The following is a 72,089-nucleotide window of genomic DNA, read 5'->3' on the forward strand; positions in this document are numbered from 1 at the left end:
TACTTGTGATATTATTTGTATAATGTATAAAAACCCGTTTTTGCTGTCATTATGGGGTATTGTGTGTAGATTGATGAGGGGAAAAAAACATATATATTTTGTCATTATTTATTGAATATTCGAAACATACAATATACTTGCATTTACATTACATTTACATTTAAGTCATTTAGCAGACGCTCTTATCCAGAGCGACTTACAAATTGGTGCATTCACCTTATGACATCCAGTGGAACAGCCACTTTACAATAGTGCATCTAAATCTTTTAAGGGGGGGGGTGGGTGAGAAGGATTACTTTATCCTATCCTAGGTATTCCTTAAAGAGGTGGGGTTTCAGGTGTCTCCGGAAGGTGGTGATTGACTCCGCTGTCCTGGCGTCGTGAGGGAGTTTGTTCCACCATTGGGGGGCCAGAGCAGCGAACAGTTTTGACTGGGCTGAGCGGGAACTGTACTTCCTCAGTGGTAGGGAGGCGAGCAGGCCAGAGGTGGATGAACGCAGTGCCCTTGTTTGGGTGTAGGGCCTGATCAGAGCCTGAAGGTACTGAGGTGCCGTTCCCCTCACAGCTCCGTAGGCAAGCACCATGGTCTTGTAGCGGATGCGAGCTTCAACTGGAAGCCAGTGGAGAGAGCGGAGGAGCGGGGTGACGTGAGAGAACTTGGGAAGGTTGAACACCAGACGGGCTGCGGCGTTCTGGATGAGTTGTAGGGGTTTAATGGCACAGGCAGGGAGCCCAGCCAACAGCGAGTTGCAGTAATCCAGACGGGAGATGACAAGTGCCTGGATTAGGACCTGCGCCGCTTCCTGTGTGAGGCAGGGTCGTACTCTGCGGATGTTGTAGAGCATGAACCTACAGGAACGGGCCACCGCCTTGATGTTAGTTGAGAACGACAGGGTGTTGTTCAGGATCACGCCAAGGTTCTTAGCGCTCTGGGAGGAGGACACAATGGAGTTGTCAACCGTGATGGCGAGATCATGGAACGGGCAGTCCTTCCCGGGAGGAAGAGCAGCTCCGTCTTGCCGAGGTTCAGCTTGAGGTGGTGATCCGTCATCCACACTGATATGTCTGCCAGACATGCAGAGATGCGATTCGCCACCTGGTCATCAGAAGGGGGAAAGGAGAAGATTAATTGTGTGTCGTCTGCATAGCAATGATAGGAGAGACCATGTGAGGTTATGACAGAGCCAAGTGACTTGGTGTATAGCGAGAATAGGAGAGGGCCTAGAACAGAGCCCTGGGGGACACCAGTGGTGAGAGCGCGTGGTGAGGAGACAGATTCTCGCCACGCCCCATGGTAGGAGCGACCTGTCAGGTAGGACGCAATCCAAGCGTGGGCCGCGCCGGAGATGCCCAACTCGGAGAGGGTGGAGAGGAGGATCTGATGGTTCACAGTATCGAAAGCAGCCGATAGGTCTAGAAGGATGAGAGCAGAGGAGAGAGAGTTAGCTTTAGCAGTGCGGAGCGCCTCCGTGATACAGAGAAGAGCAGTCTCAGTTGAATGACTAGTCTTGAAACCTGACTGATTTGGATCAAGAAGGTCATTCTGAGAGAGATAGCGGGAGAGCTGGCCAAGGACGGCACGTTCAAGAGTTTTGGAGAGAAAAGAAAGAAGGGATACTGGTCTGTAGTTGTTGACATCGGAGGGATCGAGTGTAGGTTTTTTCAGAAGGGGTGCAACTCTCGCTCTCTTGAAGACAAAGGGACGTAGCCAGCGGTCAGGGATGAGTTGATGAGCGAGGTGAGGTAAGGGAGAAGGTCTCCGGAAATGGTCTGGAGAAGAGAGGAGGGGATAGGGTCAAGCGGGCAGGTTGTTGGGCGGCCGGCCGTCACAAGACGCGAGATTTCATCTGGAGAGAGAGGGAGAAAGAGGTCAGAGCACAGGGTAGGGCAGTGTGAGCAGAACCAGCGGTGTCGTTTGACTTAGCAAACGAGGATCGGATGTCGTCGACCTTCTTTTCAAAATGGTTGACGAAGTCATCTGCAGAGAGGGAGGGGGGATTCAGGAGGGAGGAGAAGGTGGCAAAGAGCTTCCTAGGGTTAGAGGCAGATGCTTGGAATTTAGAGTGGTAGAAAGTGGCTTTAGCAGCAGAGACAGAGGAGGAAAATGTAGAGAGGAGGGAGTGAAAGGATGCCAGGTCCGCAGGGAGGCGAGTTTTCCTCCATTTCCGCTCGGCTGCCCGGAGCCCTGTTCTGTGAGCTCGCAATGAGTCGTCGAGCCACGGAGCGGGAGGGGAGGACCGAGCCGGCCTGGAGGATAGGGGACATAGAGAGTCAAAGGATGCAGAAAGGGAGGAGAGGAGGGTTGAGAATCAGGAGATAGGTTGGAGAAGGTTTGAGCAGAGGGAAGAGATGATAGGATGGAAGAGGAGAGAGTAGCGGGGGAGAGAGAGCGAAGGTTGGGACGGCGCGATACCATCCGAGTAGGGGCAGTGTGGGAAGTGTTGGATGAGAGCGAGAGGGAAAAGGATACAAGGTAGTGGTCGGAGACTTGGAGGGGAGTTGCAATGAGGTTAGTGGAAGAACAGCATCTAGTAAAGATGAGGTCGAGCGTATTGCCTGCCTTGTGAGTAGGGGGAAGGTGAGAGGGTGAGGTCAAAAGAGGAGAGGAGTGGAAAGAAGGAGGCAGAGAGGAATGAGTCAAAGGTAGACGTGGGGAGGTTAAAGTCGCTCAGAACTGTGAGAGGTGAGCCGTCCTCAGGAAAGGAGCTTATCAAGGCATCAAGCTCATTGATGAACTCTCCGAGGGAACCTGGAGGGCGATAAATGATAAGGATGTTAAGCTTGAAAGGGCTGGTAACCGTGACAGCATGGAATTCAAAGGAGGCGATAGACAGATGGGTAAGGGGAGAAAGAGAGAATGACCACTTGGGAGAGATGAGGATCCCGGTGCCACCACCCCGCTGACCAGAAGCTCTCGGGGTGTGCGAGAACACGTGGGCGGACGAAGAGAGAGCAGTAGGAGTAGCAGTGTTATCTGTGGTGATCCATGTTTCCGTCAGTGCCAAGAAGTCGAGGGACTGGAGGGAGGCATAGGCTGAGATGAACTCTGCCTTGTTGGCCGCAGATCAGCAGTTCCAGAGGCTACCGGAGACCTGGAACTCCACGTGGGTCGTGCGCGCTGGGACCACCAGATTAGGGTGTCCGCGGCCACGCGGTGTGGAGCGTTTCTATGGTCTGTGCAGAGAGGAGAGTACAGGGATAGACAGACACATAGTTGACAGGCTACAGAAGAGGCTACGCTAATGCAAAGGAGATTGGAATGACAAGTGGACTACACGTCTCGAATGTTCAGAAAGTTAAGCTTACGTAGCAAGAATGTTATTGACTAAAATGATTAAAATGATACAGTACTGCTGAAGTAGGCTAGCTGGCAGTGGCTGCGTTGTTGACTTTGTAGGCTAGCTGGCAGTGGCTGCGTTGTTGACACTACACTAATCAAGTCGTTCCGTTGAGTGTAATAGTTTCTACGGTGCTGCTATTCGGGGGCTAGCTGGCTAGCTAGCAGTGTTGATTACGTTACGTTGCGTTAAAAGAACGACAATAGCTGGCTAGCTAACCTAGAAAGTCGCTCTAGACTACACAATTATCTTTGATACAAAGACGGCTATGTAGCTAGCTATGTGGCTAGCTACGATCAAACAAATCAAACCGTTGTACTGTGATGAAATGAAATGAAAATGTGATACTACCTGTGGAGCGAAGCGGAATGTGACCGGGTTGTTGAGTGCGGAAGTTCTATTCGGTAGACGTTGGCTAGCTGTTGGCTAGCTAGCAGTGTCTCCTACGTTAAGGACGACAAATAGCTGGCTAGCTAACCTCGGTGAATTAAGATAATCACTCTAAGACTACACACTCTAAACTACACAATTATCTTGGATACGAAGACAGCAAAGACAACTATGTAGCTAGCTAACACTACACTAATCAAGTCGTTCAGTTGAGTGTAATAGTTTCTACAGTGCTGCTATTCGGTAGACGGTGGACGTTTGCTAGCTGGCTAGCTGCTGGGCAGATAGCAGTGTAGACTACGTTAGGCCGACGAAATACGATAATATCGTTGATACAAAGTCGGCTATGTAGCTAGCTAAGAAGAAATTGCTAAGATTAGACAAATCAAACCGTTGTACTATAATGAAATGTAATGAAAAGTTATACTACCTGCGGACCGAAGTGCGGATGCGACCGCTCGCTCCAACCCTGGAGATGTAAAACAATGTTTTCCTCAAGAAAACCGGTGTGTTGGACATCCGTTTCATGCCTTTGCAGTGAAGCTGCTCAATGACTACATCATTGACCATTCAGAGCGACACACAGAGGCATCCAGGGTCAATGCCCTGCTCAAGGGCATGTTGACAGATCTACCACCAGGACAAAAAAACATGAACCTGAACCCTCCAAGATCCCCCCACAGTTCCTCAATTGCTGTCCCTCAACCATTCGAGTCCCCTACAACAGTCACCCCCAGATTTTCTTTTTTACAATTAATTTCATTCCCCACCCCCAAGAACCCACCGCAACCCATCAACAACCAAGAGAATGAACTAAAGAGAAAAAAGGAAAAGACAGAAGAAAACAGCAAACAACAATGCATTTTGTTTTATATACACTGCTCAAAAAAATAAAGGGAACACTTAAACAACACAATGTAACTCCAAGTCAATCCCACTTCTGTGAAATCAAACTGTCCACTTAGGAAGCAACACTGATTGACAATAGATTTCACATGCTGTTGTGCAAATGGGTTAGACAACAGATGGAAATTATAGGCAATTAGCAAGACACCCCCAATAAAGGAGTGGTTCTGCAGGTGGTGACCACAGACCACTTCTCAGTTCCTATGCTTCCTGGCTGATGTTTTGGTCACTTTTGAATGCTGGCGGTGCTTTCACTCTAGTGGTAGCATGAGACGGAGTCTACAACCCACACAAGTGGCTCAGGTAGTGCAGCTCATCCAGGATGGCACATCAATGCGAGCTGTGGCAAGAAGGTTTGCTGTGTCTGTCAACGTAGTGTCCAGAGCATGGAGGCGCTACCAGGAGACGGGCTAGTACATCAGAAGACATGGAGGAGGCCGTAGGAGGGCAACAACCCAGCAGCAGGACCGCTACCTCCGCCTTTGTGCAAGGAGGAGCACTGCCAGAGCCCTGCAAAATGACCTCCAGCAGGCCACAAATGTGCATGTATCTGCTCAAACAGTCAGAAACAGACTCCATGAGGGTGGTATCAGGTATGAGGGCCCGACGTCCACAGGTGGGGGTTGTGCTTACAGCCCAACACCGTGCAGGACGTTTGGCATTTGCCAGAGAACACCAAGATTGGCAAATTTGCCACTGGCGCCCTGTGCTCTTCACAGATGAAAGCAGGTTCACACTGAGCACATGTGACAGACGTGACAGAGTCTGGAGATGCCGTGGAGAACTTTCTGCTGCCTGCAACATCCTCCAGCATGACCGGTTTGGCGGTGGGTCAGTCATGGTGTGGGGTGGCATTTCTTTGGGGGGCCGCACAGCCCTCCATGTGCTCGCCAGAGGTAGCCTGACTGCCATTAGGTTCCGAGATGAGATCCTCAGACCTCTTGTGAGACCATATGCTGGTGCGGTTGGCCCTGGGTTCCTCCTAATGCAAGACCTCATGTGGCTGGAGTGTGTCAGCAGTTCCTGCAAGAGGAAGGCATTGATGCCCGCCCGTTCCCCAGACCTGAATCCAATTGAGCACATCTGGGACATCATGTCTCGCTCCATCCACCAACAGACTGTCCAGGAGTTGGCGGATGCTTTAGTCCAGGTCTGGGAGGAGATCCCTCCTCAGGAGACCAGCCGCCACCTCATCAGGAGCATGCCCAGGCATTGTAGGGAGGTCATACAGGCACGTGGAGGCCACACACACTACTGAGCCTCATTTTGACTTGTTTTAAGGACATTACATCAAAGTTGGATCAGCCTGTAGTGTGGTTTTCCACTTTCATTTTGAGTGTGACTCCAAATCCAGACCTCCATGGGTTGATACATTTGATTTCCAGTGATAATTTTTGAGTGATTTTGTTGTCAGCACATTCAACAATGTAAAGACAAAAGTATTTAAGAAGAATATTTCATTCATTCAGATCTAGGATGTGTTATTTTAGTGTTCCCTTTGTTTTTTTGAGCAGTTATATCATTTTAAAACAAAGGACATCAAGGACAACTAAAATCATAACAGCAATGCCAACTGTATATGTTTGTGTGCATGTCTGGCACTATTACATGTATGTGTGTGTTCTTGTACAGTTGAAGTCGGAAGTTTACATATACTTAGGTTGGAGTCATCAAAACTTGTTTTTCAACCACTCCACAAATTTCTTGTTAACAAACTATAGTTTTGGGAAGTCGGTTAGGACATCTACTTTGTGTATGACACAAGTCATTTTTCCTACAATTGTTTACAGACAGATTATTTCACATATCGTTCACTGTATCACAATTCCAGTGGGTCAGAAGTTTACATACACTAAGTTCACAGTGCCTTTAAACAGCTTGGAAGGGACAATGTTTGCATTGGTAGTAGTATGAGTTGGGATTATGCCAGTTTATTGTTTAGCTACTTAGCTAGCTACATGTCTAAACAAAATATTCCACTTCAGGTGGATTACTACATGACCCATCAAATTTGCCAGGTGTGTCTGGGGGTGATTACGGCCATCTATTTTATTGTCTTGACAATAGTGATCCATCCACTTAACTAGATGTGACTGGGGGGTGGTTATAGCATTTCCTTCACATGACCCATCAATTTAGACAAGTGTGTCAGGTACGTGTCATTTATTATTATTACATTTTTATCTGGACACTTTGTTTTTGATATTGCAAGTAACTACTTCACTGTACCGTTTACACATTCTGTACCCGGTGCATGTGACAAACTTTTATTTGATATAGTGTGTGTTTACCACATGGCCTCACGTGAATCCTTAAAGAGATGGGTGGGGCTAAGGCTTAAGAGGGTGTGAAAGATGCTGAATGGGTGCAGACAAAGAATAGTTCTACAGTAGGTTTACTGAAACATTCAAAGGCCATTGTCTCAAAAGTGGGGTTACGAGTTTATCAACCTTCAAAGTAGAATTTCTTTCCCATTGTATCTGGAGAAGGCCAGCATCCCAGAGTCGCCTCTTCACTGTTGATGTTGAGACTGGTGTTTTGCGGGTACTATTTAATGAAGCTGCCAGTTGAGGACTTGTGAGGCGTCTGTTTCTCAAACTAGACACTCTAATGTACTTGTCCTCTTGCTCAGTTGTGCACCGGGGCCTCCCACTCCTCTTTCGCCATGTAGCACTCACTTCCGTCATCATGAAGTGATTTGAGAGACTAGTCAAGGATCATATCACCTCCACCCTACCTGACACCCTAGACTCACTCCAATAGGTCCACAAACAACACAATCACACTGCCCTAACCCATCTGGACAAGAGGAATACCTATGTAAGAATGCTGTTCATCGACTACAGCTCAGCATTTAACACCATAGTACCCTCCAAACTTGCCAGACCCGCTGATCCTCAACACTGGGGCCCCACAAGGGTGCGTTCTCAGCCCTCTCCTGTACTCCCTGTTCATGACTGCGTGGCCATGCACGCCTCCAACTCAATCATCAAGTTTGCAGACAACACTAGTGTTAGGCTTGATTACCAACAACGATGAGATGGCCTACAGGGAGGAGGTGAGGGCCCTCGGAGTGTGGTGTCAGGAAAATAACCTCACAATAAATGTCAACAAAACAAAGGAGATGATCGTGGACTTCAGGAAACAGCAGAGGGAGCACCCACCTATCCACATCGACAGGACAGTAGTGGAGAAGGTGGAGAGTTAAGTTCCTTGGCGTACACACCACGGACAAACTGAAATGGTCCCCCCACACAGACAGCGTGGTGAAGGTGGTGCAACAGCACCTCTTCAACCTCAGGAGGCTGAAGAAATTTGTCTTGTCACCAAAAACACTCACAAACTTTTACAGATGCACATTCGAGAGCATCCTGTCAGGCTGTATCACCGCCTGGTACGGCAACTGCTCCGCCCACAACCGTAAGGCTCTCCAGAGGGTAGTGAGGTCTGCACAACACATCAACAGGGTCAAACTACCTGCCCTCCAGGACACCTACACCACCCGATGTCACAGGAAGACCAAAATGATCATCAAGGACAACAACCACCCGAGCCACTGCCTGTTCACCCTGCTATCATCCAGAAGGCGAGGTCAGTACTTGTGCATCAAACCTGGGACCGAGAGACTGAAAAACAACTTCTATCTCAAGGCCATCAGACTGTTAAAAAGCCATCACTAATATTGAGTGGCTGCTGCCAACATAATGACTCAAATCTCTAGCCACTTTAAACAATGCCACTTCATATAATGTTTACATACCCTACATTACTCATCTCATATGTATATACTGTACTCTATACCATCTACTGCATCCTGCCTATGCCGTTCGGCCATCACTCATCCATATATTTATTTGTACATATTCTTATTAATTCCTTTACACTTGTGTGTATAAGGTAGTTGTTGCAAAATTGTTAGATATTACTGCATGGTCAGAACTAGAAGCACAAGCATTTCGCTACACTGGCCTTAATATCTGCTAACCATGTGTGTGACCAATAAAGTTTGATTTGGTTAGAGACAGTTTGCTCTGTTTGGTGAAGGGAGTAGTACACAGCGTTGTACGAAATCTTCAGTTTCTTAGCAATTTCTCACATCGAATAGCCTTTCTTTCTCAGAACAAGAATAGACTGACAAGTTTCAGAAGAAAGGTCTTTGTTTCTGGCCATTTTGAGATGTAATCAAACCCACAAATGCCGATGCTCTAGATACTCAACTAGTCTAAAGAAGGTGAGATGTATTGCTTCTTTAATCAGTACAACAGGTTTCAGCAGTGCTAACATAATTGCAAAATAATATTCTAATGATAAATTAGCCTTTTAAAATTATAAACTTGGATTAGCTAACACAACGTGCCATTGGAACACAGGAATGATGGTTGCTGATAATGGGCCTCTGTACGCCTATGTAGATATTCCATTTAAAAAATCTGCCATTTCCAGCTACAATAGTCATTTACAACATTAACAATGTCTACACTGTATTTCTAGTCAATTTGATGTTATTTTAATGGACAGAAAAAAATGTTTCTTTCAAAAACAAGGAAATGTCTAAGTGACCCCAAACGTTTGAACGGTAGTGTAAATAGAAATAAAGAAATCTCTTACTATTCTCCATGGTTGGTCCTCTTGCTTATTATTTGAAAGTGGAATGAGTCACAGTAACACACCTGAGCCTGCTTACTGCACAACACACTCCACCAATCAGATTGATACACAAGTGTGTAGGTGTGGGTTATAGGGTGCCTACATTTTTCAACATGCATGACTCTTAAAAAGAGCCTGTTGTTTTTGTAGAGACATCACACCCTTACCTAAACAGCACCCTCATCTGAAAAGTAGAAATCAAAGGGAGAGAAACTGGGAATTTAATAACTGCAGTTGAAATAGCTAAGTAAATGGAAGAATACTCTTATTGCAATGTGAATGGCTCTTAAAAGAGTCTTTGGTTGTGCATAGTGTAGTCTATGGTGTTGCCAGGGAACAGCACCATCTTCGAAGAAGTAGGAGGTGAATATCTCCAGCACACAGCTTGACTCTTGTTGCGTTGTTGGACCCCATCCTTTAAACATCGTGCAGCGCAGCAAGCTTCTCTGGCACACGGCAGTGAGCTGCAGATCCCCTCCTGGTCCTCGTGTCCATCCTCATGAAGTTATGTAGAACAAAAAGGTAGCCTTCACACACCTGAATTCCTCCAGGAGGCAGTCCCAAATGGCCCTGGTCACCCAACCTTGCAGTGCCCTACACGTTAACTGTAGGCAATCGTTTTGAAGAAATCTCCAGTTACAAGGCATCTGTTGGAATATGGAAAACAATTGTTAGATATTTACATCACTGGATTAAAAGATGCATGGGCACACATGTTCAATAACACGTGACAAGTGACAATAACAGGATCATATCAAGGATAGTGTCACAAATGAATACATAAATAACACTTGAAGTTTGATGATGAGTTGATCATTTGATTCAGCTGTGCAGTGCTAAGGAAAAAACAAAAATGTGCACCCCTTTGAGTCCCCAGGACTGAGAACCACTGCTCTTCATTGGGACTTCTTCATATGTAGACTGGCTTTCATAGCTCTCTTTATCTGAGGACAGAAAACCTCACAAGAAACAGACTTGATAATAGTCAAATTCACCACACTGAATATTATGTTGCTATTATCTCCATCCTCACTTCTAGGGACAGGAACTACACGAAAGTACCTGCCCTATCTAGCATAGCCTACTGCCTACCGGCAGTTGGGGCTGCTCTCGTTTCACCCTCCTCCATAGCTGTTAGCTAGCTACCTACAACTGCATTTGGAGTTTGTTTTTTTACAGTGATAAATACATCAAGATAGCTAGCTAATATGAAGTTAAAGCTTAAGTCATTAAAACTAGTTTTTCAACCACTCCACAAATTTCTTGTTAACAAACTATAGTTTTGGCAAGTCGGTTAAGACATCTACTTTGTGCATGACAAGTCATTTTTCCAACAATTGTTTACAGATATATTATTTCACTTAAAATTCACTGTGTCACAATTCCAGTGGGTCAGAAGTTTACATACACTAAGTTCACAGTGCCTTTAAACAGCTTGGAAAATTCCAGAAAATGAGGTCATGGCTTTAGAAGCTTCTGATTGGCGAATTGACAACATCTGAGTCAATTGCAGGTGTACCTGTGGATGTATTTCAAGGCCTACTTTCAAACTCAGTGCCTCTTTTCTTGACATCATGGGAAAATCAAAAGAAATCAGCCAAGACCTCAGAAAACTGTAGACCTCCACAGGTCTAGTTCATCCTTGGGAGCAATCTCCAAACACTTGAAGGTACCACGTTCATCTGTACAAACAATAGTACGCAAGTATAAACACCATGGGAACAAGCAGCAGTCATACCACTCAGGAAGGAGACACGTTCTGTCTCCTAGAGATGAACGTACTTTGGTGCAAAAAGTGCAAATAAATCCCAGAACAGCAGCAAAGGACCTTGTGAAGATGCTGGACAAAACAGGTACAAAGGTATCTATATCCACAGTAAAATGAGTCTGCTCCAAAGCAACTGCTCCAAAACCGCCATAAAAAAGCCAGACTACGGTTTGCAACTGCACATGGGGACAAAGATCTTACTTTCCTCTGGTCAAAAATAGAACTGTTTGGCCATAATGACCATCGTTATGTTTGGAGGAGTAAGTGGGATGCTTGCAAGCCGAAGAACACCATCCCAACTGTGAAGCACGGGGGTGGCAGCATCATGTTCTGGGGGTGCTTTGCTGCAGGAGGGCCTGGTGCACTTCACAAAATAGATGGCATCATTTAGGCAGGAAAATTATGTGGATGTATTGACACAACATCTCAAGATAAAGCTTGGTGGCAAATGCGTCTTCCAAATGGACAATGATCCCAAAGAATGCTTCCAAAGTTGTGGCAAAATGGCTTAAGGATGAAGTCAAGGTATTGGATTGGCCATCACAAAGCCCTGACCTCAATCTTATAGAACATTTGTGGACAAAACTGAAAAAGTGTGTGCGAGCAACGAGGCCTACAAACCTGACTCAGTTACACCAGGTCTGTCAGGAGGAATGGGCCAAAATTCACCCAACTTATTGTGGGAAGCTTGTGGAAGGCTACATGAAACATTTGACCTAAGTTAAACAATTTAAAAGGCAGTGCTACCAAATACTAATTGAGTGCATGTAAACTTCTGAACCACTGGGAATGTGATGAAATAAATAAAAGCTGAAATAAATAATTATCTCTACTATTATTCTGACATATCACATTATTAAAATGAAGTGGTGATCCTAACTAACCTAAGACTGGGAATTTTTACTAGGATTAAATGTCAGGAATTGTGATTTTAAATGTAAAATGTATTTGGCTAAGGTGTATGTAAACTTCCTACTTCAACTGTAGGTATATTGTGATATTTCATTCACTTAACTAGCTATACAGTCTGTGAAGTTGGCTAGATAGCTAGCCAACTTCACAACTAGCTAGCTCATTTGAGTTAGCATGCACTGTAGCTAGTTAGCTAATAATACATCGTTTGTTTTAACATTTTTGAAAATTATTTACTGACTTGAATAGGTTCACCCAGCCATGTGAATGATTAGAAACAGTTGTTTGTCACCAGCGCGGTTTCGAGCATATTACTATTTATCTGTGAATAAATTCATGACATGGAAAATGGATTACACTAATTACCCATTTAATAACTTGACCTTCATACAAACTTGCTATGCTGAATTCTTTACGCACAATCGAAAAGCTGCTATATGCTGCCAGCACGCCCACAAGCGAGACACTCTGTGCGGCCCGCGGCGATGTACACAAACCCTAACCCATCCAGTATAGTAGGGGGCGGTATATGCGCCTTAGTTGTGATCCGCCAATACAAATTTAAAGAAGAAGCAGTTCAGTCCACGTTCGGGATGGTACTCATAAAGGAATAGTGAGTACTTTATGCACGCGAATTATATTTATATCATAGCGTCCATCACGACTCTTAATCGTTATCACAATATATAAAAAGTGTTATTTAATGCATAACATAGCTAATGCAAGGAGGAATTTGAAGCAGTGATTTGGTTCGAGGTAACGTAAGCGGTTGGCTAGCTACTACGGTAGCCACCCAGCTTCAGCTAGTTAGTAAAGCTATGTCAATGTTTGTGTTCGATAATACTGGCTGTCTATTAGACTAGCTAATGTAAATCGCAATTGTGGGACATACATAGCTAGATATCACTACAATATGGCACTCCTTGAGCCGATGACAGGTTTTCAGAAATGTTGAATGATCGGAGATAGCTAGCTGACGTTACTTGGTGTAGAAATATAGCTAACGTTATCTAGCCACTGATTCTAGATAGCTAACGGGATAGCGGCTCTACGGATAGCCAATTTCGAACCTGTCCTTGGTTCGTAGCAAGCTAGCGGTGATGCTAACGTGTGGAATGTAATCTACTATAGCACGAGCTGATGATACCATACAATGGTCCGCATATCCGACTTCACTCAACATAGTGGATTTGAGTAAACTCTGTTAATGTTAACACTAACTACTTATCCAATTGTATTGACTTGTATGTCCGTTTTCTTTATCCTCCATCTCTTGATAGCCAAGTGCTGTTGCCCTGTTCAGTTGAAGAGGTAAGAGCATGGTTTCAATATTTTGTTTAGCCAAACACATACACTGAACAAAAATATAAACGCACCATGTGACGTGTTGGGTGCATGTTTCATGAGCTGGAATAAGATCCCAAAATGTTAAAATGGGTACAAAAAGTTATCGCAAATTTTGTGCACACATTTGTTTAGATCCCTGTTAGTGAGCATTTCAACTTTGCCAAGATAATCCATTCACCTGACACAGGTGTGGCATAGCAAGAATGCGATTAAACAGCATGATAATTATACAGGTGCATCTTGTGCTGGGGACAATAAAAAGCCTCTGAAATATGCAGTTTTGTCACACAACACAAGGCCACAGATGTTTTGAGGGAGCAAGTATTTGGCATGCTGACTGCACGAATGTCCAACGGAGCTGTTGCCAAAGAATTTAAAGTTAATTTCTCTACCACAAGCTGCCTCCAATGTTTTAGAGAATTTGTCAGTACGTCCAACTGGCCTCACAACCACAGACCACGTGTAACCATGCCATCCCAGGACCTCCACATCCATCTTCTTCACCTGCGGGGTCGTCTGAGACCAGCCACCTGGATAGCTGATGAAACTGAGTTTTCACAACCAAAGAATTTTATGCACAGACTGTCAGAAAACGTCTCAGGGAATCTCATCTGCATGCTCATCATAATCTACTTCAGTGGGCAAATGCTCACTTTTGAAGGCCACTGGCATGCTGGAGAAGTGTGCTCTTCATGGATGAATCCCGGTTTCAACTGTACTGGGCAGATGACATGGTGTGGGCAAGTGATTTACTAATGTCAACGTTGTGAACAGAGTGCCCCATGGTGGCGGTGGGGTTATGGTATGGGCAGGCATAAGCTACGGACAATGAACACAATGGCAATTTGAATGCACAGACACTGTGATGAGATCTTTAGGGCCATTGTCATGCTATTCATCCACCACAATCGTCTTAATGTTTCAACATGATAATACAGAGCCCAATGTTGCAAGGATCTCTACACGTCACACTTTTGAGCACGTTTGGGATGCTCTGGTTTGACGTGTACGACAGAGTGTTCCGGTTCCTGCCAATATCCAGCATCTTCGCACAGCCATTGAAGAGTGGAAGAACTTTCCACAGGCCACAAACAACAGCCTGATGAACTCTATGGCCTCTATTTTAACAAACCTAATGCAGTGGTAAATCTAAGCGGTAGCGCTGTAGGTTTAGGGGGGGTGGTCAAATAGTTTTGCTATTTTCACCACCACAGTTCTTGGCGCAGTTGCGCAAATGACCAAGATGGCGCCGACATAGGGCCACCTCGCTTCTAGTCCTTAGGAAACTATGCTTAGATTACTTGTTAGATATTGCTGCACTGTCGGAACTAGCACAAGCACAAGCATTAAGTTGCACTCGCTGTAACATCTGCTAATCATGTGTATGTGACCAATACGATTTTATTTGAAAGGGCTGGGTTTTGATGAATAAACCAGTTTTGGGTGTGTTGAGGCTTACCCCTCACTCGCCAATCAGAACATTCTCCTTGGCTAAATATGTGACCCAATTCAGGAAACTAGGCATATGTCGCAAGTCACGACTTCACAGGAGAGCCGTTTGAATGTAAAATGTGTTTTTTTGTTGTCAGAAATGCCTAATTGAACATGTGAACTTTCACGTGGCTAAATAACAAACTTGCATGCCATCTGTAAATACAAATCAAATTGTTAAATTACGAGCCTTGTTGGTTAAGCAACAGAAAAAGGCGGGAACCTTACCAATAGCCATGATTGGCTGAGAAGTCGCTGGACATGCTGAGAGATGATTTTGGATTGGTCTGCCATTTAGAAGGCTTCTGTCTATTTGTGTTTGTCAGTCTGTGTTGGTAATCCTATCGAATGTGGCTTAGAATTTTTTTTGGAGTGGAACTGTTGCTCTCCACTTTTTGGAGGATCACGTTTTGAAATCAGTGGAATTAGTATAATAGCTAAAGAGATGGAGAGAACACCTGTCTCCGGATTACATCTTCAACCTAAGTGCAACCGTGGTATGGCATTCATGACAGGGAGACGCATCCGTCATGCATGATGATGTATACAGGTAAGATAGTCTAGCATTAGCTAGCTACATTTTCAGATATTACTTTTCTAATTTTGACAGTGGTTTAATTTCAAGTTAGTGTACTGTTAGCTAGCTAATGAGAGCCTAATGTTAGCTAGCTAACATTGAACCAGCTTGGTTAGTATCCAGCACTGTGGCATTTTTGGCACTGTTCATTGTTGTTTAATTAGCTAACGTTAGCTGACTGGTTTGTTAGCGAAAGTTACGTGACGTGTGTACAAAACCCAACCCATTAAATATGGCCAGTGTCAGTAAACGTCTGCAAAAAGCGTAATGAAATTGTTGCCAGCAGGGCTGGTTAGGCTATTTTCATGTTATCCAATCATCAGCCAGAGCGTGAAGTGTGCGCTCCACTAGCGAAATGAGATGGTTGGGGCTAAAGCTTAAGAGCGTGTGAACGATGCTGAATGAGTGTAGACAAAGAGCTCTTCACAAGATACAAAACATTCAAAGGCCATTTTCTCAAAAGTTAAGTTTACAAGTTGAGAAGTTTTATAACTTTGGAAATCGGTCTTCCAAATGGACAATGACCCCAAGCATACTTCCCAAATGGCTTAAGGACAACAAAGTTAAGGTATTGGAGTGGCAGAACTGAAAAAGTGTGTGCGAGCAAGGAGGTCTACAAACCTGACTCAGTTACACCAGCTATGTCAGGAGGAATGGGACAATTCACCCAACTTATTGTGGGAAGCTTGTGGAAGGCTACATGAAACGTTTGACCCAAGTTAATCAATTTAAAGGCAATGCTACCAAATACTAAGTGAGTGTATGTACATTTCTGACCTAACCCACTGGGAATGTGATGAAAGAAGAAAAAGCTGAAATAAATCATTCTTTTCACTTTCTTAAAATAAGGTGGTGATCCTAAAACAGGGAATTTTTACTGGGAATGTCGGGAATTGTGAAAAAAGGAGTTTAAATATATTTGTCTCAGGTGTATGTAAACCTCCGACTTCAGCTGTAGTTCTAATTGCATTGCTTCAATATGGACATACATTGTTAAATAGGCTATGGCATTTTCACTGATTTCGGGTCTAGGCCTTCTGTTAATTGCAGTCTGGACATGGACATGCCAAATGTAGTCAATAAGCATGATTTAAATTCAATAGGCTATTGATAAAGACTATAATTCGAATGAAAACTAAATTACATGTTTTTAAATAGGATATGTCTAAATACATTTACAGACGCTGTACTTTCTCCCTTTTTCACAGTAGCAGGATAAAGATCCAATATAAAGGGGACTTGTCCACTCACTGTTGTACTACTTGCAAATGTAATGTTTATAAACATTATGGACCCATCTTACCGATTTTTAATATTTGCACTCCAGAAATAGCAGATGAAATTGCATTGCATCGAGCCATGTAGTAGCCTACTTTATCACAATAAACCCATGGATGGTGAATATTCGTAATAATGTTTTTAAACCAACAACACTTTCTAATTAGGATCGGGTCAGAAGCAATTTATGATATCATGCTTATCTCCTTCCATGGCATGTGTGCACATGTTGGCCTAAATGTCTTTATGCATTACATCCGCACGTACAAACTAGCTCCTGTCAATTGTATCATTGCCTATGAGGTTTGAATAGTTTGGAGGAGTGTGCGTGTCTTTGGTAATCGGACGAGGGGCCCTCTTTGAAAATGGGGATGGAAAGCCTACTCAAACATGCTAAATATTTCAAAGCACGCTCAGTAAAACTCATTTATTCATAGGCTAGTTGGCTAATGGCCGGGATAAAACGACACCTATATGATGCTGCTAAACCAAGGGGAGGGGAGGCAATACTTGGTTCTTAATTAAATAAAATGGGGGGGGGGGGGATCCAATAGTTTCTAAATATGAGCTTCACCTGCATAAAATTCACTAATAATGGAACACTACTACTGCACTGTTGGAGCTAGGGACACAAACATTTCGCTGCACCCGCAATAACTTTGCTAAATATTTTTATGAGAACAATACATTTGATTTGAATTTGATCTCCAATGGGCACTCGCTGTGCGTCACGGCTGGATAAGCTGCACTTCTGCTCTCAAAATCCATGCCGTCATCAACTGCATTACTGCTAAGACCTGCTTTTTGTGAGTCTTAACTTCCCATTAGTGCTGCATGAAATTGTCACTTTTGCTCATGTTTTTAAGGACACATCTCAAATATTGCCCCCTCACACGACAGTGCAAGTGAGCTGTTGTTAGACCGGTAAATGCCAGTGGGGCATTTACATTAGGGCTGAAAAATGCCAGAATGCCAGTTTTTACATAATGAAATTGCAAACTAATGTGCCTATGGCAGCCAAAAATAGAGCCCTAAGCGAAGGAGATTTTACAAATCTTTACAAATCTCTATTTTACAAATCTTTCATTGAGAGTATTTGAAATGTTTGTATTGTTTGTTGGTTTGGCAATGCCACTGTCAGCCAGATAAATATGCTGAGAAGGATTATCACCACAGCAAGCAAGGTACTTGGAGTCACACAGACAGGCCTGGATGAGATCTTTAAGGTCAGGGCTCTCTGCAAGGCTCACAAAATCATTTTAGACCCAAGCCACCCCCTGTACCCGGACTTTGAACTACTCCGCTCTGGGCGCAGGTATAGGGCACCCCTCAGCAGAAAAAAACATAACTAGGCAATCATTTGTGCCAGGTGTGATATCACTCCTAAATAGCTCGGACTAATGTTCCCATCAACTCAGTAAGGCCAGCAGGCTCGTCTTTTACATTCTTTTTTTGTTTTATTGGTATGTAACTGTTATGAAAGTTGTATTGTCAGTTTTGTTTTGTATTTAAACGGCACTTTAAACGTGTACATGACACTTCAATAAAAAAAAATAGGGTAAGGTGATGTTGCGCTGCATGAAGCAAATGCTGGTCATACCAGATACTGACTCGTTTTCAGATCCACACCCCTACCTTTTTGTTAAGGTATCTGTGACCAACTGATGCATATCTGTATTCCCAGTCATGTGAAATCCATAGATTATGGCTTAATGAATGTATTTCAGTTAACTGATCTCCTTATATGAACTCTAACTCAGTAAGATCTTTGAAATTGTTGTTTTTGTTCAGTGTATTTCAGCATCTACCACATCGAATACCAACTACCGTGTCTTTATTTCTCATGCTGTAAACTGATTAAGCTGGTGGGAGGCCTGGCTACATTAGCTACACATGCATACTTATGTAACGTCTTCACTCATTTACAGTACCAGGTCGGCCAGCTGTTCTCTGTTGCTGAGGCTAGCAAGAATAACACTGGAGGAGGAGAGGGTATTGAAGTGCTTCGAAATGAACCATATGAAAAGGATGGAGAGAAAGGCCAATACACGCACAAGATCTACCACATACACAGGTGAGTACTTCTGGAAAAATACATCTGGTGGATCTGGCCTATACATTTGCTGTCCTTTTTTTATATTGCATGCAATGAGCCTACTTCACTATTAGCCTACTTCAAAGTGTAAAAACAGCTGCGAGATGCGTTCTGCTAGGGAGGTAAATACAATCTCTTAACATTTTCCTATTAAGTGAGCAAGAAAACATTAGGCTAACCTATGCATTTTTACAATGAGATCAGATGGAGTGAAACAGTTCAGTTTTGGCATTGTACAATGATCATCTAAGCTAGCAGCGTCATTTACAAAATACATTTGTTTGGAAGTAGTTGACGTTACAGACTAGTGAAATAGGGTGTTGGAATTGAACATTTTAGAATTTTTAAGATGAATTAGGTTTCAATACACTACATGTGAACGTTTTCTAATAAATGGTTAAACTTGCCCACTCCAATATCTCTAGCCAACATTTCACAGATTGGAAGTTGAAAGTGTACATGATGAGAGTATGGTTAAGGGGATATATAATAAAGTGGTAACCACCATATCATGTTTCAAACAATCTCATAGACAGAGCCCCACCCTTACTGCTTATTGGAAATGACCAAGCTCTGTAATTTATTCAGCTTTTCTTCGCTGGTAGGCCAACACAACAAAGCACCACATGACTCTAAATTTACTTTGCTAATTCCATTAAAATATATAGATCACAATTTCCACTGCATCATGCACATTATATGCAGGTAACTGCCAAAGTAAAGGAAACGCCAACAAAAAGTGTCTTAATAGGGCATTTGGCCACCACGAGCCGACAGAACAGCTTCATTGCCTCTTGGCATAGATTCTACAAGTGTCTGGAACTCTATAGGAGGGATGCAACACCATTATTCCTGGAGAAATTCCACCTTTTGGTGGTGGTGGAAAACTCTATCGCAGGCTAAAAGTTAAATTGGGTTAGGATCTGGTGACTGACACACACCCTTTAAACCCTCTATACTCCTTTGAGAACCCTCTTTTAAAGTCACAGCTCTCTTCTAGCCATGGTTGCCAAAAATAATGGGCAACTGGGTGTTTTAATACCTGACTCTAATCATAATGAGATGTTAATTGTTTAATTGACTCAGGAACCACACCTGTGTGGAAGCACCTGCTTTCAATATACTTTTGTATCCCTCATAATAAAGGAAACACTAATCTGTATATCACGTGGCTTAACATCATCCATGTGATTATTAGGCCTACTCTTAATTCTATCCAACCATGTCAAGTCCCGGGTATATGTTTTCTAATTTTATAAAAATAAATGGGCTCTACTAAGCGCCGGGTTAAAGTGTAAGTACACATTCACACATTTTACCTGTCAAAATGCAAATCTGTAGCCAGAGAGAAATGATCACTTCCCCCCCTTTAGTAACAGTTGCAGTGTATTGAACACAACCTATTATGAGAAGCTTTTTTTTTGTCAACTTGTAGACTGAGAGAACCACATCATTAAGGGGTGAGCTGGGCTTTCCACACCTCAAACTGTGATAAACGCTTGTCCCCAATACATGCTTTGCAGTTCAAGTAAGTTTTGGGGTACAAGAGGACTTTGCATAAAAATGGTTTGCTGGAAATCCCAATACAGAACAAACCATTGTCACTGGAAAATGGCTTCAGTCAGAGGGTAACTAGCTAGTTGAGTATGTAGAACTTTCAATTACTTTTACTATTAGTGACCTTTTCAAGAAAAAATAGTTACTGATTGTTTTGATTCTTTCTACCTGTGTTGAAAGTATAAGAACCCTACTTGGAGGACATTTTGTGTTAAAACAATAACTCATAACTGTTTTTGTTGCATGATTGAATCAATTCTATCCTCTCACTCTTACAGCAAGGTACCCAGTTTCATCCAGATGTTTGCTCCAGAGGGAGCCCTTGTCTTCCACGAGAAAGCTTGGAATGCCTACCCCTATTGTCGCACCAGTGAGTGTTCAGGGCTGTGTGTGTGTGTGTGTGTGTGTGTGTGTGTGTGTGTGTGAGAGGGGTTTGATTGAGTTTCCTGCTCAAGTGAATAACATTCATAGTATCTGGTTTTCTGTTTCTGTGGTCACAATTTCTTCTCGAAAAAAGCAGTAATCTATAGGTTTGTCCTGTCATGATAATGTACCCATAAAACATTGTGATACAGGATGGTAATCGTAACCCAAAAATGTGTGAAAAACAAACTGCTTTAACAAAAGTTTTGCTATAGCTCAAAATCGAATGCGCCAACTGGACGAATCATGACTAAGCATAATGTTTTTGAATGCCTGGGCAAAGGGTAAGTGCAGGCAGATATGTTCTAATATTCCTTATGGTGGAGCTTCAGTGTGGAACAGGTGTGTATGTTGGAGTCCTGTACTGGTCAGTGTTTTGGACTTGCGCCTGTTCCACGCCGGCCACATCAATTCCGAGCCCGATACCACACATCGGGACAGATTTTTTTATTTGCAACCTTACACATATACAGTGGGGCAAAAAAGTATTTAGTCAGCCACCAATTGTGCAAGTTCTCCCACTTAAAAAGATGAGAGAGGCCTTTAATCTTCATCATAGGTACACTTCAACTATGACAGACAAAAGGAGAAAAAAAATCCAGAAAATCACATTGTAGGATTTTTTATGAATTTATTTGCAAATTATGGTGGAAAATAAGTATTTGGTCACCTACAAACAAGCAAGATTTCTGGCTCTCACAGACCTGTAACTTCTTCTTTAAGAGGCTCCTCTGTCCTCCAATCGTTACCTGTATTAATGGCACCTGTTTGAACTTGTTATCAGTATAAAAGACACCTGTCCACAACCTCAAACAGTCACACTCCAGACTGAAGACTGAATCTACAATAGGTAAGCAGCTTGGTTTGAAGAAATCAACTGTGGGAGCAATTGTTAGGAAATGGAAGACATACAAGACCACTGATAATCTCCCTCGATCTGGGTCTCCACGCAAGATCTCACCCCGTGGGGTCAAAATGATCACAAGAACAGTGAGCAATAATCCCAGAACCACATGGGGGGACCTAGTGAATGACCTGCAAAGAGCTGGGACCAAAGTAACAAAGCCTACATCAGTAACACACTACGCCGCCAGGGACTCAAATCCTGCAGTGCTCGATGTGTCCCCCTGCTTAAGCCAGTACATGTTCAGGCCCGTCTGAAGTTTGCTAGAGAGCATTTGGATGTTCCAGAAGAAGATTGGGAGAATGTCATATGGTCAGATGAAACCAAAATATAACTTTTTGGTAAAAACTCAACTCGTTGTGTTTGGAGGACAAAGAATGCTGAGTTGCATCCAAAGAACGCCATATCTACTGTGAAGCATGGGGGTGGAAACATCATGCTTTAGGGCTGTTTTTCTGCAAAGGGACCAGGACGACTGATCCGTGTAAAGGAAGGAAAGAATGAATGGGGCCATGAATCGGGAGATTTTAAGTGAAAACCTCCTTCCATCAGCAAGGGCATTGAAGATGAAATGTGGCTGGGTCTTTCAGCATGGCAGTGATCCCAAACACACCGCCCGGGCAATGAAGGAGTGGCTTCGTAAGAAGCATTTCAAGGTCCTGGAGTGGCCTAGCCAGTCTCCAGATCTCAACCCCATAGAAAATCTTTGTAGGGAGTTGAAAGTCCGTGTTGCCCAGCAACAGCCCCAAAACATCACTGCTCTAGAGGAGATCTGCATGGCGGAATGGGCCAAAATACCAGCAACAGTGTGTGAAAACCTTGTGATGACTTACAGAAAACCTTTGCCCTCTGTCATTGCCAACAAAGGGTATATAACACAATATTGAGATGAACTTTTGTTATTGACCAAATACTTATTTTCCGCCAAAATTTACAAATACATTCATTAAAAATCCTACAATGTGATTTTCTGGATTTTTTTTTCCCTTCTCATTTTGTCTGTCATAGTTGAAGTGTACCTATGATGAAGATTACAGGCCTCTCATGTTTTTAAGTGGGAGTTCTTGCACAATTGGTGGCTGACTAAATACTTTTTTACCCCACTGTAATTATTATGAGAGCTGGTCCGTTACCCGTCATATAACATCAATTTGTTTAATTGTTTATATGACTCCAGAGTAGTAGGATTTATTATAATAATAATTATTACTACTATTCTTCTTTCTTGCTTGAATAAACTTGTCTGCCTGTCTATTAAACATTTGCATAAAAGGAAACCATGCCATGAATTAAGAAATATTTTCATAATGTGATGTATCACTCAAATCACTTTGAGAAAAATAGCTTTCTAATTAGCCTTCTTACCTAATGAAAGCCTATAATATAACAAAACAATAGGCCTACCCTTACATTCAATATGGTTATCAAATTGTTTAGGCTTAATTCAAACTGAATTCAAACTAAAACACTTTAGTAGACTACTCAAAATTTTACCAGATGAACCGGTTTACACTGGTCTAATGAACGAAAGCCTGAATGAATGTAATAATTAACTTAATTATCAAAACGAATAGGCCTACCTGCTTGCACTTTGTGCAGGCTGTCTCCATCTACCGCGTTGTTGTCCTTCCTGGGGATTTCACTTGCGCAGCACCTGTTTCCACAATGATGTTGTAGCCTAAATTCCCTTATAACCTTTTTATTTCTCTGGTTCTGCCTCTGTTAGTAATTTCCCTGTGAGCTAGGCTATTCAGGGAAAGTAAACTTGGCAATGTGTCATATTCTCATTTGTGGCGAGGAACCATAAGCTCTCTGCGTGGACAAAATAGAAAGTTTTAGCATCACATAAATAAGGGACAGTTCCCGGCTCCACACAAACTTAATGCGTGTGTGGCTGATAGCCTTATGTCTGCCTTGCCGCTCACAGACAGGAAGTACATCAAGCTCCTGGGTTTTTAAGGCTCATTATCTTGATTTAAAATGTTTTCGGCCCGCAATTTAATTGCTCTGAACCGCGAACTGACCCACGGTTTTAATCGGAATGGCCGATTTTTGAATTAGGGCCGATTTCAAGTTTTCATAACAATCGGAAATCTGTATTTTTGGATACCGATTTGGCTGATAAAAAAAAAATATATATATATATATATATATACACGTGTGTGTGTGTGTGTGTGTGTATAGATGTTTTTTACACCTTTATTTAACAAGGCAAGTAAGTTAAGGACGCATTCTTATTTTCAATGTCTGCCTAGGAACGGTGGGTTTAACTGCCTTTTTCGGGGGCAGAACGACAGATTGTTACCTTGTCAGCTCGGGAATTCAATCTTGCAACCTTACAGTGAACTAGTCCAACGCTCTAACCACCTGCCTTTCATTGCACTCCACGAGGAGCCTGCCTGTTACGCGAATACAGTAAGCCAAGGTAAATTGCTAGCTAGCGTTAAATGTAGCTCATAAAAATCAATCATAATCACTAGTTAACTACACATCGTTGATATTACTAGTTTATCTAGCATGTCCTGCGTTGCATATAATCAATGCGGTGTGTATCGTTGCTCTGTGTACCATAAACATCAATACACAGAAGTATATATTTTTAAACCTGCATATTTAGCTAAAAGAAATCCAGGTTAGCAGGCACTATTAACCAGGTGAAATTGTGTCACTTCTCTTGCGTTCATTGCACGCAGAGTCAGTGTATATGCAACAGTTTGGGCCGCCTAATTAGCCAGAATTTTAAGTAATTATGACCTAACATTGAAGGTTGTGCAATGTAACAGCAATATTTAGACTTATGGATGCCACCCGTTAGATAAATACGGAATGGTTCTGTATTTCACTGAAAGAATAAACGTTATGTTTTCGAGATTATAGTTTCCGGATTCGACCATATTAATGACGTACGGCTCGTATTTCTGTGTGTTATCATGTTATAATTAAGTCTATGATTTGATAGAGCATTCTGAGCGATGGTAGGCACCAGCAGGCTCGTAAGCATTCATTCAAACAACACTTTCCTGCGTTTGCCAGCAGCTGTTTATGACTTCAAGCCTATCAACTCCCGAGATTAGGCTGGTGTAACCAATGTGAAATGGCTAGCTAGTTAGCGGGGTGCGCGCTAATAGCGTTTCAAACGTCACTCGCTCTGAGACTTGGAGTGGTTGTTCCCCTTGCCTTGCAAGGGCCACGTCTTTTGTGGAGCGATGAGTAATGCTGCTTTGAGGGTGGCTGTTGTCTTTGTGTTCCCGGTTCGAGCCCAGGTAGGAGCGAGGAGAGGGACGGAAGCTATACCGTTACACTGGCAATACTAAAGTGCCTATAAGAACATCCAATAGTCAAAGGTTAATGAAATACAAATGGTATAGAGAGAAATAGTCCTATAATTCCTATAACTACAACCTAAGACTTCTTACCTGGGAATATTGAAGACTCATGTTAAAAGGAACCACCAGCTTTCATATGTTCTCATGTTCTGAGCAAGGAACTGAAACGTTAGCTTTCTTACATGGCACATATTGCACTTTTACTTTGTTTTTGCAGTATTTAAACCAAATTGATCATGTTTCATTATTTATTTGGGGCTAAATTGATTTTATTGATGTATTAAAATAAGTGTTTATTCATTATTGTTGTAATTGTCATTATTATAAATAAATCAAATGTGTCCGATTAATCGGTATCGGCTTTTTTTGGTCCTCCAATAATCGGTATCGGCGTTGAAAAATCATTATCGGTCGACCTCTACATTCTTTTTTTTTTTGCTGTTCACCCATGGGGAACCGTGGGTATACGACCCGATGCAGGACTTAAGTGTCTATGTGGGACACACATGATGGAGCAGTGACAGAACTGATGAGGAACGGTCTGTAATGAGTTAGCTTATACAGTGCCTTCAGAAAGTGTTCACACACCTCAACTTTTTGTTGTTATAGCCTGTATTTAAAAGTGATTGTCACTGACCTACACACAATACCCCATAATGTATAAGTGGAATTTTAAAAAACAAATTAATTAAATGAAAAGCTGAAATGTCATGTGTCAAGTATCCACCACCTTTGTTATGGCAAGCATAAATAAGTTCAGGAGTAAAAATGTGCTTAACAAGTCCCATAATAAGTGGCATGGACTCACTCTGTGTGCAATAATAGTGTTTAACATGATTTTTGAATTACTACCTACATACTATTATCTTAATTCAGCAAAAAAAGAAACATCCTTTCACCGTCACCTTATTTTCAGCAAACTTAACATGTGTAAATATTTGTATGAACATAAGTTTCAACAGCTGAGACATAAACTGAACAAGTTCCACAGACATGTGACTAACAGAAATGGAATAATATGGCCCTGAACATAGGTGGAAGGGGTCAAAATCAAAAGTAAGTCAGTATCTGGTGTGGCCACCAGCTGCATTGAGTACTACACTGCATCTCCTCCTCATGGACTGCACCAGATTTTCCAGTTCTTGCTGTGAAATGTTTCCCCACTCTTCTACCAAGGCACCTGCAAGTTCCTTGACATTTCTGGGGGAAATGGCCCTAGCCCTCACCCTCTGATCCAACAGGTCCCAGACGTGCTCAACGGGATTGAGATCCGGGCTCATCGCTGGCCACTGGAGAACACTTACATTCCTGTCTTGCAGGAAATCCAGCACAGAATGAACAGTATGGCTGGTGGCATTGTCATGCTGCAGGGTCATGTCAGGATGAGCCTGCAGGAAGGGTACCACATTAGGGAGGAGGATGTCTTCCCTGTAACGCACAGCGTTGAGATTGCCACAAGCTCTGTCCGATGAGGCTGACACCGCCCCAGACCATGATGGACTCTCCAAATCGATCCCTCTCCAGAGTACAGGCCTTGGTGTAACGCTCATTCCTTCGGCGATAAACGCCAATCCGACCATCACCCCTGGTGAGACAATACCGCGATTTGTCAGTGAACAGCACTTTTTGCCAGTCCTGTCTGGTCCAGCAACTGTGGGTTTGTGCCCATAGGAGACGTCTGGTGAGGACCTGCCTTACAACAGGCCTACAAGCCCTCATTCCAGCCTCTCTCAGCCTATTGCGGACAGTTTGAGCACTGATGGAGGGATTGTGCGTTCCTGGTGTAACTAAGGCAGTTGTTGTTGCCATCCTGTACCTGTCCCGCAGGTGTGATATTCGGATCTATCTATCCTGTGCACGTGTTGTTACACAGGGTCTGCCACTGCGAGGAGGATCAGCTGTCCGTCCTGTCTCCCTGTAGTGCTGTCTTAGGCTTCTCACAGTACGGACATTGCAATTTATTGTTCTGGCCACATCTGCAGTCCTCATGCCTGTTTGCAGTATGCCTAAGGCATGTTCACGCAGGTGAGCAGGGACCCTGGGCATCTTTCTTTTGATGTTTTTCAGAGTCCGTAGAAGGGCCTCTTTTTAATGTCCTAAATTTTCATAACTGTGACCTTAATTGTCTACTGTCTGTAAGCTGTTAGTGTCTTGACTGTTGTTCATGGTTCTTTGAACAAGCATGGGAAGCACGGTGTTTAAACCCTTTACTATGAAGATCTGTGAAGTTATTTGGATTTTTACGAATCCTTTGAAAGACAGGGTCCTAAAAATGTGACGTTTCTTTTTTTGCTGAGTTTAGATCCCGCTATAAACCTCAATCCCAAATAAATGGGAGGGATGGGCACGATCCAATCTCACTTGATTTTTAGAAGCACAGCACTATCGTAAGAATATGTGCACCAACTTTGGTGTATCTAGCTTTAAAAATAACTTGTATTTGATTTATACCTTGGATTTGTATGTGTGGCTAATTCTACTGTCGTGTTAAAGTTTTAGTAGGAACATCCTTAATGTTCTATTATCACGTATCTTCCTACTTCTTTTCTCTTTTTCCCCTCTACCCTGTTCGTCTTGCTCTAAATCTGGGATTATGCAGTTGTGACCGTAAGTGTTTTTCATTTATATTACCTTATTTTTGTTTACAGTGTGCGTGTATACATTATGCAGACATTTGTACTTATTTTTCTTTTCGCAGAATGAATACATGAAGGATGACTTTTTCATTAAGATTGAGACCTGGCACAAACTAGACATGGGGACCACAGAAAATGTGAGAATTTTTTTCAAGTAATTATTACACTAATGCAGACTTAACACGGTATTGGGATTGGGCAATAATAAAACTAAATATAATTCTTAAATTCAGAATCTTCTCAATTTGTAATGCCTTTACCAATATATTCTGCATGAATTTATGCAGAGATAATAAACTCTGTTGTATTTATGAAGGTATATGTGATGTCACTTTTTTTCCTATTCTGTTATTACACCAGTGGAAACGTGTTAACAGTATAAGTCCCCCTCACTTTCTCTTTGAAGCCCCATGGTCTTTCCCCAGAGGAATGGGAAGAGGCTGAGGTTGTTCCAATTGACATCGCTGACCGATCACAAGTTGATGATGTGGTAAGTTCCTTTTAGAGACTCCCTCTAGAGAAAATGAATTATTTGTGTTTAAAATGGATTTCTAAAACCATAATGTCCTGTTGCTGATTTGTAACTTCAAGAAATTAAATGCATTCCTTAATTGTTGAAAATTACATAATGAGGCTAGGACCACTCTTACCCCAAAAACATCAAACCTCTTGTTCTGTTTGTTTTTGATGTCATGATTTTGTAAATGAACAATGTATAGCTGCAGGGATCTTCAACCTGGCAGCTGCTGTCAAATGTATAAAATATTTACATTGAATATGTCGCTCTTTTTTATGAAAACCTGACAACCCATCCACATTCAAAGCCATTCTTCTTGTACCTGTAAAGATGAGACAAATGTAAAAGTTTAAGTATCATTAAAAAAATGTATGTCATTTTCATTTAGGCTAAAGTGGGATGAAGATAATCACCCAACATTGAAGAGGTGGTTCCAAACTTAACAGTAAACAGTTGTTTTACATCCCTAGTTGATGGAAGTGGAAACTGAGTTTGGGCAGCACAATTAAACTGGAATAATGTCTGATTTGAACTCCAGCAGAGGTGCAATATTCATGTGTCAGGGCCACTTTGTCTTACCATTTGAGTGCATAGTAGCAAACTTGGCTGTAACAGTTGCTTTTTTTCCCAGGGTTATCACGACTAAACGGCCTTCGACGGCCTTGTCAGCCTTGTCCTCTTGAATTCAAACAAAGTTTTCAAAGGGGTTCAGGGCCAGCGCCATAACGAATCATTTGGATGGGCCTTTGATTTACATTGGCGGGTGCATTTTCTTCCCTCGGCCTTGTTTTTAAAAAAAATAATAAGTGTTTATAGTAGATATGGAATTTAAAAATGTACTGTAAAAATGTATTACCTTTTTAATGTTGCATGAACTCAGCCAGTCATGATGTTTTCATCTGATTGTCAAACAAATCACTTAAAAAAATTGGGTTACATTTGCTTTTCTATTTATTAGGGATTCCCGTTAGCTCCTGCAAAGGCAGCAGCTACTCTTCCTGGGGTCCAAACACATTAAGGCACTTACATTACACATTAAGCAAAAAATAAAATGGTACATCATATAGCATTATTACTCCACTACATATCTATAATACAAAATGTATAATACAACAATATTACAATTTACGTATGTCTGTATAGTGCATGTGCTAGCGCCTGTGTGTGTGTGTGTCTCTTCACAGTCCCTGTTGTTCCATAAGAGGTTTAAAAAATAATAATCTGATTCTACTGCTTGCATCAATTTACCTGATGTGGATTAGAGTTCCATGTAGTCATGGCTCTATGTAGTACTGTGCGCCTCCCATAGTCTGTTCTTGGATTGTGAAGAGACCTCTGGTGGCATATCTTGTGGGGTATGCATGGGTGTCCTAACTGTGCTAGTATTTTAAACAGACACCTCGGTTCATTCAGCTTGTCAACACTTCATATAAAAACAAGTAGTGATGAAGTCAATCTCTCCTCCACTTTGAGCCCTAAGGCTGTAACTCAGTAAAATCCATAACACCGGCCCTGCCGTGGTCAAGTCCGGGGACTGAGACCATTTTTGTAGATTTTGATGTGTGCTTGGGGTTATTGTCTTGCTGGAAGATCCACATTTGTCTGAGTTTCAGCATCCTGGCAGAGGCAACCAGGTTTTTCACTACAATGTCCTGGTACTGGGTAAAGTTCATGATGCCATTGACCTTAACAAGTGGCCCAGGACCAGTGGAAGTAAAATGGCCTCATAACAACATCAAAGATCCTCCACCATATTTTACAGTAGGTATGGGGTTCTTTTCTGCTTATGAATCCTTATTTTGATGACATACCCACCACTGGCGTGCATGGTCAAAGAGCTCTATTTTCATGTCATCCAACAAATGAAAACTTGGAGTTTGCTTAATGGCATTGGCACTTGGATTGGAACCGGTGCTATAGTCAGATCACCTGACAATAGACCTCTTTGGACCCGCACACCAGTGGTGGGTTTGGTGTTAAAATGAGGATACATAAGCAAAAAAGAACCCCATACCTACTGTAAAATATGGTGGTGGATCTTTGATGTTTGGGGCTATTTTGCTTTCACTGTTTCTGTGGGCCTTGTTTAAGGTCCCGCACAGTCATCCTAAATCCCAAGTAAAAATAGTCTTTGAATGACCATAACGTTCCGATAATATTTTTACACTATTAAAATACTCAGAATTAAAGACCATTTTATTTCATCTCAAACTATCTGGAAGCCTAAAGGAACGGTCTAAGTGGGCGGGGAGCTTATATTCATGAGCTCGTTACATTCAGCTTGTCAACACCTTTTACAAAAACAAGTAATGAGGAAGTCAGTCTCTCTTCCACTTTGAGCCATGAGAGAATTACATGCATGTTATTAATGTTAGCGCCCTGTGTACTTTTAAGGGCCAGCTTTGCTTTCCTGTTCTGAGCCAACTGCAATTTTCCCAAGTCCCTTTTTGTGGCACCTGACCACACTACTGAACAGTAGCCTAGGTGTGATGACAACCATGGCCTGTAGGACCTGTCTTGTTGATAGTGTTAAGGCAGAGTAGCGCTTTAATATGGACAGACTTCTCTCCATCTCAGCTACTGTTGTATCAATATGTTTTGACCATGACAGTTTACATTCCAGGGTTACTCCAAGCAATTTAGTCACCTCAACTTGCTCACTTTCCACATCATTCATTATGAAATATAGTTGAAGTTTAAGGTTTATTGAATTATTTGTCCCAGATATAATGCTTTTAGTTTTGAAATATTTAGGACTAGCTTATTTCTTGCTACCCATTCCGAAACTAACTGCAGCTCTTTAAGTGTTGCAGTCATTTCAGTCGCTGTAGTAGCTGACGTGTATAGTGTTGAGGCATCCGCATACATAGACACACTGGCCTTACTCAAAGCCAGTGGCATGTCGTTAGTAAAGATTGTAAAAAGCAAGGAGCCTAAACAGCTACCCTGGGGAATTCCTGATTCTACCTGGATTATGTTTGAACACCCTCTGTGTTCTGTTAACTCTTTATCCACATTATAGCAAGGGGTGTAAAGCCATAACACAAGTTTTTCCAGCAGCAGACCATGATCGATAATGTCAAAAGCTGCACTGAAGTGACATGGGTCCGTGCATTATCATGCTGAAACATAAGGTGATGGAGGTGGATGAATGACATGACAATAGGTCTCGTCACGATAAAATGTGATTGTGTTCGTTGTCCATAGTTTATGCCTGTCCATACCATTAACCCCACCGCCACCATGGGGCACTCTGTTTGCCCTCACAACACCATTCACGTGGTCTGCGGTGGTGCGGCCGGTTGAACCTATTGCCAAATTCTCTAAAACGATGGCTTATGGTAGAGAAATTAACATTAAATTATCTGGCAACAGCTGAGGTGGACATCCTGCAGTCAGCATTATGTGTGGTGCAACCAAAGTGCACTTTTTAGTGACCTTTTATTGTCCCCAACACAAGGTGCACCTGTGTAATGATCATGCTGTTTAATCAGCTTCTTGATCTGCCACACCTGTCAAGTGGATGGATTATTTTGGCAAAGGAGAAATTCTCACTAATAGGAATGTAAACAAATGTGTGCACCAAACAGCGGGGATTGTGATGAGCTAATGGGGATCCCTAATAAATACAAAATTCAGGGTAACTGGTACCACAAAAGTGGCTCGCCTTTTAGCCATGTACATTTCTACGGCAACAAATGCTTCAGAACTAACATGCTCTGGGGCAGGCTAATTACATTTATACTGAATGAAGTGTCTGAGTTGCAACACTGATCAGAATCCCTCACTATGTTTGATACTGTCGCAAAAGCTAACCAAAAAGCAATCCCCAAGAGAGGATGGCTTTCACTTCAGCAGTGATAAATTCATGAACTTCTTTGACAAAAAGATCATGATCATTAGAATGCAAATTAGACTCTTTAAATCTGTGCATTTATCCAAAGCTCAGTTGTCCTGAATCTGCACAACACTGCCAGGACCTAGGATCAAGTTAAATAAAAGATGAAAAGGCTGTTGCGCAGCAACTCCGTGCCTTCCTGAAGACAAATAATATACGAAACACTTCAGTCTGGTTTTAGACCCCATCATAGCACTGAGACGGCACTCGTGAAGGTGATAAATTACATTTTAATGGCGTCAGACCAAGGCTCTGCATCTGTCCTAGACCTTAGTGCTGCTTTTGACACCATCGATAACAACATTCTTTTGAGAGATTGGAAACCCAAATTGGTCGACATGGACAAGTTCTGGCCTGGTTTAGATCATAACTGTCGGAAAGATATCAGTTTGTGGATGGTTTGTCCTCTGACAAATCAACTGCAAGTTTCGGTGTTCCTTAAGGTTCCGTTTTAGGACTACTATTGTTTCACTACATTTTACCTCTTGGTGATGTCAACCGGAAACATAATGTTAACTTTCACTGCTATGCGGACGATACACAGCTGTACATTTCCATGAAACATGGTGAAGTACCAAAATTGCCCTCACTGGAAGCCTGTGTTTCAGACATAAGGAAATGGTTTTACTTTTAAAACTGGACAAAACAGAGATTCTAGGTCCTAAGAAACAAAGATTTTATGTTGGATCTGACAACCTGGAAGGACCTCGGCGTTACTCTGGACCCTGATCTTTCTTTTGATGAACATATCAAGACTATTTCAAGGACAGCTTTTTTCCATCTTCGTAACATTGCAAAAATCTGAAACTTAGTCCAAAAATGATGCAGAAAAGTTAATCCATGCTTTTGCCACTTATAGATTAGACTACTGGCTTTTGATGATCCTTGGTTAGGGTCTAGGCAGATTATTTGTTGCGATTGCCAATGTAATAAATTGGTGGTCCGATAGTCCAGGATTATGAGGAAAAACATTAAGATCCACAATATTTATTCCACGGGACAAAACTGGGTCCACAGTATGACTGTGGCAGTAAGTAGGTTCAGAGACATGTTGGACAAAACCCACTGAGTCGATGATGCCTCCAAAAGCCTTTTGGAGTGGGTCTGTGGACTTTTCCACGTGAATTTTAAAGTCACAAAAAATGTCGTGACAAGGTCCGATTTTAGGAATTCAGGGAACTCCGTGAGGAATGCTGTGTACGGCCCAGGACACCTGTAAACAGTAGCTATGAAAAAAAAGTGATTGAGTAGGCTGCAAAGATTTCATGACTAGAAGCTCAAAATATGAAAATGCAGTCATTTTTGTAAATTGAAATTTGCTTTAGTAAATGTTAGTAACACCTCTGCCTTTGCGGGATGCGTGGGGGATATGGTCACTAGTGTAGCCAGGAGGTGAGGCCTCATTTAACACAGTAAATTAATCAGCCTTAAACCATGTTTCAGTCAGGCCAATCACATCAAGATTATGATCAGTGATTAATTAATTGACTATAACTGCCTTGGAAGTGAGGGATATAACATTAAGTGGCACTATTTTGAGATGTGAGATATCACTATCTCTTTCAATAATGCCAGGAATGGAGGTCTTTATTCCAGTGAGATTGCTAAGGCGAACACTGCCGTGTTTAGTTTTGCCCAACCTAGATCGAGGCACAGACACTGTCTCAATTGGGATAGCTGAGCTTACTACACTGACTGCTAGTGGCAGACTCCACTAAGCTGTCTATATCATTGTGGAGCTAGAGGAGTTTAGAGCCCTGTCTGTTCATAAGGTAAGATGAGAGCACTCCTCCAGCTAGGATGGAGTCCGTCACTCCTCAATAGGCCAGGCTTGGTCTTGTTTGTGGGTGAGTCCCAGAAAGGGGGCCAATTATCTACAAATTCTTTTGGGAGGGGCAGAAAACAGTTTTTCAACCATTGATTGAGTTGTGAGACTCTGCTGTAGAGCTCATCACTCCCCCTAACTGGGAGGGGGCCAGAGACAATTACTCGATGCCGACACACCTTTCTAGCTGATTTACACGCTGAAGCTATGTTGCGCTTGGTGACCTCTGACTGTTTCATCCTAACATCGTTGTTGCCGATGTGGATAACAATATCCCTATACTCTCTACATCCGCCAGTTTTAGCCTTACACAGAACCAAAACGCGCGCAATCATGTGCTATCGTGCATACATTTATTTTGTCCCCTACAACAAACGCGATCACGACACGCAGGTTAAAATATCAAAACAAACACTGAACCAATTACATTCAATTTGGGGACAGGTCGAAAAGCATTACACATGTATGGCAATTTAGCTAGTTAGCTTGCCCTTGCTAGCTATAATTTCTCCTATTTAGCTAGCTTGCTGTTCCTAGCTAATTTATCCTGGGATATAAACATTGAGTTATTTTACCTGACATGCACAAGGTCCTCTACTCTGACAATTAATCCACACATAAAATGGTCAACCGAATTGTTTCTAGTTATATCACCCCCTAGGCTTTTTCATCTTTGAACTTATATGGTGATTGGCATCTACACTTTCATAGTATTACCACGACAACTGGCAAAAGTGTCTTTCAATCACCCACGTGGGTATAACCAATGAGGAGATGGCACGTGGGTACCTGCTTCTATAAACCAATGAGGAGTTGGGAGAGGCAAGATTTGCAGCGCGATCTGCGTTAGAAATAGGAATTACTTGTATTTTAGCCCTTGGCAACGCAGACGCTTGTTGGCGCACGCAATAATTTAATAACATGTATTCCTAAATGTATTTTTGCAACGTGAGCGGTGTAGTCAGGATATTAGCCAGCATCATCTTCTGATTAGCCTTTACGTTGGTAGCCCTGCCCCCTGGTAAACAATGTATAATCGCTGGATGATTCTTTTTAAGTCTGGTACTGCGGGTAATGGAGTCGCTAAGGACTAGGGTTTTCAATTTGTCAGCGCTAATGGTGGGAGGCTTTGGCGGCTCAGACCCCGTAACTTGTGGAGGGGAGACCAGAGAAGGCTCGGCCTCTGACTCCGACACGTTGCTTAATGGGGAGAACCGGTTGAAAGTTTGTCGGCTGAATGAGTGACACCTGTTGAGCATTCCGACAGCATTTCCTTCCAGAAGCCATGAAAATATTGTCATGTGGAATTTGACTGCAGTCATGACTCATAACAGCCCTATTCATACCATGGATCATTTAGCTATTTGATCTAGACTTTTAGGACCCTTTTTAGGTATAACAAAAATTATGAATTTGGCCTTTACTACTATAGTCCATAGAAACGCATTGAATAACACATTCATAAATGGCAAGAAGAGAGTCAAAAAATAAATCATATGGTTTTAATGTTTCTGGCCTATATCTAGGAGATGTAATATTTATTTTCTTATCTTTTTTGCACATTTAACCCCATTTATTTTTGTTCGCACTGAAACTACCTCCATACTTCCATTTATTTGTATGAGTTACCTTCAGACGAGTTCCGTGGGGCTTGAAGGGGTCTCATCTTTCCATAGAGTGGACCTAGTTTTGTTTGTAGACTGTTTGAACGCTACAGATTTTTTTGTCAGAAGACCCATGGTCTGTCAAACACCGCTATAGCTCGGCCATCTTGGATTGAGACGTAGCGCATGCGAAAAACAAATATCTAGCATAAGCTGAAGGATTTTGATGGGACTTTTTTTGTGACATAAGATTGACACATTGGTGTGTCAATAGACTCTTAAGGATTTCATAGTTTTAGAAGAATGATTCCATTCCTGTCTGGCTAGCTAATAAACATACAGTGCAGATAAATACTTCAAATTAATTGTTTTACAACACATTTTTTATCACGGCACTGGCAAACCATGGTTGATTAACTCCCTGAACAAAATGTTTGACTTTTTATACCATTTAAGGTTCATGTCTAATTCCTTATTCTATGCATACTGTAGTCTATATGTAAAATGTATACATATGAAGTACTTTTTCTCTGTTTTCATATGTAGGACTATAAGCCAGAGGAAGACCCAGCCATCTTCCATTCTGAAAAAACTGGAAGAGGACCCCTGGGACCAGGATGGAAGGCATGTCTGAAATTACACTTGTTCTGTTTTAATTTACCATATTTTACCATAGATTTTATGTATCGTAAAGGCAGCATGACATTTCAAAGTAAAAGAAGCATATTTGTTTTCCCAATCTAGCATTGAATAGAAAAGTGATTTACATGTTAAATCTGGGTATCCTTTGCCTCTCTCATTCCTCCCCCTGTTTGTCTGTTCAATCTCTCTTTTACTGTGTAGAAAGAGCTCCACAACAGTAACTGTCCCTATATGACTGCCTATAAGCTTGTAACGGTGCATTTCCGCTGGTGGGGGCTGCAGGGACGAGTGGAGAACTTTATTCACAAGGTAAGAGCTTAGAAGAGCTAAGAGCATCATTACATTCACTAGACTTGTTGCTGCACCGTCTTCTTCATAGATCCCCAGATTTGAAACTTTATTGAAATTACAACCTTTTCTTACCTTTGGATGTGGCTTGGCAATGCAAGATTCTTGCTGCGCAGCTCAAATTCACAGTGAACATCACAGTAGTCTTTGTTTTTATTTTGTCTTTTGTCTTCTTGTTTGTACACTTTGTTTTTACCCCTTTTTCTCCCCAATTGGTGTACGGACTCGGGAGAAGCCAATGTCGATACCCCTGCGTCCTCCGAAACACAATCCAGCCAAGCTGCGCTGCTTCTTGACACAATGCCCGCTTAACCCGGAAGCCAGCCGCACTAGTGTGGTGGAGTAAACACCGTACACCTGGCGACTAAGTCGGTGTGCATTGCGCCTGGCCCGCCATAGTAGTCGCTAGTGCGTGATGGGACAAGAACATCCCTGCAGGCCAGACCCTCCCCTAACCTAGACGACGCTGGGCCAATTGTGCGCCGCCCATGGGTCTCCCGGTCGCGGCCGGCTGTGACAGAGCCTGGACTCAAACCAGATTCTCTAGTGATACAGCTACGCAGTGCCTTAGACCACTGCGCCACCTTTGCCAACAACTTTTAATGTTAAACATTTTACACTGTTGAATAATAGTATGAAATAATCATTTCACTCATCAATGATTCAACGATTCACAAGCAAATCATATTTTATTTGGCACATGCGCCGAATATAACAGGTATAACCTTACCCTAAAATGCTTACTTACAAGCCCTTCACTTCTTGATGCACCCATCCCGTTACCGGGATCATTTTCGTCAACATCCGCTGAATTGCAGAGCGCCAAATTCAAATTAAATTACTAAAAATATTACATTTTCATGACATCACAAGTGCAAAACACAGCTTAGCTTGTTGTTAATCCACCTGGCGTGTCAGATTTCAAAAAAAGCTTTTTGGCGAAAGCATACCAAGCGTTTCTGTAAGGACATCTCTCTCAGCAGACAAAACATTACAAATGGCTAATAGCCAAGTAGATTTGTTACAAGTCAGAAAAGCAATAAAATTAATCGCTTACCTTCGATGATCTTCGGATGTTTGCACTCACGAGACTCCCAGTTACACAATAAATGTTCCTTTTGTTCCATAAAGATTATTTTTAAATCCAAAATACCTCCATTTGGTTGGCGGGTTATGTTCAGAAATCCACAGGCTCTAGCGGTCACGACCGGGCAGATGAAAATTCCCCAACAGTGAAATGCTTACTTACAAGCCCTTAACCAACAATGCAGTTTTAAGAAAAATACCACAAAAAATAATTGATAAGTCTAAAATAATTAAAGAGCAGCAGTAAAATAACAATATGGTAGCAGCAACATTACGTACAAAATAAGTTACAAACAATGTGAAATAGCACAGTTGGTTAAGAGCCCATCCCTTCCGGCACTATATAATGAGAGGGGTTGGTCGAGGTAATTTGTAAAGTGACTATGCATAGATAATAAACAGCGAGTAGCAGCAGTGTAAAAACAAAGGGCGGGGTGTCAATGTAAATAGTCCAGGTGGGCCTTCCTCTGACACTGCCTAGTATACAGGGTTAGACATCCCTGAATCCGGGTCTGGTAACTTCTACGTCTGAAAGTTAGAATGAGGTAAGGTATGGTGGAAGTTTATGCAAGAGGGCTGTATAAACAAAAAATAATGCAATACATCGATCTACAAGACTTCAAAGGGAGCCAGGCTACTTTCTGATTCAAAATCCAATGTGTACTGAACCTATCACCCGTAATAAAGCGCAATGCGCTATGATCAACTGCATCCAATGGCTTCAATACAGTGGCAGCTGCATTTTATATATAGATGATATCGCCATAGCCAATAACCGGAATGAGTATTCACGGTATTCACAATAGAAAGACACGTTAGGATTTTCAGAATAACTGCTCCAGTCTATATAATCATCCAGGGCAGCGAGAGTTTTACTAGAATAATTCAGTTTTGTCTTCAAGAACAACATATTTTAAATGTGTTGTTTTTATGTTTGTTTTATGAACCGTTTCACTTAAACTGATCTACTGTAAAATGCATATCCCTACCAGAGAGTGAGCCCTCAAAGATCCCAACAAAGAAATCTATTGTCCTGCATGATCTCTTTGTGGTAGCACATTCCAATTACCTTTTTTTATATATGTAAAGCAGATTGACATGCCCTACTAGATTTAGGATTGATCAATAAGAAAATTCTAATGTGAGGCCTTGCTTGTGTAAGAAAGGTTGAGAACCCCTGCTCTCGCGATTGCTTAAAAACACATCCTCTCATTGTCTCTTCCCTTTCATCTGTACTGATTGGAAAAAAACTGGTGAAGACAATTAGAAAAAGAGTTCCATAAGAATATATCTCTCTCACCCCACTCATATCCCCTCTTCTGCCCTCCATCCCTCCCCCTCCTGGAGCAGCAAGAGAAGCGCCTCTTCACTAATTTCCATCGGCAGCTCTTCTGCTGGCTAGACCGTTGGGTGAACCTAACCATGGATGACATCCGCCGGATGGAGGAGGAGACACAGAGAGAGCTGGACCAGGTATGCATTCATAAACCCTGATATTGAATGAATATTGGGCACCATTTTCTGCCTGCTAAACAGTCCTTACTATTACCTGTACAGTCTCCAATGGTGTTCAATTTGGTGTTAGTACTGCTCCTTTTTCACAAGTGCATTATCTAATTTCGAGGATTTCTACTCATTGATACCTTTTACTCTTGTAAATGGCACATATGAAACCAGATCGAGACAAAGTGCATTGGAAATCTCAATTTAAAAATAGTTAGAATGTGTGACAAAATACATACAGTGCATTCGGAAAGTATTCAGACCCCTTGACTTTTTCCACATTTTGTTACGTAACAGCTATATTCTTAAATTGATTAAATTATTTTTTTCCATCAATCTACACACAGTACCCCATAATGACAAAGCAATAACAGGTTGATATTTTTAAGTTTATTCAAATGGAAATATCATTTTTTAATTTTCAGAAAGTACTTTGTTGAAGCACCTTTGACAGAGATTACAGCCTCGAGTCTGCTTGGGTATGATGCTATCAGCTTGACACGCCTGTATTTAGGGAGTTTCTCCTATTCTTCTCTGCAGATCCTCTCAAGCTCTGTCAGGTTGGAGTGTCGCTGCACAGCTATTTTCAGGTATATCCAGAGTTGTTCGATCAGGTTCAAGTCCGGGCTCTGACTGGGCCACTCAAGGACATTCAGAAACTTGTCCTGAAGCTTCTCCTGCGTTGTCCTGTTGGAAGGAGAACTTTCGCCCCAGTCTGAAGCAGGTTTTCATCAAGGATCTCTCTACTTTGCTCTGTTCATCTTTGCCTCAATCCTGCTTAGTGTCCCAGTCCCTGCCACTGAAAAGCATCCCCACAGCGTGACACTGCCACCACCATGCTTCACCGTAGTGATGGTGCCAGGTTTCCTCCAGACGTGACACATGGTATTCAGGCCAAAAAGTTCAATCTTGAATTCATCAGACCAGAGAATCTTGTTTCTCATGGTCTGGCAGGTAGCCTAGTGGTTATTGCATTGAGCCAGTAAACGGAAGGTTGCTGGATCGAATCCCCAAGCTGACAAGGTAGAAATCTGTCGTTCTGCCCCTGAACAAGGCAGTTAACCCACTGTTCCCCTGGCGCCAAAGACGTGGATGTCGATTAAGGCTCTCGATTTTGCTCTGACATGCACAGTCAACTGTGGAACCTTATATAGACTGGTGTGTGCCTTTCCAAATCATTTGAATTTACCACAGTTGGACTCCAAGTTGTAGAAACATCTCAAGTATGATCAATGGAAACAGGATGCACCTGAGTTCAATCTAAAGTCTCATAAGAAAGGGTCTGAATACTTATTTAAGGCACACCTTTTATTTTTAATACATTTGCCAAAATAAAAACTGTTTGCTTTGTCATTATGGAGTATTATGTGTAGATTGAGGAGGGGAAACATATTTAATTAATTTTAGAATAAGGCTGTAACGTAACAAAATGTGGAGAAAGTTGAGGTGGCTGAATACTTTCCAAATGCACTGTATATATCCAAAGAGATGTCAAAAACCCCCAGCTAAAACAAACAAATGCAGATAGTTTGCTCTCATTTCAGCTGGAGAGTTTTACATCTTTGTTTGCTGTCGACAGCTTGTTAGCTAGCAAGTGACAAGAATGTTAGCCAGCCTTCATTGATTGCTTAGCAACGAAAAATAATTAGCAACCAGATTTTTGTCCGGACTATTTCTTTGAGGAAAAGATGAACAGAGCAAAGTACAGAGAGAGCCTTGATGAAAACCTGCTCTAGAGCGCTCAGACCTTAGACCCGGGGCGAAGGTTCACCTTCCAACAGGACAACAATCCTAAGCATACAGCAAAGACAACGCAGGGGTGTCTTTGTGACGAGTCTCTGAATGTCCTTGAGTGGCCCAGCCAGAGCCTGGACTTGAACCTGATCGACCATCTCTGGAGAGACCTGAAAATAGCTTTGCAGCAACGCTCCCCATCTAACATGACAGAGCTTGAGAGGATCTGCAGAGGACAATGGGAGAAACTCCCCAAATACAGGTGTGCCAAGCTTGTAGCGTCATACCCAAGAAGGCTCAATGCTGTAATTGTTGCTAAAGGTGTTTCAAAAAAGTGCAGAGTAATATTTCATGATTTTTATACATTTGCAAAAATATTTTTTTGCTTTGTCATTATAGGGTATTGTGTGTAGATTGAGAGAAAAAAACAAACAATTTAATACATTTTAGAATAAGGCTGTAATGTAACAAAATGTAGAAAAAGTAAAGGGGTCTGAATAGTTTATGAATTCACTTTACATATCAGTGATGCTGATGCATGATTTTTCCTTGCTCAGAGAAGTTGCTGTCTTGTCAGGACACTGTTCACTCTATGGTACAAGGATAATAGCATTTGTAAATTGCAACATTGAGGTCATAGAGGCAGTACGTAAGGTTTATACAAACCAGTCATTGGATTTTTGTTGTTGTTTGCTTTAACCATTTTAGAGCGGGAAGCTCTTTCTGGCAAATGTCAGGGTTTGATACTGCGACCAAACAGTCACATTTGCAGCTGTTTGACTTGGCAGTGCGACACATTTTTTTTTTTTATTGGTCTCAAGGGCGCCCTGTGATTAGATTTTTTTTTTAATTTATCAATTTTTAAAATGTTTTGACCTAATCACATTCATTTTTGGTTCACAATGAGTTTTTTTAATGTTTTATTGAAACCGTAATCTGCAATTGACCAAAAATAAACCTTCTTTCCAGAGGCAACAATGCCACTGGAATGCCCGTCTCTGTGTGCGGTGCACGTAGGGCCTATATGTCTACCACAGTGGCGGACAGTGCCGTTTTAAGATGAGGGAGGATGATTTTATTTTCATGACTGTGGCCTTATTCCTATTACAGCATATTGGATGACTCTCATTCATATTCCATTCACCCAGTTCAATGTAACAGCAATAGGTTTAGGCTACTACATGATACTTACATTTTCCCTATATCCATCATGAGGTTGCTACAACCTAGCCTATGAATGAAAGTTTAAAACGTAGGTGCACACAGTTTGAGAGACAAATTTGAGGTGACCAACTGTGACAGTCAATACCGCCTTGCACACATTTGCCTGCATCTAGCTGATATGGGGTGTAATCATTAGTCCAACAGTTGCAAACGAGTTTCTGTTGGACAAATTCAGGTATGTTTATCCCGTTTTGTTCCGTTTACTTTCTTTGGAAGAAATGTTTTTCAACAGAATCAGCAGAATGAATACACCCCTGATCACGCGTAAACAGAGTTCACTCATAACAGCCACATTATCTTCGCTTGTGGACTACAATGCACAAACACAGCTGTATGTAACTAGGGCTGTTGCGGTGACCTTATTACCGCAACACCAGCAGTCACTGGTCATGAAGGCTGTCAAATTCCACATGACCGTTTAGTCACAGTAATTAGGCTTCTCCAAGCTCTGATGCTGCTGCTTGTCATTAGTAGCCTGCCAAACATGCTAACTGCCTGGTATTCAGCACTCTATTGTCCCTCTAATCACTCTGACATGATTAGATGCAAATGAAATTGAAAATCTAATCACTTCATGCGAGCCCATGAGGTCATGTTGCGTAACATTTCTATAGGCTATGCGATTGTGGGAGAAAACCGAGTGATGGCCGCCATAAAAAAAAAAGGATCCCATCAGTTTTCTATAGGCTAGGCCTACTAAATGTATTTCTCCACTTTCCTAATATTAAGCAAATTTCTTATCTTTCCAACAGGAGTATAGCCTACCTGGCTGCCACGGGGAAATGAATCCTCCAAACGCTATTTAAGTGCATAGATGTCTTTTTTTCAAGCTGCCCCTGTTTCAATACAGGTGCATGATAAGGGTCTATTCTAAATCAAAACCAATTTCACACATATATTATTTAGTTTATGTAAAGACAAAATTAAATCAAGAAAGGTCTGATGGTTGACAATATTAGCCTGTCACTTGAATTATATATTATCACTTTTGAATGATGCCCAGCATAAGAAACAATACATTTTTTTGTGACTAGTTCAAATCAAAGTCACACACCATATGTAGCCTAGCCCATAGGCCTATATGATTTAATGAGGTTTGTATCACAACTAAAGTGGCCAAATAACTTCTTAAAATTAAGCACATTAATCCACTTTACACGGGGTGTAGAGCCTAACTGACATATATGAGCAGCATGTGAGTTTGAGGCTCTTTTTGTGCCTTCATCACATTGTCTGTGTGGGTGGTCCATTTCAGTTTGTCAGTGATGTGTACACCAAGGAACTTGAAGCTTTCCACTTTCTCCACTGCGGTCCCGTTGACGTAGATGGGGGGTGCACGCTCTGCTGTTTCCTGAAGTCCACAATCATCTCCTTTTGTTGACATTGAGTGGGAGGTTGTTTTCCAGGGACCACACTCCCAGAGCCCTCACCACCTCCCTGTAGGCTGTCTCATCATCGTTGGTAATCAAGCCTACCACTGTAGTGTCATCTGCAAACTTGATGATGGAGTTGGAGGTGTGCTTGGTCACACAGTCATGGGTGAACAGGGAGTACAGGAGGGGGCTGAGCACGCACCCTTGTGGGGCCCCAATGGTGAGGATCAGTGAAGGTGATGTTTCCTACCTTCACCACCTGGGGGCGGCCCGTCAGGAAGTCCAGGACCCAGTTGCACAAGGCGGGATTCAGTTCCAGGGCCTCAAGCTTAATGATGAGCTTGGAGGGTACTATGGTGTTGATTGCTGAGCTATAGTCAATAAACCGCATTATTGTCCAGATGGGATAGGGCAGAGTGAGGGCGATTGCATCTATTGGGGCGATAAGCAAATTGAAGTGGCTGTAGGGTGGCAAGTAAGTTAGAGGATGTGATATGATCCTTGGCTAGTCTCTCAAAGCACTTCATAATGACAGAGGTGAGTGCTACGGGGTGATAGTCATTACGTTCAGTTACCTGTGCCTTCTTGGGTACAGGCACAATGGTGGCCATCTTGAAGTGTGAGACCAACTGTTATTTGCTTGACAATCACCGGCTGACAATTTTGTGACCGTCACAGTCCTATATGTGACCAGGCGAAAAAACTTTCCCAAGCCAAACCTCTACACACAGCCTACGTCGTTGTCACCATATTAGCTAAAGTAGTGTCATAGTCAGCATAGCTAATAGCAGTGGTGGATAAAGTAAACAACTGTCATACTTGAGTAAAAAGGGTGTCCTCAGCTGCCGTCCTACGGTCTCAGGCCCTCCGGAAGGGGAGACGGAGAGAGAGAAGATTACTGGGAGCATACTTACGATCACACGGCACACCGGATACGACAAGTTGACCCTAGCCCCTCTCAACATACTGTATAAGCTATTGCAGTAGTTGTCATACACGACTGTACACTAAATGTGTTTTGCTATGGCTTAAAATCATATTTTAACGAAAAATGTATGTTGCTTCGTGGAATGTCTGGAAAATGTGTGATTGGATGCATTTTTACATGTTGCAGGGATAAAATGTATGGTTTTTCCTCTGCTTTTTTCAGATGCGGAATGAGGGATCTGTCAGAGGAATGAAAGCAGGAGAAGACTAGACAGAGGGAGGGAGAAATAGATTGGATGGAAGAGAGGGATATGGGGCTATGTTTAATCAACCATTATTCGACCTTCAGTCCCCCCATGGCCATTCACAGCGTGCCACATCACCGAGTCCTTCCACACATGAAACTGTCATCCCTCATCCAGGAAGTGTCTATGTGTACGTGAGAGTGCATGGTTTCTATGAGAGAATGTGTATGAGTGTGTATCTTTGTCATAGTTTTTGTCCTTGCTTTTCCGTTGGCTCTTAACCTCATTATTTACTGGCAAAATTCATTGTTTTTTACCGAAAAATGTTACACAATATCAACCTTTTTATAATAAGTATTATTACGCTCACTGTTTTTTATTCATTTTGAACCATTAGCTCGTGACTATGCCAGTGAATCCCATAAAAACTCACCCCCACTATTAAGTCTGTGGTGCATTTCTCCTATTTACACATGTATCTAAATTATGACGATAACCATTCACTTATTTTAATTCAAATGTATGCTACTTCGAGTCTCAGTGGTAGCTTCAGATTGAAGAGAACCTGTGAGAGAGTCACCATTGTAATGCAGACCTATGAAAGTTTTGAGATGATTGAGTGGATGACATGTCTTTTAAAACTTGAGTGGAACCAGTGGAACCCCTCCCGCCTCTGCCCAGACCACGCTTCCAAAGAGTTGGGTTGGCTAGGGAACTTTTGGAGAGTTGAGTCTGATTTAATAATAATAAAGACTAATATTGACTATCATGAAGCACGGGGTACTGTAGATGTGTTGGAAATACCATCTTTTTCATTCTGTTTCACCATTCTTGGGTGTCAACTTGACATTTTGAATTTCACTTCTGGTCTGCTTGTTTTTCTTGCCAAAATATTCCCAGGTTCCTGGGATTAAAGCAATTATGCTTTGCAGCTAATGCCTTTTATTTCATCGATTGGATATAGCAAACATATATATTCAGTAGTACTGACGTGTTGCTATTGTAGAATGTGATACCACTGTATTTGTGTAGAACTGATAGCTAAGAAAAAAGTTTCAGAGGAATTAATACAGTATGTTCGGTGTCAACATAGGTCAAATGGGACAATGTTAATGTTTTACAGACACTACTCGCTCGCTTTGCTTCTGTAGAGCATGACACCGATATCTAATCAGAGCCAAGTAAGCTGCGTTAATTTGAACAAAGCGCTCTGTGTTAAATTGTTTCCATTAATACCTTTATTGCGTTTAAATGCCAAGCGTGCCCCACCAGTCTATGGAAAACTTTACTGGGGTGGCACTTTCATAGGGACAAGAGAGGCATTGCCACACTTCGGGCTAGATTCAATCCGGACAATAGAAGATCCTCATAGTGCGATAATTATGATTTCCGATTGAGCCGACGTATGCAACATTTGCCTTGAATGCAGTCTCTGCACATGTGACCTTTAAATTTTGCAATCTGAATTGATTCTAGGCCTTGATTAATCTACAAAATGGACTGACAAATGTAAAGCCTTTTAATAAAGGATCTCGACTGTGGATTTAACATAGTATTGTAACTACCTTTTCACAATGTAGTTACAATACTAAGTCATCTCTTGGTACAGTTTTCCCGACCAAATTTTGGGGATCTTCATTTTGATAAGAGAAAAAAGTATACACTATGGATAACTGGGGGCTGCATCAACATTTTAAACGTTCAGGTTGGAACCCAGCTGAAGTGGTCTAACCCAGCCCAAACTCGGTCCTTACCCCCCCCCCCCCCCCCGGTGCACGTTTTTAGTTTTTTTTTTTTCTTCTTCACCACTAACTACAAAACTGATTCAAATAACCAATCAAGCTTTGATTATTTGAATCAACTGTAGTACTGTGACCAAAATGTGCACTGGGGGCAGGACTGAGTCTGGGAAACCCTGGTTTATGCCCAGAGAGAGGCCTGTTCCTGGATAGGGAGTGAGGGCCTTTTTGCCTGTATGTACTCTCATGCCCGGAGAGAGATGCCTTTTGCACACAATGTATATAGACTTTTTATTTTCTTTTTCTACTGTGTTATTGACTTGTTTATTGTTTACTCCATGTGTAACTCTGTTGTCTGTTCACACTGCTATGCTTTATCTTGGCCAGGTCGCAGTTGTAAATGAGAACTTGTTCTAAACTAGCCTACCTGGTTAAATAAATGTTTTTACAAAAAAAAAAACTTACCCAACTAGCACCACCTGGCGCACTAACCAAAATACAGGGGATGGTCCGCCCAGGTCTTACCTAGTGTGCATCGACAGACATATACTACGGGTATATGTAGGCCTCTTGCCTAAGCACTCCCAAGGTGCCTTCCCCTTCCCCCCTGAGAACAAAAACAGAATAATACAAATGTAAGTAAACCATTTCAATAATCAAAAACACTGCAATCCTATTGGCACATACATTACCTCAGAAGCAGCGGCTACAAAATACTTAACAAAAACTGTGAGCAACAACCAACACAGGGCATACCAATAAGCTCTCTCTGAGCTACAACCAACACAGGTCATACCAATAAACTCTCTGAGCAACAACCAATACAGGGCATACCAATAAGCTCTCTCTGAGCTACAACCAACACCGGGCATACCAATAAGCTCTCTCTGAGCAACAACCAACACAGGGCATACCAATAAGCTCTCTCTGAGCTACAACCAACACAGGGCATACCAATAAGCTCTCTGAGCAACAACCAACACAGGGCATACCAATAAGCTCTCTCTGAGCTACAACCAACACAGGGCATACCAATAAGCTCTCTGAGCTACAACCAACACAGGGCATACCAATAACCTCTCTCTGAGCTACAACCAACACAGGGCATACCAATAAGCTCTCTCTGAGCAACAACCAACACAGGGCATACCAATAAGCTCTCTCTGAGCTACAACCAACACAGGACATATCAATCAGCTCTCTCCCCCTGAGCAAAGGAACACTGGCTTTTAACTTCTTAGGGATATGGGGGGCAATATTCAGAAGTTTGGATGACTGAGGTGCCCAAAGTAAACTACCTGTTACTCAGGCCCAGAAGCTAGGATATGCATATAATTGGTAGTATTCGATAGAAAACACTCTGAAGTTTCTAAAACTGTTAAATTAATGTCTGTGAGTATAAGAAAACTGATATGGCAGGCGAACACCCGAGGAGAATCCATCCGGAAAATGTTTTGAGGTCACCATCCATTGAAATGGCTGTCTATGGGAAAATCAAAGGAAATCCTCCCAGATTGCAGTTCCTAGGGCTTCCACTAGATGTCACCAGTCTTTAGAAAGAGTTTCATGCTGGTTTTTGGAAAAATGAACCAGAAATTGTATTTTTTCTAGGTGGCTCCCATTTTGGCTGTAGTGTTTCCAAGTGCGTGGCAGAGAGTGCGTTCTTTGGTATTTTTCTCCGGTAAAGACAATAATGATTCTCCGTCTTAACTCTTATAGTTAAATAATTAGTTTTTATGGATATAAAGAAGGATATTATCAAACAAAAGGACCATTTGTAAAGGTAAGGCATTTATTATATCGCTATTTCTGACTTTCGTGGCGCACCTGCCTGGTTGAAATGTGTTTTTCATGCTTTTGTATGCGGGGCGCTTTCCTCGGATAATCGCATGGTGTGCTTTCGCCGTAAAGCCTTTTTGAAATCTGCCACAGCTGCTGGATTAACAAGAAGTTAAGCTTTATTTTGATGTATTACACTTGTGATTTTCTGAAAGTTAAATATTTATAGTTCTGTAGTTTGAATTTCGCGCTCTGCAATTTCACTGGATGTCGGCAAGGTAGGACGATACCGTCCCCCCTGCCCATAAGAAGTTAAGCTTGAGACCCTGGGTCTCAACCCTGCCCTGTGCAACTGGGTCCTGCACATTCTGACGGGCCACCTCCAGGTGGTGAAGGTAGGAAACATCTTCAATCCGCTGATCCTCAACACTGGGGCCCACAAGGGTGCGTTCTCAGCCCTCTCCTGTACACCCCGGAAAGTTCCTCGGTGTACACATCACGGACAAACTGAAATGGTCCACCCACACTGACAGTGTGGTGAAGAATGCGCAACTTCAGTAGGCTGAAGATATTTGGCTTGTCATCTAAAACCTTCACAAACATATCACCGCCTGGTATGGTTACTGCACAGCCCTGAACTGCAAGGCTCTCCAGAGGGTAGTGCGGTCCGCACAACACATTACCAGGGGCAAACTACCTATCTCGAAACCACATGAACACGTATCTTCTTTTTCAACAATTTACAAGACCATTACAATTATAGCTGTCAATACCTAGGTCATTTGTTTTCTTCATAGACACTGGTTTGGGAGAATCTTACTTGAGAAAGTACTGTTCCTTCTATAGTGAAGATGTAATTTCATAGAAGGGATAGCCATTATGTGGACACGGTCCAAAACCATTTTTGATGCCTTATCTGCAGGGATATGTAGTTTTGTTTGTATAAAGTCTGACAATTTGCTCAGATTTGTCATCATTATTCTCAGAAATACCTGTGAAAACCAGGTTCTCTTTCAGCAAACAGGACTGTAGTTCTAATAATGTCTCATGAACATGTTATTGTCACGTGATAATGAATTAACAGTAGTTGTGTTTTGACATTACCTTTGAGCTGAAGATTGTCTTTGATCAGGTCTTTTATTTGGAGCTGGAAGAATTCCAGATTGGCGTTTTAGCTCACTGAGATCTCTGTGCACAACTTCTTTCTAGCATCGATCATTTCTTGTTGATGGACTAGTACATTGGTTTCAACCAGAGTTGTTTCCAAGTCAGCAATGTCCGTAGACAATTTTCTGCATATTTTCGCTCCTTGTTGTCTATTGACATTGACATGGTAATGTCCATGGAAGTATTGGTGCCGGTGATGCTGTCCATTCCTCAAATAACCCTGAAGAATGCGTTGTCAATGAAAAGCTTCTCCAGGATGAGAAGCTGAGGTTTCACTTAAAATAAATATCAATTCATGCACCTTAGTATTTTAACTGTGATTGTAGGCTACATCATAGTAAGTACACACACACACTGGACAATTTTGTCTCCATCTCTACATTCAAAGACTCAATCATGGACACTTACTGACACTTTTAGCTGCTTCTTGTGATGTGTTGTTGTCTTACCTTTGTGTCCTTTGTGCTGTTATCTGTGCCGAACAATGTTTGTACCATGTTGTGCTGCTGCCATGTTGTGTTGCTATCATGCTGTGCTAAACCTAATTGTTCTGTGTTGCCGCCATGCTGTGTTAGGGGAAGGGTTAGCAAACATGTTACAGTAAGAAGTTGCAAAGTAGCTAAAAAGTTGTAAGCATTTAAAAAGTTGCTAATTAGTTCAAATGCTGAAGTTGTCCGTGATGAGATTTGAACTCAAAACCTTCATTTGCGTTATACACCCACCCATCCACTCGAACCAACCACCCTAGTTTAGTTTTTTTCTTAAAGTAACCATCCCAAACGTAACATATCATACTAATTTGAGTGTCCCGGGTTTACCTTTACTATGTTATGTCTAGTCTATAAGACCAGGCTACACCTCAGTACTTCCCACCTGCTTCCTGGCTTTATTCCTTCACTGCAATACAAGCAGATTTTTTTTTCAACAAGATTCTGGATGCTCTCCTCCATTTCATAAACAAAACATAAATAATAGTATGTGCTGGGGCAAAGTGATGCTGTCTTTCCACTACTGCATATTCCAGCTTTAAGGTGTTAGAAGTGCCAAAAGTCCATCATTTACAGTTTCACACCTTATGCTACAGTACATAGCCACTAGTACAGGGGTGGGCAAATAGTTTGGCTCAAGGGCCACATTCAGCTTTTGAAACCATGTGAGGGGCCACATACTATATGTGTGACCAAACGTCTGAAGCCTTTGTTCACATTGACACACAACTACTAGTGTACTGTAGGTTTACGTATGTTGCTAAGATTGCAGAACTATTCAGTCACTGTACCATCTCTACCCTTCTAAAGTACAATGCAACTCACATCCACAAAAAGAAACATGAAAAAGCATGTTTATATAACTGGAAACAGCAGATGTCTGATAGAGCTCCATCTCTTCTCCTGAAGTGCAATCTGAGTGACACAAATAAGAGCTAAATGTATATAATTTATATTATTGAACAGTTCTCAATTCACCTCAACCCTAAAAAATTACATTCTGAGCCACAGAGCATACATAAAACATTTGGCTTCATGTTCAAATGAATGTAGATCTATTAAAGCAGATTATTGAACAGTTCTCAGATCATCTCAGCCCAAATTAAGTACAATCTGAGCTATTGTAAGTGTTCAATGTCAAATGAATGGTGAAAAGACCAGAATCCAAGTGCATTGCTGGATAGATCTCACTGCAATAACCATCACCATAATTCATTTTTTTTTTTTTTTTAACATAGTATCAAGGTTTAGGAGAAGACCCAGACTGTTTATTACAGAAACAGGGGGCAGGCAAAGGACAGGTCAGGGCAGGCAGAAGCCAGTAGTCCAGATCAGCGTCCGAAAGGTACAGAACGGCAGACAGGGTCAGGGGTCAGGGTAAGCAGAGGTCATTAATCCAGGGGGGGGTGTGACAAGATACATAACAGCAGTCAGACTCAGGGTCAGGGCAGGCAGAATTGTCAAAACCGGGAAAGCTAGAAAACAGGAACTAGAGAAAGACAGGCGCACAGGAAAACCGCTGGTAGGCTTGCCGAAACAAAACCAATTGGCAACAGACAAACAGAGAACATAGGTAAGTACACTGGGGATAACGGGGAAGATGTGCGATGCCTGGAGGGGGGCCGGAGACAAGCACAAAGACAGGTGAAACAGCCTAAAACTATTTAAAACACGGAAAGAAAACATAAGCCTGGCCTACCCCACTCTTGGTGATTACGGTCTTAATGTGAGGAATGGGTCTGTCCACCTCTCTTGGAAAGGGCATTAAAGTGGTAATTTATTCAATTTGACCTTGACATGATTTGTTGAAGTTCATGATGGAGAAAGTTTGTTCATGCACATATGTGAACCTGAATAAAAGTGCTTTTTCATGTTGGGAAACTGTTTCATTCAGTGTGCCACAAAACGGGTCTATTGTGGCTGTGTTGTACTTATCCTTCAAAGAACTGTTGCACTGGATGTCTATGAGCTCCAGTTGTTTGTCAAGTGGTGCTTTCTCACTGTTGAAACACAGGGGGCATGATACAAATACAGCTCAGACTCAATGTTGCCAAAGTCTGAGAAGCGGAGGGAGAACTTAGCATGCGAGTCACTCAATGTATGTCAGTGTGGTTTTTGGTGCTGCCAGTGTCGGGAAATGAGCGAGAGACCTGTTGCTCATTTGTCTGGAGAACAACATATGTTTGACCTTGAACCCTTTCACGTTGGAATATAGTTAACCTGTTGATTCTACCCCCTACTTTTTCGAACATTCTGTTAAAAATCACGCAACATTTCAGCGCCCTGCTACTCATGCCAGGAATATAGTATATGCATATGATTAGTATGTGTGGATAGAAAACACTCAGTTAAATCACGGCTGTGACTATAACAGAACGTGCGTTTCATTGAAAAGCGCAGGAAAATCTGATCACTGAAAATTGGAAAATATATCAATGCGCCACTTGAATGTATTGTTGAATGGGAACCACATTACCTGGAGCCGAGATTGCAATTCCTACAGCTTCCACACGATGTCACCAGTCTTGTCAATTGCCTAGGCTTTGTTTCTTGGTCAAACGAATAAGAGACAGCCCATTTCTTCCGGTCTCCGACCGGATATTTTGGTTGAGATTTATCCAGACATTATTTCAAGACGTAGAGCTATAGAATATACATCGCCTCGTGATCAATTTGATCGATTATTAATGTTTACTAATACCTAAAGTTGCATTACAAAAGTATTTCGATGTGTTTTGAAAGTTTATCGTCGTTGCGTTATAAAACGCTGTTTTTTTCCTTGATCACACAGTCTTCATAGATCGATATCTAGGCTATATATGGACCGATTTAATCGAAAAAAAAGACCCAATAGTGATGTTTATGGGACATCTAGGAGTATCAACAAAGAAGATCGTCAAAGGTAATGTGTTTTATATTTTATTTCTGCATTTTGTGTAGCGCCGACTATGCTAATTATTTTGTTTACGTCCCCTGCGGGTCTTTAGGGGTGTTTCATGCTATCAGATAATAGCTTCTCATGCTTTCGCCGAAAAGCATTTAAAAAATCTGACTTGTTGGCTGGATTCACAACGAGTGTAGCTTTAATTCAGTACCCTACATGTGTGTTTTAATGAACGTTTGAGTTTTAACAAGTGCTATTAGCATTTAGCGTAGCGCATTTGCATTTCCAGATGTCTAGATGGGACGCCTGCGTGTCGGGTCGACCTAAGAGGTGTTAATGCACAAAAACACCAGAGACCGGTTGAACATAGTGCTAAATTCTCTAAAACAACATTGGAAGTGGCTTATGGTAGAGAAATTAACATTCAATTCTCTGGCAACAGCCATGGTGTACATTCCTGCAGTCAGCATGCCAATTGCATGCTCCCTCAAAACTAGAGACATCTGTGGCATTATGTTGTGTGACAAAACTGCACATTTTAGAGTGAACTGTTATTGGCCCCAGCACAAGGTGCACCTGTGTAATGATCATTATGTTTAATTAATCAGCTTCTTGATATGCCACACATGTCAGGTGGATGGATTATCTTGGCAAAGGAAAAATGACTAATAACAGGGATGTAAACCTTTCTGGGATCTTTTATTTCAGCTCATGAAACATGGGACCAACACTTTACATGTTGTGTTTATATTGTGTTCAGTAGAGTTCTGAAATAACCTACATAACGACTTGGAATTGACAGGGCAGACCACGGTGTGTCATTTGTTCATTACAATGTTATGGAATAGTCAGTCCCCTGTAGCATTCTTACATTAGAGGTCTGTAACAGGCTGACCACACCGCTCACATCGCAAAATAAATGTAGAAATCTATGTTTTTCAATGTTATTCAATTATTGCGCGCGCCAACGAGTGTCTGCATTGCCAAGGGCTAAAATAGAATAGATCAGTTCTATTTCAGACGCAGATCGCGCTGCAAGTCCTGCCTCTCCCATCTCCTCATTGGTTATACCCACATGGGTGACTGAAAGACGAATGAGGTCAATGCACCTAATTTACGAAAGTTGCCAATCGCAATATAAAGTCAAGAAAAGAAATGCCTGGAAGAAAGAGAGATGACTAGAAACGATTCGGTTGACCGTTTTATGTGTGTAGGAAGTGGCGGAGTAGAGGACCTTGTGCATTTCAGGTAAAATAACAACTCAATGTTTATATCCTAGGACAAATTAGCTAGCAACAGCAAGCTAGCTAAATAGGAGAAATTAGCTAGCAAGTGCAAGCTAGCTAGCTAAATTGCCATACATGTTTAATGCTTTTCTACCTGTCCCCATATTAATTGGCTCAGAGTTTGTTTTGATATTTTAACCTACGTGTAGTGATCGTGTTTGGTGTGGGAGACAAAATACGTTTATGCACGATAGAGCGCGATGTTGCACACGCGCAGCCGTTTTGGGTTCCGTGTAAATAAGCACACTCTTGGAAGCAGGTGGCCAGTCAGCCTGGCTACCGTCATGGTAACCCAGGGGCTGGAAAGAGGACATCCTTCACAGATGCTCAGACACTCATATCAATAAATGTCAAGTTTAATGTAAACCACCAAAGGTTGATATCAGCACATGGCACAATGCACTTATTGGAAAAGAACTTCCAGATAATCCCATGGAAAGAAATGGTCAGCGGCCATACCGCCCTTTATTTATCATTGCACCTGTGTAATGATCATGCTGTAATCAGCTTCTTGATATGCCACACCTGTCAGGTTGATGGATTATCTTGACAAAGGGGAACTGCTCACTTACAGGGGTGTAAACAAATTCTGGCGCAGACAGAGATGGCCGCCTCGCTTCACGTTCTTAGGAAACTATGCAGTATTTAGTTGTTTTTTTACATATTATTTCTTACACTGTTTCCCCAGGAAATCTTAAGTCTATTACATACAGCTGGGACTTTCCCGAAGCGGATCCTCTGTTTAGTCCACCACCCAGAACAATGGATCGGAGGCGGCGACAGCAGGCGACCCAAAACAACGGCGCCACAGAAGGGGCAGACAGAGCGGTCTTCTGGTCAGGCTCTGTAGATGGACACATTGTCCACCGCTCCTGAGTATACTATTAGCCAACATCCAGTCTCTTGACAAAAAGGTGGACGAAATCCGAGCAAGGGTTGCCTTCTAGAGAGACATCAGAGATTGTAACATTCTGTTTCACGGAAACATGGCTCACTCGGTACAGCCACCTGGTTTCTTCACGCATTGCGCCGACAGAAACAAACTTCTCTATGGTAAGAAGAAGTGTGGGGGTGTATGCCTTTTGATTAACGAGTTGTGGTGTAATAACAGCATACAGGAACTCAAGTCCTTTTGTTCACCTGACCTAGAATTCCTTACAATCAAATGTCGACCGCATTATCTACCAAGAGAATTCTCTTCGATTAAAATTACAGTCGTATACATCACCCCAAGCAGACACATCGACAGCCTTGAAAGAACTTCATTGGACTCTATGCAAACTGGAAACCACATTTCCCGAGGTTGCATTTATTGTAGCTGGGGATTTTAACAAGGCTAATCTGAAAACAAGGCTCCCTAAATTTTATCAGCATATTGAATGCGCTACTGGGGCTGGGAAAATTCTGGATCATTGTTGCTCTAACTTCCGCGACGCATACAAAGCAATCCCTCGCCCTCCTTTCGTCAAATCTGACCACGACTCCATTTTGTTGCTCCCAGGCCATAGACAGAAACTAAAACAGGAAACGCTCATGCTCAGGTCTGTTCAACGGTCCAACCAATCTGATTCCACGCTCCAAGATTGCTTCCATCACGTGGACTGGGATATGTTCCGGATAGCATCGAACAACAACATTGATGTATATGCTGATTCGGTAGGTGAGTTTATTAGCAAGTGCATTGGTGATGTTGTATAAACAGCGACTATTTAAACCTTCTCTAACCATAAACCGTGTTGATAGCAACATTTGCGCAAAACTAAAAGCGCGAACCACTGCTTTTAATCAGGGCAAGGTGACATGACTGAATACAAACAGTGTAGCTATTCCCTCCACAAGGCAATCAAACAAGCTAAGCGTCAGTATAGAGACAAAGTAGAGTAGCAATTCAACGTCTCAGAGGAATGTGGCAGGGTCTACATTCAATCACAGACTACAAAAAGAAAACCAGCCCCGTCGCGGGTCCCGATGTCTTGCTCCCAAACTAAACTAAACAACTTCTTTGCTCGCTTTGTGGACAATACAGTGCCACCGACATGGCCTGCTACCAAAACCTGCGGATTCTCCTTCACCGCAGCCAACGGGAGTAAAACATTTAAATGGGTTAACCCTTGCAAGGCTGCCGGCCCAGACGGCATCCCTAGCAGCGTCCTCAGAGCATGCACATACCAGCTGGCTGGTGTGTTTACGGACATATTCAATCCATCCTTATCCCAGTCTGCTGTTCCCACATGCTTCAAGAGGGCCAGCATTGTTCCTGTTCCCAAGAAAGCTAAGGTAACTGAGCTGAACGACTATCGCCCCGTAGCACTCACTTCCGTCATCATGAAGTGCTTTGAGAGACTAGTCAAGGATCATATCACCTCTACCCTACCTGACACCCTAGACCCACTCCAAATTTGCTTACCGCCCCAATAGGTCCACAGACGACGCAATCGCAATCACACTGCCCTAACCCTGGGTCTCGACCCCGCCCTTTGCAACTGTGTCCTGGACTTTCTGAAGGGCCGCCCCAGGTGGTGAGGGTAGGAAACAACATCTCCACCCCGCTGATCCTCAACACTGGGGCCCCACAAGGGTGCGTTCTCGGCCCTATCCTGTACTCCCTATTCACCCATGAATAGAGATGGTCAGGTCACTGACCATCTCGAATCCCACCGTACCTTCTCCGCTATGCAATCTGGTTTCCGAGCCGGTCACGGGTGCACCTCAGCCACACTCAAGGTACTAAACGACATCATAACCGCCATCGATAAAAGACAGTACTGTGCAGCCGTCTTCATCGACCTTGCCAAGGCTTTCGACTCTGTCAATCACTGACTCAGTAGCCTCGGTTTTTCTGATGACTGCCTTGCCTGGTTCACCAATTACTTTGCAGACAGAGTTCAGTGTGTCAAATCGGAGGGCATGCTGTCCGGTCCTCTGGCAGTCTCTATGGGGGTGCCACAGGGTTCAATTCTCGGGCCGACTCTTTTCTCTGTATATATCAATGATGTTGGTCTTGCTGCGGGCGATTCCCTGATCCACCTCTACGCAGACGACACCATTCTATATACTTTCGGCCCGTCATTGGACACTGTGCTACCTAACCTCCAAACGAGCTTCAATGCCATACAACACTCCTTCCGTGGCCTCCAACTGCTCTTAAACGCTAGAAAAAAACAAATGCATGCTTTTCAACCGATCGCTGCCTGCACCCGCATGCCCGACTAGCATCACCACACTGGATGGTTCCGACCTTGAATATGTGGACACCTATAAGTACCTAGGTGTCTGGCTAGACTGCAAACTCTCATTCCAGACCCATATCAAACATCTCCAATCGAAAATCAAATCAAGAGTCGGCTTTCTATTCCGCAACAAAGCATACTTCACTCACGCTGCCAAGCTTACCCTAGTAAAACTGACTATTCTACCGATCCTCGACTTCGGCGATGTCATCTACAAAATCGCTTCCAACACTCTACTCAGCAAACTGGATGCAGTTTATCACAGTGCCATCCGTTTTGTCACTAAAGCACCTTATACTACCCACCACTGCGACTTGTATGCTCTAGTCGGCTGGCTCTCGCTACATATTCGTCGCCAGACCCACTGGCTCCAGGTCATCTACAAGGCCATGCTAGGTAAAGCTCCGCCTTATCTCAGTTCACTGGTTACGATGGCAACACCCATCCGTAGCACGCGCTCCAGCAGGTGTATCTCACTGATCATCCCTAAAGCCAACACCTCATTCGGCCGCCTTTCGTTCCAGTACTCTGCTGCCTGTGACTGGAACGAATTGCAAAAATCACTGAAGTTGGAGACTTTTGTCTCCCTCACCAACTTCAAACATCAGCTATCTGAGCAGCTAACCGATCGCTGCAGCTGTACATAATCTATTGGTAAATAGCCCACCCATTTTCACCTACCACATCCCCACAGTTTTTATTTATTTACTTTTCTGCTCTTTTGCACACCAATATCTCTACCTGTACATGATCATCTGATCATTTATCACTCCAGTGTTAATCTGCAATATTGTAATTATTCCCCTACCTCCTCATGCCTTTTGCACACATTGTATATAGACTCCGCTTTTTTTCTACTGTGTTATTGACTTGTTAATTGTTTACTCCATGTGTAACTCTGTGTTGTCTGTTCACACTGCTATGCTTTATCTTGGCCAGGTCGCAGTTGCAAATGAGAACTTGTTCTCAACTAGCCTACCTGGTTAAATAAAGGTGAAATAAAATAAATAAACTGCGTGGCCATGCACGCCCCAAACTCAATCATCAAGTTTGCAGACGACTCTACAGTGGTAGGCTTGATTACCAACAACGACGAGACGGCCTACACTTAACATCAACAAAACAAAGGAGATGATCGTGAAGGTCAGAAGGTTGAAGAAATTATACAGAGGGCACCGGTACAGAGTCAGTGTGCAGGGGTACAGGCTAGTTGAGGTAATCTGTACAAGTGGGTGAGGGGTGAAGTAACTATGCATAGGTAACATACAAACAGCGAGTAGCAGCAGTGTACTAAAGGGAGGGGGGTCAATGTAAATTGTCTGCTGGCGATTTTTATGAATTGTTCAGCAGTCTAATGGCTTGGGGGTAGAAGCTGTTGAGGAGCCTTTTGGTCCTAGATTTGGCGCTTCAGTACCGCTTGCCGTGCGGTAGCAGAGAAAACAGTCTATAACTTGGGTGACTGGAATCTCTGACAAATTTATGTGCTTTCCTCTGACACCGCCTATTATATAGGTCCTGCCAAATCTTTTCAGTCCCCTGAGGGGGAAAGGTTTTGGCGTGCCCTCTTCATAACTGTCTTGGTATATTTGGACCGTGATAGTTCGTTGGTAATGTGGACACCAAGGGACTTGAAACTCGCTCCACTACAGCACCACCGATGTTAATGGGGGCCTGTGCGGCCCGTCTTTTCCTGTAGTCCACGACCAGGTCCTTTGTATTGCTTACATTGAGGGACAGGTTGTTGTCCTGGCCACAATGCCAGTTCTCTGACCACCTCCCTACAGGCCGTCTCATCGTTGTCGGTCATCAGGCCTACCACCGTTGTGTCGTAAGCAAACTTAATGATGGTTTTGGAGTCATGTTTGGCCACGCAGTCATGAGTGAACAGGGAATACAGGAGGGGACTAAGTACACACCCCTGAGGGGCCCCAGTGTTAAGGATCAGCGTGGCAGAAGTGTTGTTGCCAACTCAGGAAGTAAAGGAGTAAAGGATCCAGTTGCAGAGGGAGGTGTTTAGTCCCAGAGTCCTTAGCTTAGTGATGAGCTTCGTAGGCACTATGGTGTTGAACTCTGAGCTGTAGTCGATGAACAGCATTCTCACATTCTGTTGGGAATTGGAGGGGGTCTAGGGTGTCCGGGAGGATGCTGTTGATATGAGCTATGACCAGCCTTTCAAAGCACTTCATGGCTACCGACGTGAGTGCCACGACATGGCGGTAATCATTTAGGCAGGTTACATTCACTTTCTTGGGCACAGGGACTATGGTGGTCTGCTTGAAACATGTAGGTGTTACAGACTTGGTCAGGGAGAGTTTGAAAATGACAGTGAAGACATGTCCTGGTAATCTGTCTGGCCCAGTGGCTTTGTGAATGTTGACCTGTTTAAAGGTTTTGCTCACATCGGCTACCGAGAGTGTTATCACACAGTCATCCAGAACAGCTGGTGCTCTCGTGCAGGCTTCAGTGGTGCTTGCCTCGACGCGAGCATAAAAGGCATTTAGCTCATCTGATAGGCTCGCGTCACTGGGCAGCTCGCATCTGGGTTTCCCTTTGTAGTCCTTAATAGTCTTCAAGCCCTGCCACATCCGAGAAGCGTCAGAGCTGGTGTACTGGGATTCAATCTTAGTCCAGATTAGTCTCCTGATCCTTGAAAGCGGCAGCTCTTGTGTTGAGCTCGATGTGGATGTTGCCTGTAATCCATGGCTTCTGGTTGTGATCTGTACGCACACTCACTGTGGGGACAACGTCATTGATGCACTTATTGATGAAGCCAATGACTGAGGTGGTATTCCTCAATGCCATTGGATGAATCCCGGAACGTATTCCAGTCTGTGCTAGCAAACAGTCCTGTTGTGTAGCATCCACGTCATCTGACCACTTCCATATTGAGTGAGTCACTGGAACTTCATGCTTTAGTTTTTTGCTTGGAATACATTGGCCATGCTGTCAATCCAGCATGACTTCTGCACATTCAAAACAACTGGAAACTCGGGGGGAAAAACGAGCTCCGACTGGGAAAATGCGTTTTCAACGGTCATCCAATTCGGAGATCCAACCTGAAGATCACTGACGTCATGATTCGACTTTGTTTTTGTCAGAGATCCCAGTTGTCTTGAAAGCACCATAAATTCAGAGTTTGATGACATAATTTGCCCACAAGGACTGCCGCTCCACCTTCCTATTCAAGTGAGCAAAGCACAACAAGGTGAGTCCAGAAAATGTCTTATATGCTGCTGCATAAATGATGTAATATGCCAAGGAGATATGAATACTGCAGCTAAGAAAGTAATGCTAAGTTTATTTTGTGTAGTAAACAGTTAAAAACCCATGTGCCTCATCCTAATAATTTGGTCCCTTTGCCCCTCATAACTTAGCCTACTGCTCTGACTTGGTGGTGCACAAGTAGTTTTAGAGATGTAAGAGTAATGTAATCATTGAATATTGTAAGAGCTTTCATTGTCTGCTTATATGCCTCCTTTATTTATCATACGGTTCCTACTTGGTGTACAGGGAGAATACTGTGAGAATGGCCCATGTTCTGAATTCTGTCGCTGTACATTTCAAAAGTGCTGAACAAATTGTTATATTGTCTACATCCGTCCAAGCTTGCTCATTAATGTCTTAATCAAAATTACGGATAGCCTCTTATGCCATAGTTTCTAAATCTCAATTGTCAGTAGAAACCACCTTTCTTTAAGAAAGTCAGCCATATCAGTTGTGTTTTTTAAAGGCATTAAATTAGGCTGAACAAACTGTTTCGCTGCCAAACAAGGCTCCGCTGATAGCCAGGTGAAGCAGTGGTAAGGATTCACTCCATGGTGCTGAAAAGAAAGCTCTGCTGTTGGGACATCTCTATGTAGACCCTAACCGTTTGTGGGCACTGTTTGTCACCGTTGTAGTGAAATGAATGTATTGTTTAGTGTTGTGTAATGTAGTGTGTAGTGGCTTTTCTGGTGTGAGACACATATATGTATGGTCATATTTTTGATGTTCCATTTAGTTTGTTATTTTATGGGGCCATCCCTTGTATCATTTTCTATGCCTCCTAGGTATTTGCATTTGAGTACTGCCACTAGGGGGAGTTGTGACGTCAAATGGGAACATTATTATTATTATTTTTGCCTCACCTTTATTTAACCAGGTAGGCTAGTTGAGAACAAGTTCTCATTTGCAACTGCGACCTGGCCAAGATAAAGCATAGCAGTGTGAACAGACAACACAGAGTTACACATGGAGTAAACAATTAACCATTCAATAACACAGTAGAAAAAAGGGAGTCTATATACATTGTGTGCAAAAGGCATGAGGAGGTAGGCGAATAATTACAATTTAGCAGATTAACACTGGAGTGATAAATGATCAGATGGTCATGTACAGGTAGAGATATTGGTGTGCAAAAGAGCAGAAAAGTAAATAAATAAAAACAGTATGGGGATGAGGTAGGTAAAAATGGGTGGGCTATTTACCGATAGACTATGTGCAGCTGCAGCGATCGGTTAGCTGCTCAGATAGCAGATGTTTGAAGTTGGTGAGGGAGATAAAAGTCTCCACCTTCAGCGATTTTTGCAATTCGTTCCAGTCACAGTCAGCAGAGAACTGGAACGAAAGGCGGCCAAATGAGGTGTTGGCTTTAGGGATGATCAGTGAGATACACCTGCTGGAGCGCGTGCTACGGGTGGGTGTTGCCATCGTGACCAGTGAACTGAGATAAGGCGGAGCTTTACCTAGCATGGACTTGTAGATGACCTGGAGCCAGTGGGTCTGGCGACGAATATGTAGCGAGGGCCAGCCGACTAGAGCATAAAGGTCGCAGTGGTGGGTGGTATAAGGTGCTTTAGTGACAAAACGGATGGCACTGTGATAAACTGCATCCAGTTTGCTGAGTAGAGTGTTGGAAGCAATTTTTTAGATTGACATCGCCGAAGTTAAAGATCGGTAGGGTAGTCAGTTTTACTAGGGTAAGTTTGGCGGCATGAGTAAAGGAGGCTTTGTTGCGGAATAGAAAGCTGACTCTAGATTTGATTTTCGATTGGAGATATGATATGAGTCTGGAAGGAGAATTTACAGTCTAGCCAGACACCTAGGTACTTATAGATGTCCACATATTCAAGGTCGGAACCATCCAGGGTGGTGATGCTAGTCAGGCGTGCGGGTGCAGGCAGCGAACGGTTGAAAAGCATGCATTTGGTTTTACTAGCGTTTAAGAGCAGTTGGAGGCCACGGAAGGAGTGTTGTATGGCATTGAAGCTCGTTTGGAAGTTAGATGGCACAGTGTCCAAGGACGGGCCGGAAGTATATAGAATGGTGTCGTCTGCGTAGAGGTGGATCAGGGAATCGCCCGCAGCAAGAGCAACATCATTGATATATACAGAGAAAAGAGTCGGCCCGAGAATTGAACCCTGTGGCACCCCCATAGAGACTGCCAGAGAACCGGACAGCATGCCCTCCGATTTGACACACTGAACTCTGTCTGCAAAGTAGTTGGTGAACCAGGCAAGGCAGTCATCAGAAAAACCGAGGCTACTGAGTCAGTGATTGACAGAGTCGAAAGCCTTGGCAAGGTCGATGAAGACGGCTGCACAGTACTGTCTTTTATCGATGACGGTTATGATATCGTTTAGTACCTTGAGCGTGGCTGAGGTGCACCCGTGACCGGCTCGGAATCCAGATTGCACAGCGGAGTAGGTACGGTGGGATTCGAGATGGTCAGTGACCTGTTTGTTGACTTGGCTTTCGAATACCTTAGATGGGCAGGGCAGGATGGATATAGGTCTGTAACAGTTTGGGTCCAGGGTGTCTCCCCCTTTGAAGCCGGGGCTGAACAAGGTAGCAGTTAGCGGACCAGGGCTAATCAAGCTAGCAGTTAGCAGGCCGAATTAGTGAGATAGTGAGTTTTGGAGGTTTCTTCTTCAATCTTGGAGAATGCCTACCACTGAACACTACTAACGTTTCTTCATCTCATCATTTTATCCTGTTAATTCAGGTATATAATGTGCAAAAGTGCAACATAACTCTCAAAATATTGAGTTATCATGGTTAATTGCATAGTCCATGAGTTTGGTGACGTTTGAAGGCAATTGGAGGGCGTTTTAATTAGGTGAAAAAAAGCTGTTGGTGTTTTCCCCATTGTAAGTAATGGAGGTTGGCTAGGTTGCTAATGGTTTATATGTAAGAGAACTTCCAACAATATTTTATCTCCTATAGCAAGCCTATAAACGAAGGCTCAGTTTAGTTCAGGGAATATATATAAATATGCAATGTGATGGTTAAAGTGTTAAATATTTGTCCAAAAAGTACATTTAACAGTTCGCTAGATAGCATTGTTTGCACAGGCCTCCAGTAATCGACAACTTTTTAGAAATTGACACTGATAGAACCGTAAGTTATATATTATGGGAATTTGTATAAGTATGGTGATTTTTAAAAAACCTGAGACCTTTTATTTTTGGTGGATACTGGAAAATGGAATGGGAAGATTTAATACTACAATAGAGTTGTAAATGCGTACTTGACTTTGACAAAAGAAAAAGATGAAGAACATATCATATTTTAATACACCTTTGAGAATGCCTGCTACTGAACACCACTAAAATGTATCTGTCATCATTCTATCCTGTTAATTCAGGGTTGTTATCTACTGACCATGTCTCAGTCTGAGGCGTGTAACACTGGCATGCATCTCAATATTTTTTTTGTTTGTTTACCCCACCATGATTTACATGCTAAATCGCAACTGGCAATAAACCCTAAATGACCACTGAAAGTCACACTCAGTGGCCACATACTTTACCAGTCAGTGTTTCCTGTTTTGACCAGGGGTTATACTCAATGATTTATATATACACTACATGACTGATAGGGGACGCTGTGTTGAAGTCACCTTGCCTCCATGTTGGCACTCCCCCACTGTTGTAAAAAATGCATTTATTAATGTCTACATTAGTTTTCGCCACGTTTATTTTATTACAGACACCTTAATGCATACCTTTAAATTATATTATCTGAGCTAAACATAAAAATGTAACATATATAAAAAGATTTTCCTTAAAGTATCCCAGGGTTTATATACATCATTCGTTATACCCTTCTAGCCCTCCAGCACAGCATCTGGTCTTGGTATCAACTAAAGGTCCAGGCTTGCTTTTTAAAAAAGCCAGCAGAGGAATAAAGGGTATGGCTGCTGACCATTGTATATGGTGACTGAAAAGTACCACAAGAGAAATGCGTAATTTATTTCAATGAGGTTATCTGGACATTCCTTTCCAATAAGTGCAGTTTGCCATGTGCTGATATCAACCTTTGGTGGTTTACATTAAACTTGACATTTCTTGATATGAGTGTCTGAGCACCTGTGAAGGATGTCGTCTCTCCACCCCCTGGGTTACCATGATGGCCACCTGCTGCCAAGAGTGCGCTTATTACAGACCTCAAATGTAAGAATGCTACAGGGGATTGACAATTCCATAATCTTGTAATGAACAAGTCGTTATGTTGGTTATTTCAGAACTACACTGAACAAAAATATGAACACACATGTAAAATGTTGTCCAATGTTTGATGAGCTGAAATAAAAAGAACCCATAAACGTTTCATACGCACGACATGCTTTTTTCTCTCAAATTTTGTGCACAATTTTTTTGTACATCCCTGTTAGTTAGCAGTTCTCCGTTGCCAAGATAATCCATCCACATGACATGTGTGGCATATCAAGAAATGGATTAGTTAAACATAGTGATCATTACACAGTCCGAGGCACACCTCGTGCTGGGGATAATAAAAGGCCACTCTAAAATGTGCAGTTTTGTAACACAACACAATGCTACAGATGTCTCAAGTTTTGAGGGAACATACAATTGGCATGCCGACTGCAGGGATGTCCACCAGAACTGTTGCCAGAGAAGTGAATGTTAATTTCTTTAGCATAAGATGCATCCAACGTCATTTTAGAGAATTTGGCAGTACGTCCAACCGGCCTCAGAACCTCAGACCACGTGTCTGTCGTTGTGTGGGCGAGTTGTTTGCTGACATCAACAGAGTGCCCCATGGTGGCATGGGGTTAACAGCTTCTACACTCAAGCCATAGGACTTCTGAACAATTAATCAAGCCATCACCTCAGTAATGCACGGCCCCATGTCACAAGGATCTGTACACAATTCCTGAAAGCGTCCCAGTTCTTCATACTCACCAGACATGTCACCCATTGAACATGTTTGGGATGCTCTGGATTGATGTGTACGACGGCTAGTTTCAGTTCCCATAAATATCCAGCAACTTTTGCACTGCCATTGAAGAGTAGTGGGACAACATTCCATAGGCCACAATTAACAGTCTGATCAACTCTATGCAAAGGAGATGTGCATAAGGCAAATGGTGGTCATACCAGATACTGGTTTCCTGATCCTACTGTTTTTTAACACATGCATGTCTGTATTCCTAGCCTTGTGAAATCCATAGATTAGGGCCTAACTTATTTATTTCAATTGACTGATTTCATTATATGTATTTTTATTTTACCTTTGTTTAACTAGGCAAATCAGTTAAGAACAAATTCTTATTTTCAATGATGGCCGAGGAACAGTGGGTTAACTGCCTGTTCAGGACGACAGATTAGTACCTTGTCAGCTCGGGGGTTTGAACTTGCAACCTTCCGGCTAGTACTCCAACTCTCTAACCACTAGGCTACCCTGCCACCCCACTGTAACTGTAACTCAGTAAAATCTTTGAAATTGTTTCATGTTGAGTTTATATTTTTGTTCAGTATAAGCGACAAGAAATACATCTTTCTGAACTGGAGTAAAGTGGATAAAAACGTCATATAGACTGACTCAAGCGTACCATTGAATGTAACAGTTTGTTGGAGCAAGTCAGCAGTGTACTTTCTTAACAGAAGGGGGCAGTCTAGCAACGGCTTTGTTTTCTCCACTAACAGCTCCATGGCTCGGTCCCAATCAGTCCTGTCCCCTCCTCTCCTTCAACATTCCGATGTGAAAGAACTGACCAGGTGAAAGAGCTTCAACTATATTGTTTTTACCTGTCAAGTATTTTCCAGTCAGGGCAGATAAGGGGGGAGGAGGCGAGGAGAGGATGGACTTTAGAACAGCTGAAACATAACTTGGGCTTTTTTTTATTAATGCGTTCACACAGGCAGCCCCATTCTGATTTGACCAATCAGATCAGCTATTTTGCCAATAATTGGGCAAAAGATCAGAATTAGGCTGCCTATGTAAACACAGCCTATGAGTCCCATAGGCAAGACCGCCTACCCTGTCCCCCTCTGTTTTTCCTCTTTTTGTAACAAGATAGATGTTAACTAAGGTTTTGCCTTTGAGTAAGAGAGCATGGAAATTAGATTGTAGCCTGGGTATCTGAGCAAACAGCAGTAGCCTAAAGCGGGATCTGTGTTGCTAAAGCGCATAATGACTAATATCAGTGGCTGATTGTCTAAGGTCCACTGATTGCCTGTTCTGTGTTTTTTGATTGCTAATTTCACCCTGCATGTGTTCTAACAAAAGTTCACACCACCTGAATGTACCTTGGCTGCGGATCACAATCGGAAATAGGAGTCAAACAATTGAAAACACATGCAGGTATTTCTAATTGAGTTTTGCCTTTTCATATTGACTAAATATCAATATGAAATCAAATAAGAATCAAAAAGCATTTGTAAACTACACAAATCTAGAAAACGAAGAAACGAACACAATCAAATACAATCGTAAATGGTTGCATTTGAGGACTGGAAAGATATATTGGATTCTCACGATCATCGTTAACATTACGCTTACTAAGTAATAGGCTAGTGTACTGTCAGAGGGTGAACTTGTACATCAAGCTGCCTCACGCTACAGAAACAGGAGCTCCTATGAGCTGTTCCGGCTCACACACGCCAAGGATCTTGCAAGGCTACTTACTTACTTTTTAGTAAGTAATGAGTTGATATCAAAGTTGCTTTCACTGTTTTGTACAATATAATTCTGGCTCTAGTTAGGTAGAGCACACACACATCTGTTTAGCTAAACCTGGTTGTCTCTTTACATTTCAGACAGGTGCTGGCATCTGGAACCAAATATGTGGAAATACTCTGCAGTGATTGGTGTCTGTCTCAGAGTGTAGAAGAGGGTGAGAGACAGATGGAGAATGTCAATTGCATATTCCTCGTATCCTCTCTCCTCGCATCCTTCTCAAAACCCATTGGATGAGAAAGCCAGAGGTCCCTCCTCTCTGACCTTCTCCAATGAGTTTTGAGGTGGTAAGATGAGAGCCAACATGTTAACCCCCAGCCCATATCTTTGCACATCCAGAGTCTTCCTCCTGGGCAACACACTATGCCTACTCCAGTCGACATAGCTCGACATAGCACCTCTAATATAATGTTGGCATAAAAATTGCTAATATATACAGAGCTAGTCAAAAGTTTGGACACCTACTCATTCAAGGGTTTTTCTTTATTTGACTATTTTCTACATTGTAGGATAATAGTGAAGATGATAGTCCCACTAAGCGCAAAACAGATAACCAGCAAGACTATCGATACACCATCCTAAGTGTGCCTTGAATTCTAAATAAATCACAGACAGTGTCACCAGCAACGCACTCCCACACCATCACACCACTTCCTCCATGCGTCACGGTGGGACCACACATGCGGAAATCATCCGTTCACCTACTCTGCGTCTCACAAAGACACAGCGATTGGAACCAAAAATCTCAGAATAGGACTCATCAGACCAAAGGACACATTTCCACCAGTCTAATGTCCATTGCTCATGTTGCTTGGTACGAGCAAGTCTCTTCTTCTTATTGCTGTCCTTTTAATAGTGTTTTTTGTTGTTGCAGCAATTCACCCATGAAGGCCTCATTCATGCAGTCTCCTCTGAACAGTTGATGTTGAGATGTGTTTGTTACTTGAACTCTATAAAGCATCTATTTAGGCTACAATTTCAGAGGCTTGTAACTTTAATGAACTTGCCCTCTGCAGCAGAGGTAAGTGTGGGTCTTCCTTTCCTGTGGCAGTCCTCATGAGAGCCAGTTTCATCATAGTGCTTGATCATTTTTGTGACGGCACTTGAAGAATCTTTCAAAGTTCTTGAAATGTTCTGGACTGACTGACCTTTGAGCTGTTCTTGCCATAATATGGACTTGGTCTTTTACCAAATAGGGCTATATTCTGTATACCACCCCTACCTTGTCTCAACACAACTGATTGGCTCAAACGCATTAAGAAGGAAAGACATTTCACAAATTAACTTTTAACAAGGCACACCTGTTAGTTGAAATGCATTCTCTCAACCATGAAGCTGGTTGAGAGAATGCCAAGAGTGTGCAAAGCTGTCATCAAGGTAAAGGTTGGCTACTTTGAAGAATCTCAAATATAAAAGATATTTGGATGTATTCAACACTATTTTTAGTTACTACATGATTCCATATGTGTTATTTCATAATTTTGATGTCTTCACTATTATTCTACAATGAAGAAAATAGTAAAAGTAAAGAAAAATCCTTGAGTAGGTGTGTCCAAACTTTTGACTGGTTCTGTACATCATTCCCGCACCTTGATACAGTATGAACACTGCAATCACTGGCGATGGACGAATCATTGAAAGATTAATGGAGTTTGAGACAGACTTTTTTATTTTCAAGCAGGAATAGCTCAGAGTAAACAGATGTAGATTAAGCAATTCATTACTTGAGAAACTTCAGACAAAGTCATTTCTCAATGAAGTATTCTAATGGCGGCTGGAAATCTCGACTTCCCACCCGAGAGTAATGTGAAGTCATAGGGTTTCTCGGCTACAGCAGCCAATTAATGGGAGTCTAGGGCTTTTTTGAATCTGTCAAGCACGCTATTGACATTCTGTGGCTGTATTCTTATGCTCAATTTGATGATGCCGCGGTGCTTTCCAATTAAAATGTGGAAAAAATGATGGAGGAGTGCGTATTATCTGGAACAGAGCTCTTCAACACCCATCAAGGGTGCATTGACCCCTACTTTCATCTTCTGTGAGATGAGAATTGCTGCGACATCTCTATTTAGTCTGTTTATTGATTTGTTCGCTGTCTTGCTGGTGATTACTGTGCAAGCATATGTTACCTTGGACCGGCTTAATTTGAGTGCACCTTTTCAGTGACACAGATTTGACTCATATTGCTATATGCCTGTAAGCAACCCTCTGGAGTCGGAGCCATAGTGGAGATCTCATGCTGTAGATGTACAGAATTCAGATAAGTCACCTTATTATGTCAAAAGGGGGAATTAAACAATCAAAAGGAAGCTGACTGAAGTTCCCCTGCTGTGGCACTTCCACATACACGAAGCATGTACATCCCAAATAGTACTGACACACCTGCTCTGCTTGCTCCGACTACCGTGCCTTCTCGCCATGTCTTCACTCACAGACCTTTCACAAGTCTGGATGAATGAAATAGCATCAAAGTAAAAAGAATTGCCACCCATTTCCAGGGAGCTATACACTAGCTACATATAAGCCCCATAAGTCTGGATTGTGATACTGTAAATGTGTCAACAAGGGCACCATGACATAATGTTATGTATGGTACGATGTGCTGTTCGTTGTACTGTATGTTGTTATGGTTTACAACAGTATGCTGCTTTAAGGATGAATGGGTTGTCAGAATGAGTGACTATGTCATTAAACGACAGTGATGTACAATGCGAAACTGTGCAGATGCGCATTATTTGACAGGTAAGCTAGATATAGCAAACGTGTCATGATTAATCAGTAACCCGCAAGAACGACAGTTCCCGGCTAAATGGGCCCTCGCAGGCAGCTTCATGTCAGGGGCAAGCCTGGTTGGCCCCCAGCGAGTCTGGCCTCTCAAATGCAGGGCTCGGGGGTAGCATGAGTGGGGCCCAACATGGACCCATGGGCTAGCATAGAGAGTGGGAGAGGGAGTGGGCAGCTAATCTAGTCCAGCTGACCGCCCCCCCATGACTCCCCCTCTGTTCAGGGACATAAGTGCCTCAGCCACGCTGCAGCTGCTGGCCGCTGTGATAAGAGCACAACATAGACGCGCGCGCACACACACACACACGGATGTAGTTCATACACATATTAGGCACACACATATGCAGCACACTTGCGCGCACACATGCACATACACACAAACAGAGAGGGGAGAGAACTTGATAAACACAAGGTACGCATGCGCACTCACTGCTGGACGTACACACACAAACATGTGCTCACCCTGACCCATTTGCTGAACCCCCACTGAGAAAGTTTGATTATTTCACATACCCTAAATGTGATAGTCTTCCACTGACATGCACTCTACCACGAATGCAATCTCTCAAAATACTGCTGTAGAACATCAACATCACTGAAAGATGCCAGACCTGGGTCAGACCTGGCCTAGGTGAAATACTTCAAAGTATTGGAGATGCGCTTGATTTATCTTGGCGTTTGCACTTTGGGGACTATTCCATTGTTTCCATTGTATCGGGCAAACCAAATCAAGCTCAGCACAAATACCCAGGTCTGCTACAGTAGGCTGATGTTAAAAACATCTATAGTCAAATGTCATTGTATGTTCCAGACAGTGCAGTGTGGTGACATGTTTGTGGTAGCCTTGCCTCAGTCAGTGTTCAGGACTGGGCTATAGAGCAGTGATAAAGCTCCTGCTTGGGAAACACAGCAATGCCCTTCAGACAGAATATTATTAGCGCTGAGTTGGACTGATTTAAAGCCAAACTGTGCAAACAAGCTCCAGTATGTGGATTATAAAGCTTCAGCCAAATAAAGTTCAAACACAAAGCACAGCACAGCCTCGCTCTGCTCGCTGCATGTCCTCCTTAGACAACTAGGGAAAGTAGTGCTCAGAATTTACGATGAAAGGCGTACAAAACACATAACTCTCACTCGTCTCAATGAAGTACAATTAGTTGTTTGAGTCTATGATGGAAATAGGAGAAGCTGTGCAAAGGCATTAAAAAAACTCACCCATCTCAATGGACAACAATAAAAACAGGGACATGCTTTTGTAATATGCTTTTTATGTACGTACAAGGTCAGTATAGTATTACCTTTCCCTAATTCCCAGATTTGAGAGAAAATACACAGTTGATGTGAGCATTTGTCACGGGCTTCAGAGAAGGCATGCAATGGGGTTTATCTGTGTGTTTCATTGTTAGGGGTTGAAATCATGAAATGGCTACAAACAAGTCATTACATAGGAGAATAGAGCACAGAGAAAATAAAATGTACATGTCTCATGGGCTATACTTTGTTGCAGTGCTTACAACAACGAGCTTGGCCAAATCAATCACATTTCTCCCAAGCAAAGGCAGGGTTGGAAGGTCATTGAAAAAGCATGCAACTCCTTAGAATACCAACATTGAAGGAAATACAGACATATTAGATCAAGGGAATGGCAGAGGGGGAAAAAGTCTGGTAAAAATGATGGCTGTTCCTTTCTTTCACATATCTGTTTATGATGTTGATCTCCAATTCACCATCGGATTTGTAGAGGGTGGCTTGGAACATAAAAGATGGTCACCCCATCAGCTTTTTTATTCTTCAGAATCATTTACATCCCATCATCCTCCTCAACTTGTTAGGCCACCAGCTGCCACTGAGTTGCATCACTGTTAGAGTAAAACAAGTGTTGTTTGGCAATTTTCACTCATCCTGGAGTGTACATAGGTTGCATCCTCTTTGCAGGGGGTAATGTAATCACCTTGCAGTATGTCAATCATGTAATATCAGACCCATCTTAAAGGGAGGCCATCAAAGCGGTGTCCGGTAATAAATCATCGAGGGATTCCATGTGTGGCCATCCATAACTAACGTTATACCATGAAATGTCCATTAACTGTGCATTCCTTTAGAGAGAGTGCAACCATTTCAATTACTTGTGAAGTTTGGAAACCCCCCGACTGTGACTTTGACTGCGATTTTTCAGCTATCCAATTAATTAAACTCTACTCGTACTGTTGAATTTCAGGTAACTTTTTTAATGTTTGTCAAGTGAGAT

At 42.4% G+C, this 72,089-nt stretch overlaps 1 protein-coding gene across 1 annotated transcript; it reads left to right on the forward strand.

The window, feature by feature from the left end:
- Window positions 1–12,443: 12,443 nt before the first annotated feature.
- Window positions 12,444–45,294, forward strand: pitpnbl (phosphatidylinositol transfer protein, beta, like). Its single transcript, XM_046304528.1, has 11 exons — window positions 12,444–12,574; window positions 13,242–13,272; window positions 18,583–18,728; window positions 20,585–20,676; window positions 27,559–27,566; window positions 27,658–27,732; window positions 28,002–28,085; window positions 35,986–36,063; window positions 36,283–36,390; window positions 38,866–38,988; window positions 44,500–45,294. Exons 1-11 carry the CDS (start codon window positions 12,447–12,449, stop codon window positions 44,545–44,547), a joined length of 921 nt encoding a protein of 306 aa, XP_046160484.1. The 5' UTR covers window positions 12,444–12,446; the 3' UTR covers window positions 44,548–45,294.
- Window positions 45,295–72,089: the final 26,795 nt, after the last annotated feature.

This window comes from Oncorhynchus gorbuscha, linkage group LG16 (assembly GCF_021184085.1).
Source record: "Oncorhynchus gorbuscha isolate QuinsamMale2020 ecotype Even-year linkage group LG16, OgorEven_v1.0, whole genome shotgun sequence".
NCBI classification, from domain to species: Eukaryota; Metazoa; Chordata; class Actinopteri; order Salmoniformes; family Salmonidae; genus Oncorhynchus; species Oncorhynchus gorbuscha.

Coding starts and splice junctions, on each gene's coding strand:
- pitpnbl (XM_046304528.1), top strand. CDS start 12,447: ATGTACACAAACCCTAACCCATCCAGTATAGTAGGGGGCGGTATATGC. Junction 27,733..28,001: donor ACATGGGGACCACAGAAAAT/GTGAGAATTTTT, acceptor TTCTCTTTGAAG/CCCCATGGTCTTTCCCCAGA. Junction 36,391..38,865: donor TGGAGAACTTTATTCACAAG/GTAAGAGCTTAG, acceptor CTCCTGGAGCAG/CAAGAGAAGCGCCTCTTCAC.